The sequence below is a fragment of the Pleurodeles waltl genome, chromosome 4_2 (assembly GCF_031143425.1).
Source record: "Pleurodeles waltl isolate 20211129_DDA chromosome 4_2, aPleWal1.hap1.20221129, whole genome shotgun sequence".
Lineage (NCBI taxonomy): Eukaryota > Metazoa > Chordata > Amphibia > Caudata > Salamandridae > Pleurodeles > Pleurodeles waltl.
Genome location: NC_090443.1, coordinates 771,826,031 through 771,898,119, shown reverse-complemented (window position 1 = coordinate 771,898,119; position 72,089 = coordinate 771,826,031).

Genomic DNA, 72,089 nt, shown 5'->3' with positions numbered 1-72,089 from the left:
ACCTCTGGGAGGTCATTGTCCAGCATACATTCTAAGGGGAGGTCAGCACTGACCACCACCTTTTACCAATCAAGGATGCCATCCCTTTCTAGGGGCACAATGGCTACAGGTGTGGTTGTGACCCAGCACATACATGTCTGGGGTCACTAACCTGTCACTCACCATGGTGTGACTGGCACACTTGTCCCTCTGGCCAGTGGTAGGTATCCCATTCACCTAAATGAGTGAAAGTGCCTACTCCCAACCTCATGGATCACCAGCTTACCATCTGACCCCGTCTCCCAGCATGATGCTATGAGGACCTCATCATCTGAGGAGTCCTCCTCTATGGATACACTGGACAGCCCAGTGTTAACCAAACTCTTGGAACAGGCTGCATCACCTGTGAAGTGACCTGCCTGCTGACAGTCAAAGCAGGCCTTATTATCCAAGAGCTTTTAAAACCCTGCGTCTCACTTCCTCAGCTTGTCACAGTGGGAGTGGGATCGACTCTCCTCCTTCCTGTGGTTCTGGGGTACAGAAGGAGTCTCTGTGGTGGGCTTGCCACCTCCCTCCTTTGCTTTTGTGGACCTTACCCCCCTTTTTGGAGTCTCCCCCGGGACTTGATAACCACTCTGTTTCTCAACCAGTCACCAGCTGCCTCACCAGCTCTCTGGGTCTGGACAGCTTAGAGTCCACTAGATACTAGCGTAACTTCTCTGAGACACAATTGGTCAAGATCTGCTCTCTCATGATCAAATTGTATAGCCCCTCATAAGTACTTACTTTGTTACCCTGTACCCAGCCCTCTAGTGCCTTAACTGAGATGTCCACAAAGTCAACCCAGGACTGGGTATTGATCTTCTGGGTAAATGGAAAAAATCGACCAGGGAATTTACTATGCTAAAGATGTGGGTGGGTCCTGAGCGATATCTCTCAGAAATCAAGGATGTGAGGGAAAGGTCTCTCATAACTCAATTCCGCTTGGGGATCATTAGAAGTAATTTGTGCTTCCCCCTAGGTCAGTATGGGGAGAAATGTATTATACCCTGCCCCTGTGATGGGGTGTCCCATCAGACCTTGATCCATTTTACACTGTTCTGTGTCTTTTATGCACCATTTAGAACCCGATTTCTACTACCGCTCCTTAGGCCCAAAGGTTTTGTGTAATACCGTCCTGCTTTCATGTGGCTGCAAATGGCCTCAGATGTATTGGTATGGAAGGGCCTGGGATCATTCCTGAAGGGAGCAACTACTTGGCGCAAAAATGTAGAATTTTTAGAATGATTTTACTTATTTTTTTTGCCAGTTTTTTATGAATGAGGTTTTTATCTTCTTCTGCTTTTTATTTTTATATACATATATATATATAATTATATGTACTTGTTTTTATGTTGGGTGCTTTTATTATACATGGTTTTTATTGGTATATTTACAATGTTTTGGTGATTATGTGTTGTAATGGATGAAGTTTTTTTCATACCGAATAAAGCTTTTTCTTCTTCCTCTGGGTATTCCTAAGCTTTATCCTGTACTGCTCTGGGATGAGGAGAGCAAACTTGTGGATGAGGCACTTCTTCATATTGGGATAGGACTCTGTCTCATTCTCCCCTAGGGTCAAGAGCCTATTCCTCCCAGATACTGGGATCAGCTTCTATAAGAGTGAACCCCAGTACTGAGGTATAACCATTCTCATCCTGAGAGCCCTCTCTAAGGCTGTCAGCCACTCGTTAATGTCATCTCCCTCTTGATAACAAGCCCCATCTCTTTGATCCACTTTGCCCACTTCTTCTCTAGGGACAACTTCTCTGCCTCCGAAGCTATGAAGGCTACCTGTGCCTCAAGTTCCCTCTCCCTGAGGTCCAGTTCTGCTTCTTTTTGGGCAGATATCATGTACCCTCCCCTACCACTAGCTCTGGATGGGGCCCTAACCACTAAAGTAAAGGACAGGCGATCATCATCCTCCTCCTCCTGGAGGTTGGGGAGGACATCTTCCCCACCCCCCTTCCTATCTCTGATGCTTTCACTGTCTTCACTTGCACTACCCAGGCTTCAAGGGACTGAATCATAACAGCCTTCCTAAGGCTGTTAGCAGTAGGCAATCACCTCTTTCTAAACCCTAAGCTCAGCTGCAGTGAGTGTGGTTAGGCTAGCCAGATCAAGCCTCACAGTATCCCTAGTTTTGGGTCTCTTAAAGAAACTTTGGCACCGATTGATCACAACAATTTAGAAAAATCAAAAATGAAGTAATTAAAAATTATTAGTCTAAATTTGAAAAATCAAAAATAATTCTGCTCTAGGTCAATTTAGAGGATTTTTAACTTGTTTCACTTAAATGAACTATGGTGATATTAAACACAAGTACTGGATCCCACTACTGCACACCAAAAATGTTTGAAAGTAGATAATTGGTATGGACAGGTAAGAACCTACATTCGGGGCGGTTTCTCCTTTAGGGCTAAGGGGCTGCATCCCTCTGATATTTCTGCACAGCTACATTCAAAAATATTAAATAGATTGATTTTTTGGGAAATACTGTTGTATCTCATAACAAATTGATGTATTTAACTCTGGGCTGTCATTCCTAGGCTGGCTGCCTGCCTGCCCTGCCTCACTTTGAAGTGGGAGGCAGAAGCCAGGCAGTAAATCAACTTTTCTGCACTGTGACTCATGATACAGGGCTTAACTTTCTGAAGCCCTCCGTTTCCATTGTGGTCTATGTTGGTATCCACTGTAGGCCACTTTAGCATCATTGTTTCAGGCGTTAGAGTCTTTATCCCTGCGTGAGGGCAGCCATTCTTCATTCACAGGTGCAGGTCCCACCCTTTCCCATTCGTCACACAGTAAGAGTGAATGCAAGCATGTTTAACTTGGTGCCTTGTCTTCGGTGATGGTAAGTGTTATAATGCTAATCTTGAGTTGTTTATATTGATCTGTGACCCTTTGTCATGTTAACCTCCCCACTGTGACACCCCAGGCCCTGGCTGCAGATCGCTAGCCCCTTCAGAAAGAGAGCTGCTATATTTGTTCCCCCTCTAAATTGTTCCAAAAGACGAGCAAGGTTCTGATTGACCTTGCAAAGTTTATCCAAATATTGAAATCAAGCTGAAAGTGGGAAATATGTGCTTACAGGAAAGGCAGTTATCTGCTGTATGGTGTTAAAACTGTCCCTATCTTCATGCCCTTAACATTAATGCCAAAAACATGGATTGATTTGCGAACAATGAATGTTAAAAACGTTAAGGTAATGTTTGTCAGTGATTTTGTTCCTCTATTTTTCAGGTTTTAGTTAATGTTGCATTCCCCAAGAGAGTTAACTGTTTCATCTTGCGTGTTTCATTTTTTTTTAGTACATCGTATTACTCTTCAATAGTGAATACTTTGACTTGTGCCACATGTTTATGAAGGGCTTTGATTGAGCGCACTGGTGCTGAGGCAGAAGCTGGCAAAGCACAGTGCCTGTCAGTAGTTTGGTGCATCTGCAGAGCACACAGAACAATGGTCATGTATTCCAGTTACAATTGAAATTCAGTGTAAATGTGTTTCGAAGGTTGTGTAAATAGGTCAAAATATTTAGAAGATGAAAGCAAAAGGAAAAAAGTGCTTAAATGTGTATGAATGCAGTGTACATTTGAGGTGGTAAAATGAGGGAGATGCGAGGAAGTGCATTCAGGGGAGAGTGAAAAGAGGGTGCTGAAGAGGAAAGAGAGGAGGTTGAAAACGTACAGATGGATGAGATGTGCAGAGAAAAGGGCATACATATCTAACATAAAGCACACATAAGTGAAGGCCATACTCCTTCCACAGGCCTCAATAATATTTAATTTATAGTCTCACAATTTCAGAATTCAAACATTTCCAATGTTAATTATTCATAAAATATCATTGTTGTTACTCATTTATCTTAAACAGATAACCACTGACAAAGCCAATATGACTGACAAGGTTTAGGTCTATGACAGTTGTGTTATATTTCTGGATGCAATCGTATCTCAGAGAGAAACCAAAACACAGGTCGGGTGGCACACTGAGGGAATCACAGAAATGTATTTTACATGTCCTTTTTAGAGAGCACCCTCTTTTTTCATCCCACTTAAAGACCTGTGTCTACACATATTTCTGTATGACTGATTGCAGCCAGTGGCTGTGGGTGCTTCCCAATGCCTGGTTAAAACATTGTCTTCCAAAGCTGATGTTGCATGCAGTACAAGACACTGGGCAAGCACACACTTTAAAGGGCCTGAACTTGTCATGCTGTACAATTTGCACATAAAAATAAATGTTGAACTTATTATTGCAGTAAGATACGGGACAGTTTTTAATGTGTGTAATGTTTCCAGGCTATACTTTCGCACTGCTTTATAAACCTTGCTTTCTCACTAAGTTCATTTGCTTTTAAATGCACCATTTTTTCATTGTTTTCCAATTTTTCTTGGGAGAAGGACCCACCCTGGACCCCACGTTTGACTGTTAGGCTTGCCCGGTTTACTCGCTACATTACAGTCATACCCAACTTTTAAACACTACCACTTTCAAATGTCACCAGTCGCAACTGCCTACACTTAGCAATAAGCCACAAACCCCCACTAGGTCCAGTCAAGGTCTCAATAAATTAATCCTGGGTCAACCCTTGGTAGCTTGGCCACGGACAGTTAAGCTTCACTTAGGACACAGGTGAGTAAAGCATTTAATATCATCAAAACAATAAAATAAGTAAAACAAAAAACACAATACAAATCCCACATCAATGTATAAAAATAGATTATAGTTTTATCTTTAAAATGACACCAAAACAACAAAACTCTAACAGTGGGAACCGGAGATATGAATTTTTAAAATAAATATTTCTAGCACCTAGAAGTCAAAAGCGCCGCTCTGGGCATCTGGTCACATTCAACTGGGGCAAAGTTAAAAGTACAGGCTGACCGGGATGGAGTCCTGCTCGGCTACACTGAGCGGGAGCCCTCAGTCAAAGTTTTACCTTCACACTTAGTCATTTTCTAAAAGATTTTTCCTCGACCAGGGTGTGGTCACAAGTTGAGGCGGACATCTCTGTAGCCCTCTTCGGATACGATGCGCAGGAGGCCTCGGTCAAACTTTTACCTTCGGATGTAGAAAGATTTTTGTAGCTCTTCTTTCCCGACATCAGACAACCCTCCTCAGCAAGCCGGTTTCAATGCAACATCGTCAGATTGTTTTCCACAAGCCCCCAGTGAAATCCTGGAAGTTTGGGGATCTGGAGCTTTTCAGTGGGATGAACCTGCAAGTCAGGTCGGGTCGCAGTTGACTTTTGCCGCCTTGACTCACAACGTCGGGTCGATCCACTTATGGAGCTTTTTTCCAAAGTTGCTCTAAACTTCTCCAAACTTCTGGATCTTCTTCCAGAAGTACTTTAATGGTCCTGCAAGTGTCCACAACGCACCCCAAGGTTCCATAAGCTCTGTGTTGCTACTTGGGGGTTAGGACTTCAATTCCCAGAATGCACCTGATTCAAATCCTTAAGTGACCACTGGTCATCTGGGCTATTTTTGCAGGACTTGATGCAGGGGACTCTGGCCAGCTTCTTTCTACCTGTAGATTACAGGCAGTCCCTTCTTGAAGTTGTCGAAGAAAGGCAAAGTTCTTTTCTTGGTGAAGCCTAGAGTGTGCAGCTGTCACAGTCCTTCTGAGTGCAGTGTCCAGGTGCAGGCCAGGGGTCCAACACTTCCTATTATTATGTTTTTCCAGTAGGGATCTTAAGTATGGGTCAGCCCTGCCATATTTATCTTTGCCCCTGAGGTGGCAAGCAGGGAGGTGCTCCTGTCCAATCACATGCTGGCCACCAACCCCCTGAGTGACCACTTCCTGGGAAGTGTGGCAAAAATCAATCCCAGTATGTAACATTCCTCCAAAATCCAAGATGGGAAACATGTAATCAGAGTTGAGATCTGGTTGAGTCCACCTACTGCTGTGGATAGGTTTCCCTTACCACACCCCTTTCCAGCCCTCTCTTAATCCAATCAGTGGGCACCTGGCTGCCAAAGGTTGACCAATCAGAGAAATGCACTACAGGGCTGAAATTGTTAACTTTTAGCAAAAGTTCAAAAACTATTTTCCTGTCCAAGTTATATCAAATTCAACAATGGAAAGTTGTTGGATCTATTATATCTTTTAATTTGACAATAAACTTGCTATATTTAGCTCCTTTCTAAGGAAAATAAGACTATTATTTCAAAATAAAGCCTCTCCATGTTAACCTATGGAGCCTATTCACTACAATGGGGAAAATTAATTTGGCTATTTTTCCTTCTATAAAATATTTTTTATAAAGTCTCTGCTTAAAGTTACACTGCACCCAACCTTGTGTACACTTAGGGCATAATTTAGGGGTGACTTATAAGTAAACATAACGTAGCTTAGGACTTTGGAAGTACTTTTAATTCCGGTGTCAAATTTGGGGTTAACTTTAACATAAAAGCAGCCAGCATGACAGGTTTACTTTTAAAATGACACTGGGCACCACAGCACTGCACCTATTACTGTACTATCTATGCTGGGGTCCCTAAACCTACATGTTCTGTCATATACTAGGGACTTATAGGTAGGTTGGTACAGCCAATTATAATTAACCTAATCTGCATATACCATTTTAATCAGGGAACAGGCCCTAGGACTGTTTACCAGTGCCTAGGGCACCATCAAAGTCAGGAAAACACCAGTCGGAGTGAAAAATGTGGGCAAAACGTAAGGAGGCTTCTGCAATCATCCTAGTTTTCCCACAACTCCAACATACTTCTTTTTCCTCCAAGTCATTAAGATCAATGAGAACTATCTCTGGTTCTGCACCCAATCACATCACAGCATTTTTTCAACCATGTAATAAAAATGGTAACTGTTGGTTGGCCCTTTTTTTTTTTTTTACTTCCCCCCCATGTGATCTTGTGAGAGGCTTGGGGGATCATAAAACACCTTGTGGTCTCATGAGCCTCTCGTAAGATCACACATATCCATGCAGCAAGCTTCCTTCCCTGAAGCTTGTGAGCAACTCTTGTCAGATTCTTGTGGAATATCAACAAAATTGCAGAGAAAAAGTAGTAGGTGGGACGGAGTATCCTCTCCACTGAGACTTATCTCTTACATGGCAGGTGTGTATAGTGGAGTGTAGGGAGAGACTGACCTCACTACACACAGCTCTGCCTCAGATGTCAGTTGTACGCAGTAGTGTGTATGCAGGGACTGGCCCCTCCACTGGATTCCCTCTCTTGGATGATAGGTATATGTAGTAGGGTATGACACAAGACTGGCCTCTTCCCTCAGACCTCTCTCTTACATGACAGGTGTGCACAGTAGGGTGTCTGTTCACGATCCCACGAGAGTCTCACAAGATCATAACTTTTTTAGAAAATAAGAATTAACCATCTACTGATCACATTACTTATCTCTTACTCACTTCCTCTCAAAAACAATTACAACAATATGCGTTCCTACTAATGGAGTGTATTCAAAAGTCTTCTCCCCTTTTACTATACACTTTCCTGCAAGAGTCCAGCAAGAGGGCTGCATGCCTTTCTGCTGTCCCCTTTTATAGATTTTTTTTACTTCATTTCCACAATAACAACCACAGCTCCCACCAAGCAAAAGCAAACAAAGTCTGCTTTCTGAGAGGGGGAGCTGTCAAACAGCTCCCGCTGGCAAAAAACAGTTTTTTCATCTGTTTCCCTGCACACAAGTTTGCATGAAGGGAAACAGATGAAAAAATTGCTTTCACAAGCAGGGGGTTGCTATTTAAAGCAGCTCCCTGCTTCTGGAAGCAATGCTGGTGCCCTAAGGTAACTATTACTCGCGCCCTCGCCATGCACTGCTAATTACCCCAGAAATTACGGCATTTTTTGACAAAAAAAACTGTGTATGACGGGGGTGCAAGTTATAGTTACCTTTGGGCATGAGTTATAGTTACTTGAGATAACTCTATGACAGGTGAATTTCTTAGTTTTTTTATGTGTAAAATGTGAGCCTAACTAAAACGTCCCTGTAACCATTGTTTTTTTTAGTGAATTTCTACGTTTTTTTAAATTCTGTTTCCTAACTATAACGTCCCTGTAACCTTTGTTTTTTCAGTAAATATAAATATATATATATATATATATATATATATATATATATATGCTCCTTGTATTTCAACTCTCAAATGACTTATATATTTCACCCTAGAATGCTCTTACAGTGTATGTAAACATGCTGTCTGAGAGATACTTCAATCATATATTTCACTTATCTTAAGTCAGAATTCCAGCAGCTCCCAAATTTAAAGTGCCAGTGCATACACTTAAAGGGTTCTACAGTGCATATAGGGGGTTATTACAACTTTGGAGGAGGTGTTAATCCGTCCCAAATGTGACGGATATACCACCAGCCGTATTACGAGTTCCATAGGATCTAATGGACTCTGTCACTTTACCGTCACTTTTGGGACGGATTAACACCTCCTCCAAAGTTGTAATAACCCCCATAATCTCTGTACATTTTTATAAATAAGGTGTTGTCATTAAAGTAGATTTAATCATAGATAGCACACATCTCCTTACAGTGTTTAAAGAGTAAACAGGCTGGCATTTTAAAAGTGCTGAAAAATTAAATTTTGGGAACATTATGGGCCTTATTACAACTTTGGAGGAGGTGTTAATCTGTCCCAAAAGTAACGGTAATGTGACGGATATACCACCAGCCGTATTACGAGTCCATTCTATCCTATGGAACTCGTAATACTGCTGGTGGTATATCTGTCACTTTACCGTCACTTTTGGGACGGATTAACACCTCCTCCAAAGTTGTAATAAGGCCCTATATGTCTTTATCTCTTTTTTCTTTAATCTTAGAATGATAAAGCAGTGAAATTCAATTCAGCATAGGATGCTCTCTTAAATGAATATACAGCTCTGCATCCAAGTTATGTCCAAGGAGGCCTTCTGTTCCTCTTAATATAATCAATCTTGATTCAATTTTCCTCGATATTAACTATCGATCACCACCTCTTCCTCTCATCTTGATATGTTTAATGCCACACTAACATGATTCTTTTCGATTTCCTTCATCCTTCTCCCAGAAATGTTTGGCTATGGTGTAGGCAAAAACTTGGTTTTTGATGACAGGTAGATGTTGAAGAATCCTGAGTTTTACCATATTTGTTGAGCTGCCCACTTGCCTCTTATAGCAGGTGCATTGTAATACATAAATCACATAGTCTGTTTCAAATGCAGTGTGTTCCTTGATCTTCTGTTGTTTTTATTATATAGTTCATATGTCATTTTATTCATTCCAAATTCACATGCCCTGCACTTCACATATTTCCAAACTCCAGATTGACTTAACTGATTTCTATATAGTAATTTCACAGGAGGCATATGACTTTGAATTAAAATGTCTCCCAGGGAGGCAACCTTCTGTATGTTATCCTTGGATTTTCATGAGGATCATCAGTGGGGGTACCTCTTAATTCAAACTACGTAAACATTTATTTGGCTTTACACTCAAAATCTGTGATTTCTGAACAAATTCTTTGGGCTTGTAACATCTCTCCAAACAGTACACTCCACTTCAGAGCCTTAGGGTGCCCACTGTTTGCATGCAACATCTTACTGCATAAAGTAGCTCTCCAGTCGATTTTGCTGAATATTTTCATGTCTTTAATATAGATTTCGATGTCTAGAAAATCAATTCAAGTTGCGATGATGGTATGGGTGAATTTAAGATTATATTCATTTTTATTTAAGGATGAGATAAACCTTTCCAGAATCTTATTGTCACCTTCCCAGATAATTAATGAATTGTCAATAACTTTTATCTATAATTTCTCGTTTCAATATGTTTTGAACCAATTCAGTCCAAACCACCTTTGCTTCCCACTACCCCATCAGCAGGTTCACATATGTGGGTGCAAAATATGTCCCCATTGCTGTTCCCTGCCTTTACAGGTAATAAGCGCCATTAAACATGAAAACAGTACGAGTCAAGCAGAATTCTAACATTTCCAATAGCATATTGGAGTGCTAAATGTAACTTACATAACTTGCTCTCAGAAAATACTTGCATTCAGTAAGACCATTGCAGTGTTGGATAGATGCTGTTAGAAATTGGGTCTCTAGTTGGCAGAGGTATACACCCTTGTCCAAGCAGGGACCACAATGCTAGTCAGGGTAAGTCACAACACAACCCAAACTATCCTGTGCTCACCCTCTGGTAGCTTGGCACAGAGCAGGCAGATTTAACTTAGAAGGCATTGTGTAAAGTATTGTGCAATAACTAATTAAGTAATCCAGTGAAAACACCACAAACGTACACCACACATGTTTAGAAAAATAGATAATATTTATATGCATAAAATAAGATCAAAACATCCTAAATCCATTATTCACAAGTCGAGCTATCACTTTTTAAAGGTTTTAGTGTTTCTCAACCCTCAAGAATCAGTGGTTATATCCTTGTAACATACAGTACCTGGAATGCATAAAAAATAATGATGCACGGGGCCGCAGAGGAGGAGCTGTGCTGAAAAATAAGGCACTGCATCAGATTTACTGGCGCTGCATAGACGAAGCATTGTTTCTTTCCACGCTGCAAGGTGATGCATCGATTTCCAGGAGTGCAGCTGCGGTTCCTCACTGTGATGTGGGGATGTTTTGACACCCAGGGACTATGCGCTGGCAATCCGTGACATGCTGGTAGAAGGAGCAGGTGCTGCATCGATCCAGTAGGAGGTGCAGTGAAATTTCAGCCGCGAGGTGTGTCCTGTCTCGATTTCTGCAAGCATTGCCTTGATTTTTTAATGCACGGGTCTTTTTGTCTTTTTGGTGAAGCCTTTTTGGCCCAGAGACTTCAGAACAGGAGGCAAGCTCAATCCAAGCCCTTGGAGAGCACTTGTGGGGAAGACAGAGTCCTTCCAGCAGAGTCAGAGGCCAACAGGCAGCAGGGGGACAAGCAGGGTAGCAGTCCTTCTCAGCAAAGCAGTCCAGATGAGTCCTTTGGGCAGCCAGACAGTCCCTCTGGCAGAGTCCAGGTGTAGATCCAGAAGTGTCTGATTTGGTGGTGTCAGAGACCCAGTATATATACCCAAAAATGCCTTCGAAGGTGAGGGAAACATCAAAGAGTGGTTTTGAAGTGCACAAGTTCCCCTTTTAGCCCAGTCCTGTCTTCCAGGATCCCCGTGGGGGGTTATCAGTTCTTTGTGTGAGGGCAGGCCACGTGGCCTTTGAAATGTAAGAGAGAGCCCCTCCACCCTTCCTGCCCAGGGAGACCCATTCAGTATGCAGATGAATGCAGATGTGACTGAGGGGGTCATTCTGACTGCGGCGGTCGGCGGTCGCCGCCCGCCAAGCGGTTCCCGCCGAAAGACCGCGGCGGCCATTCCGGCTTTCCCGCTGGGCCGGCGGGAGACCGCCAGAAGACCGCCGGCCGGCCCAGCGGGACAGCCCCTCCAACAATGAAGCCGGCTCGGAATGGAGCCGGCGGAGTTGAAGAGGTCCGACGGGTGCAGTGGCACCCGTCGCGATTTTCACTGTCTGCACAGCAGACAGTGAAAATCTTTGTGGGGCCTTGGACACTGCCAGAAACAGGCTGGCGGGGAGGCGCTCGGAATCCCCATGGCGGTGCTGCAAGCAGCGCCGCCATGGCGGATTCCCTGGGCCAGCGGGAAACCGCCGGCTCCCCTTTTCTGACCGCGGCTTTACCGCCGCGGTCAGAATCGCCCAGGAAGCACCGCCAGCCTGTTGGCGGTGCTTCCGCCGCCCTTCGCCATGGCGGTCATGGACCGCCAAGGTCAGAATGACCCCCTGAGTGTCCTGTGTTTATGACTGTCTGGGTGGAATGCACAAGGAGAGCTGTCAGTCAGCACAGACCAGAAGTGGATTTGAGACAGGGTTGCATGGCACAAATGGAAGTAAGTACAGGAAAATGCCCACTTTATAAAAGTGGCATTTCTAAAATAGTAATATTAAATCCAACTTCACCAGTAAGCAGGATTTTCTATTAACTTCTAGCAATACCAAACAAGACATGGCTACTCCTTCCAGATCAGAATCTACCACTTAAGAGTATATGAGGGCAGTTATAATGTTCGTCTATGAGGGGAGCAGGCCTCACAGTAGTGGAAAATGAATTTATGTGTTTTTCACTACCTTGACTATGTCAGAAGTGATGAAACATGTGAGGTCATAAGCAGTGCATTACGGGGGTGCAAGTTATAGTTAGCTGAGGTAAATATAACTGCTAAATTTCTATGCTTTTGCATGAGTAAATTTGGAACCTAACTATAATGTACCTTTAACCTTTGTTTTTTCTGTGAATTTTTTATGTTTTTTAAATTCTATATCGTAACTATAATATCTCTGTATCCTTTGTTTTTTAAGTGAATTTCTATGGAGTTTTAAATTGTACTTACAAACTAAAAAGCAGACTTTCAATGCACACCAGCAAAATTAATAAATATATGTATAAGAATATTTGAAAAACAGACATCAATTATTACTTTCTTAACAAATCAACAAACATGTATGTGACTCGCTGTTTGAATGACTATCATACATACCTAGCTTACAAACTCTTTTACTATATATGTGTTACACTATGTCCAACTCGGTCTGTGAGTGGCCACATGTCTGGATGGGTGTGTGACTGGGTCACTGAGTGGGTGTGTGAGTGTCTGACTGGGTCTGTGAGTGGATGTATGAGTCACTGGGTCTGTGAGTGGGTGCTTGAAGGTCTGAGTGGATCTATGAGTGGGTGCATAAGGGTTTGAGTGGGTCTGTGAGTGGGTGTATAAGTGTCAGTGGGTATATGAGTGGGTGTATGAATGTGTCACTGAGTCTATGAATGCGTGTGAGAGTGTGTGGGTGGGTCTGTCAGTGATTATCTCAGTGTCTAAGTGGGCCTGTCAGTGGGAGAATAAGTTTATCAATGGTACAATAAGTGAATAAATTAGTTTATGAATAACTCTTTCAGTGGACTTTTTTGTTGTAGCCAATAATCACAAATTCTTTACGACGTCACACAGGGGTCCGCGCTGACTTCCCCAAAGTATTCACAGATATTGGGCATTTTGTCAACAAAATGAGGTAATGTCATACTTACTCTTCTATACCTAGTTATATTACAACCCTGGGGTCGGGCTAACTCCACCCTGACCCCCTTTGCTATTTTTCATAATTTGTTTTAGCCCCAGGGACTGTGTCTGAATCCCTAAAATGGTGGCCGCAACTTTCTACTCAGGATGCGGCCAGCCAATTACTTTGCAAACGTTCCAAAAAAAGTCACGATTACCGATATACAAATTTGTTTCCCTTAACCCCTTCGCTCCCAGGCCTTTCCCCCTCAGGTGCCAGGCACTTTTTTTGGCTATTTGGAGCAGTTCGAGCTTAGGCCCTCATAACTTTTTGTCCACATAAGCTACCCACGCCAAATGTGTGTCCTTTTTACCAGCATCCTATGAATTCTAGAGGTACCCAGAGTTTGTGGGTTCCCCTGGAGGAGACCAAAAAATTTGCCAAAATACAGCTGAAATTTTGTTTTTTTTAAAAAGAAATGGGATAAAAGGGCTGCAGAAGAAGGCTTGTGGTTTTTCCCTAAAAATGGCATCTACAAAGGGTTTGAGGTGCTAAAATCACCACCTTCCCAGGTTTCAGGAACAGGCAGACTTGAATCAGAAAAGCACATTTTTTAACACAATTTTGGCATTTTACTGGGACATACCCTATGTTTACTATTTTTTTTAGCTTTTAGCCTCCTTCCAGTTAGTGACAGAAATGGGTATGAAACCAATGCTGGATCCCGGAAAGCTAAACATTTCTGAAAAGTATTTGAGCTCAATAGATAACTAAAGGAAAAGGTGCGGCTAAATGTGACTTGGCCCTAGAACTGTTTGTTAAAGAAAGTTCTGAAAAGTAGACAACATTCTGAATTTAGGAAGGGGTCATTTGTGTAGATCCTACGAGGTTTTCCTACAGAAAATAACAGCTAAAATAAAAAATATTGGAATTGAGGTAAAACAACCAGCCATTTTTCTCCATGTTTTACTTTTTCCTGCCATGTCAGATTTTAAAAAGAAATGTACTGTTACATCTGCTGGACTATTCTGGTTGCAGGGTTATATAGTGCTTGTAGGTTCATCAAGAACACTAGGTACCTAGAGCCAATAAGGGAGCTACACCTTGCAATGCGTTTTCGTTGTAAACCGGGTATACAGAAATTAATTTGGTGAAATATAAAAAGTGAAAAATAGGTATCAAGGAAACCTTTATATTTCCAAAATGGTCACAATATAAGGTGTTGAGAAGCAGTGGTTATTTGCACATCTCTGAATTCCGGTATCCCCATACTAGCATGTGAATAACAGGGCATTTCTAAAATAGATGTCTTTTTTACACACTGTCTTACATTTGTAAGGCAACAATTGTAGAGAAAGACAAGGGGCAATAACACTTGCTCTTCTATTCTGTATTCCCACAAGTCTCCAGATAAAAATGGTACCTCATTTGTGTGGGTAGGCCTAATGCCCACAATAGGAAACGCAACATGGACACATCACATTTTGCCAAAGAAAACTGACCTGTTTTTTGCAAAGTAACTAGCTGTGGATTTTGCCCTCTAGCTCAGCCCACACCTGGGGAAACCTAGCAAACCTATACATTTTTTTAAACTAGACACCTAGGGGAATTCAGAATGGGGTGACTTGTGGCGCTTTCATCAGGTTCGGTTACCCAGAATTCTCTGCAAACCTCAAAATTCGGCAAAAAAACACTTTTTCCTCACATTTCGGTAATAGAAAGTTCTAGAATTTAAGAGGAGCCACAAATTTCCTTCCACCCAGCATTCCCCCAAGTATCCCAATACAATTTGGTACCTCACTTGGGTGGGTAGACCTAGTGCCCGTGACAGGAAATACCCCGAAACACAACGTGGAAACATCACATTTTCCCAAAGAAAACAAACCTGTTTTTTGCAAAGTGCCTAGCTGTGGATTTTCGCCTCTAGCTCAGCTGACACCTAGGGAGACCTAGCGTAACTATATATTTCTGATAACTAGACACCTATGGGAATTTAGAATGGGGTGACTTGTGGGGCTCTCACCAGGTTCTGTTACCCAGAATCCTTTGCAAACCTCAAAGTTTGGCAAAAGAAAACACTTTTTCCTCACATTTCGGTGATAGAAAGTTCTGGAATCTGAGAAGAGCCACAAATTTCCTTCCACCCAGCATTCCCCCAAGTCTCCCAATAAAAATGTTACCTCACTTGTGTGGGTAGACCTAGTGCCCGCTACAGGGAGTGCTCCAAAACACAAAGTGGACAAATCAAATTTTCCTAAAGAAAACTGACCTTTTTTTTGCAAAGTGCCTAGTTGCGGATTTTGGTCCCTAGCTCAGCCGGCACCAAGGTAAACCTAGCAAACATACTTTTTTGAAAACTAAACACCTAGAGGAACCCAGGATGGGGTGACTTGTAGCGCTCTCACCAGGTTCTGTTACCCAGAATCTTTTGCAAACCTCAAAATTTGGCAAAAAAAACACTTTTTCCTCAAGTTTCGGTGCTGCAAAGTTCTGGAATCTGAGAGGAGCCACAAACTTCCTTCTAGCCAGTGTTCCTCCAGGTCTTCACATAAAAATGGTACTTCACTTGTGTGGGTAGGCTTAGTGCCCGTGACAGGAAATGCCCCAAAACACTATGTGGACACATCAAAATTATCACATACAAAAACTACCTGTTTTTGCGGGGGGTCACCTGTGTTTTTGGTCCCGGGCTCAGCAGCCGTCTAGGGAACATACCAAACCCACACATTTCTGAAAACTAGACACCCGAGGGAGTCCAGGGAGGTGTGACTTGTGTTGATCCCCCACTGTTTTCTTACCCAGAATCCTCAGCAAACCTCAAATTTAGCTAAAAAATCTATTTTTTTCCACATTTCTGTGTGGGATCACTGCACTGGCACAAATTTCCTACCACCCAATGTTCCCCTCAGTCTCCTGGTAAACATGATACCTTTTTTTTTTAGGCTGACAAGTAGGGCAGAATTTTTATCGGTATAGATGCGACAATGCTGGGTGGTAGGAATTTTGTGGATTCCTGCAGATTCCGGAAGGTACCATCACAAAAATGTGGGAAAAATATGTGATTTCCAACAAAGTTGGAGGTTTGCAGGGCATTGTGGGTAAGAAAATGGTGCGAGGTGCATGTAAAGCACACCACCCTGGACTTACCCAGATGGTTAGTTTTCAGATGTGTCTAGGTCTCATAGGTTTTTCTGCATGGCAGCGTCCCAAAGACCAAAAAGTGCAACCCTCACCATTCCAAGTGGGACAATTTTGAGAGTTAGACAAGCTCTCATGGACCAAATGTAAAACCAAAACCCAAAATAATCAAATGTCCTCTTGCTTGCCGTTGGGTTAAGGTTTTTTAGTGTGCAGAGAGAGAGCTGAAAGACTGTTACCCCCTTCAGTTGGGGTGGGGGCATAACCATGCCCATACTGGTTGGTAGACACCACCCCACTATTTTTTTTTTTTTTTAATTCCCTAGCATCCAGTAGGTTTTTTGCCCCCTCCAGGGAGTGGATAGAGGGCAATTGCCCCATCTGCCCACCAGTGGGCATAACAACTTTGTCCCCATTTATTTGGGGTGGAGGTATGGCCAAACCCCCACCCTCTTTTTATAAAAAAAATAATAATCTTCCCTGGTCTTTGGTAGGATTTCTGCCTCCTTTGGGGGCAGATGGGCCTTGCAAAAATAGGCCGATCTGCCCCCGAGGGGGTAAGAAATGACCAACAGAAATGTGCCCCCCTGGGGAGCCACCATTGTCCTAGGGGCTGCTCCCCCAAACAAAACACACACACACACCAACCCCTGGTGCCTAAGTGGTTTCTGCCACCCCGGGGGCAGATGGACCTAATAGAAATAGGCCAATCTGTCCCCAAGTGGGGCAGAAATGGGCTAAAATAAATGTGTCCCCCAGAGGAGTGACCCTTGCCTAAGGGGTCGCTTCCCATCTGTAAAAATTTGTAAAAAATAAAACTCCATTGTGCCTAGTGGTTTCTGCCGCCCGGGCAGAAATGGACTAAAATAAATTTGCTCCCAGAGGAGCGACCCTTACCTCAGGGGTCACTCCCCTAGTGTGAAATTGGTGCAAAAACTAAAAATCCCTGGTGTCTAGTGGTTTCTGCACCCCTTGGGGGCAATTGGCCTAAGCAAAATAGGCTGATCTGCCCCCAAGGGTGGCAGAAATGGCCTAAAATAAAATTGCCCCCCCAGGGGGTGGCCCTTGCCTAGGGGGTCGCTCCCCATCTGTAAAAAAAAAAAAATTCTTAAAAATCCCTGGTGCCTAGTGGTATCTCCCCCCATGTGGGCAGATCGGCCTAATTAATATAGTCCAATCTGCCCCCAAGGGGGGCAGAAATGGCATAAAATAAATTTTCCCTCAGGGGGGAGTGACCCTTGCCTAAGGGGTCGCTCTCCTTTAGTGAAATTGTCATTAAAAAAAAAAACCCTGGTGTCTAGTGGTTTCTGCCCCCCTTGGGCACACATTGGCCTAAAAAAATAGGCCGATCTGCCCGCAATTGTGGTACAAATGGCCAAAAAAGATTTTGCCCCCCCCCCCAGGTAAGCAACCTTTGCCTAAAGGATCGCTCCCCACATCTAAAAAATAAAAAAAACAATTAAAAAAAGATCCTTGCTGTCTAGCGGTTTCTGCCCCCAGGGGGGAGGGAGGGGGCAGAAAAGGCCTTAAAAAATTGCCCCCCTGGGCAGCGACCCTTGCTCAAGGGGTCGCTCTTCTTATGTATAAATATTTTTTTTAAATCCCTGATGTCTAGTGGGCATTTCTGCAGCCCGATCGTTTTACGATCGGGCTTCAGAAATGCTTACAGAGACATGAAAGGAAAGGCCTTTACTTTCATGCCTCTGCCTGTCCCCACCTCCCGGTCGGAAGAGAAATGCTTTCTCTTCCGTTCGCGTTGGAAGCTGAGCTTCCAGTGCGATGGGAGGCGCCCTTTGATGAGGTCAGCACGCAATCATGTGCTGACGTCATCAGACGTCACTGGGGAGGCGGAGTGGAAGGGGAAGCGATTCCCCTGCCATCCCTGCTCTGGGGGCGAGGCTCAAGGGGGGAGCGATAGCACTCCCCTCATGAGCTGGTCCGAGGACATAACAGTTACGTCCTTGACGCCTCAGCGCCGCAGCCAAGGATGTAACGGTTACGTCCTTGGCTGCAAAGCAGTTAAATGTCTCAAACTATACTGAACAGATTTACACTAAATAAGTAAAAGCACAGTCTGTGTACCGAAAGCTAAGGTTCTGCAAAATTTGGTGGAATTCCATCTAGCGGTTCGGGCTCCAGTCATGTTCAAACGTCCTATGGGAATTAACATGGAAAACACTACGTTTTTGGACCCCCCCCCCCACCTTTTCTCAGCCCTCGCTTGACCGATCCCCCAGAAACTTTTCATGCACAACAAGAATCATGGGAACACTTTTTTTGAAATTTTGGTAATATGCGTCAAATGGTGCCATAGAGATAGGCAAGTCAAAAAATGCTTTTTCTGTGGAAACCCCAGGGCCTAAATTTTCCCACAAGGGGGGGCCACATGGCCCTCACCCCCTTTTAATCACTAGTCTGGACCTGGGGGATGGGGTTCCCTGGGAACAAATCTGCCCAAAAAGGGGGGCAGGGGGGGACCACACTGTCCCCCTCCCCTTCTAATAATTAGCTGGACCCCCTAAAATAATTGGGCAGGCCCCAGGGGATGGGGTCCCTGGGGCCAAAATCAGCCCAGGGAGGAAAGACACATGGCCCTCTTCCACTTTCAATAATTGGCCTGGAACCAGGGGAGGGAGAGGGTCTTATGGGGGGTTGGGCAAAGGCTGTGATTGGTACAGGCTTGGGTGCTAATGGAGGGTTGACTGCAGGGCCTGGGCTGTGGACAGGCCCTGCAGACATACCTCATCGTGCATGGCTGAAGGCCATGTGTGGCACGGGGATGGGCACTTATATGGGTTTGGACAGAGGGCCTGGGTGCATGGTCGAAGGGCGTGCATGGCATGGGGTTGGGTGCTTATAGGGGGTTGGCTGAAGGACCTGAAACTGTCGCTGCGGCCGTGCCGAAGGACATGCATGGAGGTGGTTGGATTAACATAAGGTAATTAAATATTACTTAGCATTAAAAAAATATAGAATTCACTGGAAAAAATAAAGGTTACAGGGACATTATATTTAGGAAATAGAAATAAAAAAGCCATGGAAATTCACTTAATAAATCAAAGGTTACAGTGTCTTTAAAGTTATGTTCACATTTAACTCACACAAAACCACGGAAATGCAGCAGTTATAGTTATGGTCATCTCAAGTAAGTAGAACTCATGTCCTAAGTAACTATACCTCACACACTCGCCATACACTGCTATTTGCCCCACATATTTCATCACTCAAAACATCTTCTATGACATCATTGATAATATCACTACAACATTTTCAGTAAAAGTATTGATGAGAAAACTGTGCATGGCGGGGGCACAAGTTATATTTAAATGTGAGCCAAACTAAAATGTCCCTGTAACCTTTGTTTTTTCCAAGTGAAAAGGTAGGTAGGTAGGTAGATAGATAGATAGATAGATAGATAGATAGATAGATAGATAGATAGATAGATAGATAGATAGATACTGGCAGTCGCGAGTGGGTAGTTATAGTAAGGGCCTAGTTTCAATAGAAAAAGCATTTTTTGACTTGCCTACATCTTTAGTGCCGTGTGACAAATCTTCACAAAATCTTCCAGAATAAGTGTTCTGGAGAATCTTGTTATGCATAGAAAGTTTTGGGAGGATCCGTCAAGCGAGGGCAGAGAAAAAGGGAGGGGGGACAAAAAAAGTGCATATCCCATTTTAATTCCCGTGTGGATTTTAGCACTGCTATAGCTAAAACTGCTAGATGGAATTACACCAAATTTGGTAGAAAGGTAGCTTTTGGTCCAGAAAGAAGCCTTTTTGATATTCGGTGTAAATCCATTCAGTAGTTTTAGAAACAATAAAAGAAAACCAAATATGTATATCTGTAGGCGCGAAGGCTTCGTGAATACTACTGATCTTGTGCAGAGATCTAATTGATTGCCAACACTTCAATGAGGAAGTGTTGCTAGCCATTTTGAGACTCAGCTTCAGCCAAGCCTAAAAAAAAAAAAAAAATGAAAAGGGGGTAGGATACTGTTATCCTACCCTTCTAGCCTTGGTGCAGGGCCACCCCCTCCCTCAAGGATTTAAAGTTTTTTTTTTTTTTTTATCATGATGAAAATCACAGCAAATCCACAAATTTCACTGTGAATTTTTGAAAAAGCAAGCAGAGTCTCCTGTGCTTTCTTTTTTTTTTACCTGGGGGCATACCATGAAAATAGAAGGGGAGGCACCCCCTCCCAGGGCTTATGGAAGCCCCAGGGACTGCCATCTCCCTTGGGCAAATCTTGCTAAAATAATGCAGGGGGGCCCACCTCCCCAGAGCACTTAAAAATAAGGAACTGCCTGTGCCCCAGGGACCGCCACCTCCCTGGGGCAAATCTAGTTAAAAAAATGTGGGGATGCCTGCATGACCCCCTCCTGCAGCCCTAGACACCACCACCTCCCCGAGGCAAATCTTGGTAAAATAATGCAGGAGGCCTGTGTGGCCTCCCACAAACCAGGGGACTACAAACTCCACATGGCTAAACATAAAATTAGTGTTGGGGGGGCCCATGCAGCACCCCCCTGGCAGCCCAAGGACTACCACCTGCCTGGGGCTGAAATAAATTAATGTAGGGGGTCGGTTGCAGACCTCTGGCCCCAGGGACCACAACCTCTGTGGGGCTAAGTGCTGCAATGGAGGGGGGCTGCATAGCCGCCCTCATGGAGCCATGAATGACCCTGTGGACCGCCACTCCCCAGGGCTGGCTCCTGCTACCTCCCAATGTGCCCACCCTCAGGAGGTAGCTGTTTGTTTTTGCCTGGTGGGAGCTGACAGCTCCCACCAAGCGAACATAGCTCGCTTTCTGCAAGCGGGAGCTCTCAAACAGCTCCTGGTTTCAGAAAACGCAGTTTTCATCTGTTTACTTGCATGCAAATATGTCTGCGGGGAAACTGATGAAAACAGTGCTCCCGCAAGCAGGGAGCTGGTATTTCAAGCAGATCCCTGCTTGCAAGAACAATGCCAGCTCCTACAGGATGTGGGAGATGGCTAGGACCGTGGGGTCTTCAGGCTTCCCCCACGGTCCTATCTCCCACTCTCTCTTTCTTCCATCCCACTATGGGATGGAAGAGAGAGAGAGATTGTTATTGCAGTGGTCTCTACAGACAATAGATTCAAAATGTTATGATGGCAAGATGTTTGGTTGCAAATGTTATAGTTATGTTTTGAGGTACAGCAGAAGAGTTTCTCTAATAGCCCACTGGCAAAGCTATTGGAATGTGACTCAGTAGGTTGAAAGTTCAAATCCTGCTAATTCATGGTAGTTTGTCTGTTTATTTACTAACATTTTGAATGTTAAACATTCCTACTGATGGAACATTTAAGTCTTTTTGCCATCAAAATCTTTGGGTTGCATGTCATATGTATGTCTGGAAACTGCATAATAAGGAGTCATCTGGGGTTGATGTGGGGTAGGGATGTTATAGGGGGTTGGCCGCAAGTCCTGGTCTCTGGCCTGGCCCTGCTGCCAACCCTCGCCTTGTACGGCAAAAGGCTATGTGCAACAGTGGTTGGATTAACGTATGGTAATTAAAATAACTATACATTTAAAAAAAACAGAAATTCAGTGAAAAAAACAAAGGTTACAGGGACGTTATATTTAGGAAGTAGATATATAAAAACCATAGAAATTCACTTAAAAAGCCAAAGGTTACAGGGACATTATAGTTAGTAAATAGAATTAATAAAACCATAGAAATTCACTTAAAAAAACAAAGATTGCAGAGATGTTATAGTTAGGTTCTGATTTTACTCGCACAAAACCATAGAAACTCAGCAGTTTTAGTTTGAGTTATTTCAAGTAACTGTAACTTGCAGCCTAAGGTAACTATAACTAGCGCCCTCACCATGCACTGCTAATTATTACCACAGATATTATAGCACTCATGACAATTTCAATAACATCATTAAAAATATAAATTAAACATTAGCAGTCAAATTAATGAGGAAATAATTGTGCATGGCAGGGACCAGAGTATAAATTCAGAACCTACCTATAAGGTTCCTGCAATCTATATATATATACATATATATATATATATATATGTATATGTATATATATAATTTTCAAAGAACGGTGCAACTCGATTAAGCACCAAAAGGCTGCACAATATCCAGAAGCTCGTGGAAAGTAGAGAATGAGAGCAATCACCAAAAAACGTTCATGTAAGGAATCGTCGGCTTCATTTATTAGAAAAGTTCATACAATAAACAAAATTAAATAGGTGGCACTTCCAAAAAATATGAAATGAAAATCCATTAAACGCCCAAGATGAACAACAAACACACGTTGTCCCGGCCAAAATGTCGACGCGTTTCGGCAACAGCCTTCCACTGGACATTGGCAGACATTTTTACCCCTAACTATTTAAATCTTTTAGTCCTTCTTTAATTTCAGCAGCATAGCTAGAGAAGTGTGCAGAAAGGCGGCCATTTTTTAACGTAATAGTCAAACTATCAATTCTTGTCCAAGTACTTAGGTCAAGTTTGTAAATATCACACTTAATATGTCTCATATGATCCCTTATATCATCCTATTGTGAATATAGTCACTTATAGATATATGATCTTCCAATTCTTAATAACAATTTATAAAAAAAAGGATGATTTTTTTTGTAGAAAAAAAGAACAAACTATATATATGTGCTTACTTTTGTGGATAATACATAGTTTTCAGCATTGTTATTACAGATAATTTATATATAAATAAATATATGCAATGTAATATAAACATCAATCGATTTATGAATACAATCAGTATATACATTCTATAAATAGAATAAATAATTCCAACATATATATATAAAAGATAATAAAAGAGATGTTTAAAAAAGATGTTTAAAACAGGAGATAAATACTTAATTGATGTACAAAATACAAATGTTATCATAGCTAATGCCAACAATTAAATATCTCAATTAATCATAACAATGATACTGAATTCACATATAAACCAAAATGTAAATAATCCACAAAAAAGACTAAAACCTTATTCAATGTTAGTCACACATCAATGAGGAGAGTCATATTCTAATGTAGGTCATTTGACTCAAACACAGGATCTCTATAAATAAAGAGGAGAAAAGGGAAAGACCTATTCAATATAAAAACATGGACGTGTATATGTAGACCGCCTAACAATCACCTACAAGTGCTGCTTAAAATTAATCAATATAGTGCAAAAGTGATAATCTAGGTGTGAAAGGAAAACTAAAAATAACCTATTTCATAGTCCGGAACCAATATTTACAATCACAAAATCGAATAAAAAATCTCATTATGATATTAATTACTGCTAAATATATACAGGAATCTCATTACTGCTAAACAGAGACTGCAAAGGTTTAAATTCTCACAAATGTACATAGAGTTCCGCATCCAAATTGTGACCCCACAGGTTTTCAGAACCTAATAATAGAATAATTCTAGATTCAGTTTGTCTTGACTGAGTAGTTCTGTTACCTCCCCGGGGGTGGACAGCAATGGTTTTTATTCCATAAAATGTCAAAGAGCTACGATTGCCTCCATGGACGTCCCAAAAGTGTTTAGCTAAGGGATATGATGGATCATGATTTTTTATTGCTCTGAGGTGTTGTGAAAACCTTACTTTCAATTTATGAATGGTGCTGCCAACATATTTTCTGTGGCAGCCACATTCAATCACATATACAACATACTCAGTGTCACAAGTGATGCAATCAGTTATTTCACAAACTCTACCCTCAAATGTAGTATATGAGTGTGTATTTTGTGCATATATACAGGATTTACAATGACCACATTTCCAAAAACCCAAACTTTTCTTAGATGACCAAGATCGATTTGCTTTGGAACAGAATAGACTTCTAGTAAGATGATCGCCTAATGATTGAGTTTTACGGTATGTGATCTGAGGATGTAAACCTATATTGTCTTTAATCGAGGAATCATGTCTCAAAACATGCCAATTTTTTTGTATGATGTTGTTCAATTGGGAATGTTGAGAATTGAATTAAAAAAAGAGTCTAGGCGAAGATCTATCATCTTGACAGTAATCCTCTGTGCCTCCAGGTTTAAAAAGCAATTTTTCTCTGGACATATTCAATACTCTCAAATGGGCATCATTTAAGATCTTATGGGGGTAACCTCTAACTAAACATCTCTGTATCATGGTGGCAATTTCAATGTTAAAACATTCATCATCAGAACAAATTCTACAAGCCCGTAAAAATTGACTGTATGGAATGCTCCATTTCAAAGCTTTAGGATGACCGCTATTTCCATGCAAAATAGAATTGCATGCAGTTGGTTTCCCAAATATGGTTGTCTGTAAAGTATCATTATGGACAGTTATCTGAACATCAAGAAATTCTATGGTATGAGCACTGTATTTTAAATCCAAATGGATATTGAACTTATTATTGTTAAGACTATTAACATATTGTACCAGAGAATGTTCATCACCATCCCAAATGAGAAAAAAGATCATCAATATATCTGACCACAGAACCACTTGTTCCATATACTTACTGGTAGAATCAGACCAAGCTATCTCCTTCTCCCACCAACCCATATACAGGTTTGCGTATGTGGGAGCAAATGAAGCTCCCATTGTTGTCCCCTGTTTCTGTAAATAATATTGATTATCAAATAGAAACAAAATGTGGGTGAGGCAAAATCTTAGCATGGTTATAAGCATATTAGTATGTTGCAGAAATTCAATTTTGCGAGTACCTAAAAAGTGTCTGCAGGCCTGAATACCATATTCATGCATAATGGAGGTGTAAAGGGCGGTCACATCCATAGTAACCAATAAAAAATTGGATTGTCATGGAATATTATGTATCTTGGCTAAAAAGTCATTTGTATCTTGTAGCTATGAGGGCAATTCAGTTACATAGGGGGGCAAAGAAAGAGATCTAAGTACCGGGAAGTATTTTCTAGGAGGGAGGAATTCATACTGACAATTGGTCGACCGGGGGGATGTTTCTTATTTTTATGAATCTTTGGTAAGAAATAAATGCAGGGAATTTTTGGAAATTCAACATTCAAGTAGAGATACTCATTCTTGTCAATAAGGCCATTTGCACACCAAGTATCAAGCATCTTCCAATAAATTACTTCATAATGATTCTTATTGGATAATTGGTGATGAGCCTCCTTGACATAACTCTCTACATTCATAATTACGATATTACCTCCTTTATCAGAGGGCTTGATGACAATCGTACTATTGGATTTCAAGTTATTTAAATCTTTCCAATCTATGGCTGAAAAATTGGTTCTCTTGGATTTTTTCAATTTGTTACCATTCCAATCATTACGAAAATGATCAATGTCATTAACCACCAATTCATAAAAGGTGTCAATTAAGTGACCAGTAGGTAGCTGTGGATTAAATCTACTGGAAGGTTTCAATGCACTAGACGTGGTCTGATCTGTTGTAAATCCCATGGTTTTCAAAATTTCATTGTCAGTGCCTCTGTTAATGCTCATGATGTCTTCAGTATTACTCAAATCACCAATCTCTACTAGATCAGGAACATCATTGATGTAAAACCCAGAGAAATTACCCACATTTATGTTCGACCCAGATAAGTTTGCCCGTGTTTTGTTGGAAAAATGCTTCATTAAACACAACATGCGTGTGAATTTATATAATTCTATTCTTGTATCCACATAATCCCAATGCACATCCGGACAAAAGCTCAACCCTAGGTTGAGAATACGTTCTTGATTCTGGGTCAATTTGGCCTTGGAAATATTTACAATGATATTGGAATTGTCAGATTGAGGATCCCCCTCTAGTCTTGATGTTTGTAGTTTCTTCCTCTTCCCTCTCCGCGTCTTGTACCTCCTCGACCTCTTCCTCTGTTCCTGTTTGATTGTGGCGTGACTGATTGTAATAGTCTCATTTCCCCATGAAAATCCAATTTTTTTAAAGAGGCCTCATCAGCTGATGAACTTAAATCAGAACTCTCATCTACAGAATTCACTGGCACATTTGAACTATCTGTTGTTACAGTTTTTTCTTGCGCTCTGAGAGTTATATTTTCGAGCAAAGGTGTAGATTCTTCCTACTTCATAATCTTTTTTGTCTCTATTGAATTTTAAAGCTTTACGAATTTTTATTTCATCTTCTTTCTTTGTAATGCGTTCTTCCATTTTCACCAATAATTGTTGTATTTCTTGAGAGTTGCCCATCTTTTCTAATTCTTTTGCTAACTGTTCAATCTTATGTGTTTGTTCCTCCATACGTCGTTTAGATTGAACAATCAAAGTATCCATCAATTTGACGGAGTAATCAGATGTGTGCAATCTCCATTGCTCCAATAAATCGGGATCGATATCACCAAGAGTAGGTAAAATTAGAATTCTTAAACCTCGTGGTACTCGACCATTTTCTATATATTTGGTCAATGAGGTCATTTCCCACCATTTTTTCACTTCTAAACTCCGTGCCTTTTCCAATTCAAAAACAATGGGGGTCATTACGACCCTGGCGGAAGGCGGAGAACCAGCGGTAAGACCGCCAACAGGCTGGCGGTCTCCCTTCATGGAATTATGACCATGGCGGTTACCGCCATGGTCATCCACCGGTTCTCCGTTCCTCCCGCCAGGGCGGAGACGACCACCGGGCTGGAGACCTGGGTCTCCAGCCCGGCGGCCGTCACTATACCTCCGGCGGTATTTTGACCCGGCTTACCGCCGTGGATTTCCTGCGGTTTGAACCGCCATGAAATCCATGGTGGTAAGCACTATCAGTGCTAGGGAATTCCTTCCCTGGCACTGATAGGGGTCTCCCCCACCCCCCACACCGACTCCCTCCCATACCCCCCCACCACCCCTGCCACCCCCCAAAGGTGGCAGGGTCCCCCTCCCCGACCCCCAACATCACATCACCCATTCCCACACGACACGCACGCAGGTACCACCTACGCACTCACACACACACAGGCAGACACGCAGACCCACATTCAAACATTCACGCACACATCCATACTGACATACCCACAGACATACACGCACTCATTCCCATACACACAACACCCCCGCAAGCATACATGCACTCACACCCCCCCTTCACATACACACACGCACACCCCCATGCACGCACACAACACCCAACACCCCCCCCACCCCGCTCCCCTCACAGACGATCGACTTACCTGGTCCGACGATCCTCCAGGAGGGGACGGGAGCCATGGGGGCAGCTCCACCAACACCACACCGCCAACAGAACACCACTACGGCGAATCACAGGACGTGATTCGCTGGGCGGTGTTCTGTTGGCGTGGCCGTGGAGGTGGAGCAACCTCCACTTCCCCGCCTCCCGCCAGTATGGCTGTTGGCGGCTCTCCGTCCGAAAAAGGACAGAGAGCTGCCAACGGTCATAATAGGCCGAGCGGAAAACCACCACCACTGGCAGTCTTCCGCACGGCGGTCCCTCGGCGGTCTTTCAAAAAGACCGCCGAGGTCAAAATGACCCGCAATATTCGCTGCAGTGCGAATTTGCGGATTTATAGCAATTGATGTCCCTGGGGCATTGTCAAATAAGGTGGTGGCTGCTTGTTCCCACAAGGCTTTTCGATTGGCCATATTGTAATCGATTGTTCAAAAATGATAACGTAAAGCCACGTAAAAAACAGGAGGAAAAAACAAAGATAACAGTCATAAAACAGAGTCCTCAATGTGCAAATATATAAAATAACAATTTCACGATGAAAAAACTCCAAAAAGCAAATAAAGAAGGCAAAAGCAAAAACGGAAATAAAAAACTATGAAATTCCAAGGATGTATATTTGAAAAGTGTAATGAAGTTCTTATCCAAAAAAACGGACTATAAATAACGGGACAGCGTGTGTGAATAAAATCAAATGAGCCGACGCGTTTTATCAATCATTGTCTACAGAAAAAAGTCCCCCGAGCTTTGATTACTCAGTTTTAACTTTCAGCGGATATTTCAAATGTTTGACAATAATAATCCATTTGAGCCGAGCGCCGATTAGTTCACAATACGTTCCATTCGACCACCCCCGTGGGAAATCCTCCTTACCTCTGAGAGGTCGAGCAACTCTCTTCAGCAACTCCAATACTCACACGGGAGGGGAAACGTTGTATCACAGTGGAGCGGTGCAGCGTAAAAATTCTTCTTCAAAAGGAGTCTGGTTACATTGTATCACGCGCACTCTAAACAGCGTGCTAGCTAAACCGCGAACCAGATAAACGCGGAACAATAATTTTCAAAGAACGGTGCAACTCGATTAAGCACCAAAAGGCTGCACAATATCCAGAAGCACATGGAAAGTAGAGAATGAGAGCAATCACCAAAAATCGTTCATGTAAAGAATCGTCGGCTTCATTTATTAGAAAAGTTCATACAATAAACAAAATTAAATAGGTGGCACTTCCAAAAAATATGAAATGAAAATCCATTAAGTGCCCAAGGTGAACAACAAACACACGCTGTCCCGGCCAAAATGTCGACACATTTCGGCAACAGCCTTCAACTGGACATTGGCAGACATTTTTACCCCTAACTATTTAAATCTTTTAGTCCTTCTTTAATTTCAGTAGCATAGCTAGAGAAGTGTGCAGAAAGGCGGCCATTTTTGAACGTAATAGTCTTCAATCCAAACTATCAATTCTTGTCCAAGTACTTAGGTCAAGTTTGTAAATATCACACTTAATATGTCTCATATGATCCCTTATATCATCCTATTGTGAACATAGTCACTTATAGATATATGATCTTCCAATTCTTAACAACAATTTATTTAAAAAAAGGATGATTTTTTTTGTAGAAAAAAAGAACAAACTATATATATGTGCTTACTTTTGTTATATATATATTATATATATATATATATATATATATATATATATATATATATATATACACACACCAACCATCCGAAAAACAGAGCGCCGGCACTCCGAATATGATGGATTGATATAGTATTTTTTCCATGTTTAGCAAACTGCGTAGTGTATTTTCTATGAGGGATGGGGCCTCTGTAAATATTTGGGCTAAGAAAAAGACTGCAATGGTTGAAACGCATAGCTGATGCAAGCCAATACATTGTTACTAATAAAGGATTTGAAAGCTACTAAATAAACTCTGGAGTTGTTTGGAGTGCCGGCGCTCTCTTTATCAGATGGTTGGTAAATGGGTCCTGCACCCAGAGCTGTGCACCAATCCCGCTTGGCGTATGTCAGGAGAAAACGCAGGGACTGTTTGTTTAATATATATATATATATATATATATATATATATATATATATATATATATATATATATATATAATATATATATATATATCAATTCAGGGATGGGGTCCCTAGGCACCTAATTAGGCGTAGGGAAGGGGGCCTGCACCGCCTCCCTTTAAAAAATACTCAGCTCTGGGGCATGGGGTCCCCAAGGCTTAATAAGGCTTGAGGGGACCACGTGCTCACCCCTTCATTTTTTGTTATATTTGGTGTCAGGGGATGGGGGTTCCTTGGGCCCAAGAAGCCTTGGGGAGGTGGTGTGGCCCCCCTCTAAATTGTATTCTATTTGGCCCTGGGGAATGGAGTCTCGTGGCTTAGTAAGGCTTGCAGAGAGGGCTGCACACCCTCCTTTCCTGTATAATTGTATTTGGCCCCGGGATAGGGCTCCAGGGGCCTCCTAAGGCTTAAAGAGGGAGGCCACAGGGCACCCTCTCCTTTTTAGTGGAACTGGCCCCGGGGATGGTATGGTGCCTAAGGCCAATTAAGGGCTGGGGAGAGGGTTGCACATTCCCCTCCTCTTCATATATATGCTTTGTCCCAGGGCAGGGGGTCCAGTGGCCCGAAGGCCAACACTATGCTGTGCACGGTGTGGGGTTAGCAGTCTGCTGGGGCTTGGCCAGAGGGCCTACCAGCAGGCCAACCCTTGTGCCCCGCACTCCGCTGCACACGGCCAAAGGCTGCGTAAAGTGTGCGGTTGGCTGCCTATGGGGAATTGGAAGCAGGGCCATGCTGCAATCCAGGCTCTGCAGCCAATCCCAAGCTGAGCACAATGAAAGACTGTGCACAGCAATGAGTTGGCTTCCTGCAGGGGCGGGAGGGGCGGCTGCCTCTGGGTGTGTCAGCCACAGGACCTGGCCACAGACCTCAGACCTCTTCTCTGATCTCTGTATGGGTTATTATATAAACAACACATAGGCCTAAGGAGGGTAGAGGGCATTCCGGTCATGACCGTTGTGGGACACGTACCACATGACAGACAGCTTTGCTGATCCTGTTGCTGACTCTTCAGCTTATCAAAAGGATTGTCATCCAGACAACAGGCAAACCCTGGCTGTTCTATTCAGGGTTGGGGCTGGGCTACTCCCTTAGATTGGGACAGGCAGAAGGGTTACAACCATTATGCTCTCAGATCTAGGCATAGGGTTCGGTAGGAATCTCTAGAATCCCTAGGCTTTCTAGAATCATACAAAATGGTCTTCACACAAAGTGCGAAGAGACTTGTCCCTTGTGAACATTTCTGCTGTTCCAGCTCCTGATGCGATTGTTTGGGATAAAGTTCCTTTTGATATAGACATAGGTTTTGGTAGGAATCTCAAGAATCCCTATGATTTCTAGAATCATACAAAATGGTGGGGTTGTTTATTCTCTTTACCTTGGCTTAAATCATGATTACAGTATTATGTTTCATCTACCTTATTACCACAGCCCATGCTTTTTACACTAAGAGGCAATCACTTCAATAATGCATTGAAATCCAGTTTGCATATTGTGTCCTGCCTTGGCATGTGTGAGTCACTGAGTAACAAAGTGTAAGGGGTATGATCTGTTTTCATGACTTCTCTCAGGAGTCAGAGTGTCAGGTTTAGGTTGTCTCAAATCACCTGTACCCTGAGGGGGTTGGGTGAGGCACTGTGGGCTAGCCAGGAATTAGGCCGACACTTTTCAAGCAGTGTGTGGTTGACTTTGTCTCCCATTGTGGGGTTGACTCAGTTTCCCACACTCAGTGGTGCTGCTTCCCTAAACATGCAGTGTTATTACCATAATAGGAACCACATGACAGTTTTTGCCACATTGTAAATAATTTGTTTGAATGAGGGAATGCAAAAATTGGTCTACAAGCACAATGATTTTGATGGTGGGTGCTTCTTTAACAGATCATTGCTTTCTGGGAATTGTCAGAAGTTAGTTTCCTCTGAACTAATGTACCTGATCAGAGTGATTTGTAGAGAATGCCCATGCTTGATATCCATTTTCTGTGTACATGCGGCAGTATTGTAAACCTCTGTGTGGCAGATGTTACAATTAAACAAACAAAGGTACTTCATTGCACTGCTTCGTGTTTATGTCGAAGAGTGAAATGGGCATGTGGAAAGCACTGAATTGTTATTAGCAGGTGGTCACTCCAAAGAGGGCAAGGATTTGGCAGGTATAGATACTAAAGCCCTCTATTAGCACACATAAGGGATTCTGCCTAGAAAACATTAACAATTGAAGGAACAAGGACACCGGTATTTTGCTTGTCTCAGATTTAGTTTTCTCAGCAGATGAGATAAAGATTATATATACAATAACCCTGAATCCATTCATCCAGGTTTCATCCCTCCAGTTCATCTCCTGGATACCGGTCACTATACATGCACCTGCTTGTGTTTTGTCTCACTACATCCATATTGCTTGGGCTTTTTGTGTATCTATGCTTTTTTATGCTTGCAAGTTTCCAAATCTTGGTCTATGCACATTTCATATTAGTTCTCCCTGGCTTGCCCCCACATCTCTGTCAATACACCCTGCAGTCTAACTCTTTCAGGTCCTGATTCCTCCTGGTTTTTGGTTCTCTTGATTTCTATAACCTCGCCTGCTTCCTTTGCCACTCTCGTGCTTTCTACCTTCCAGTCTTGCTTCCTTCTGGCCAAGCAAGCAGGCTACCCACTTCCTCTCTGTTTTTTTTAATAAGATCATTCCATGTACTACACTCTTACCCAGTCCTTCTTTTGATGCCTCCTTTATGTTCTCCTGCTAATCGTGTGTTTTTATAGAAATATAAAGTGCTATACAATCTAAATAGATAACATAACATATATGTCTGTTGGTGTGTGTAGAAATCACTCTGTGACAGGTGGTCTGCGTGTGTGAATGTCAGTAGGTCTGTGTGTCTGAATCTCAGTTGGCATGTTGCTCTGTCTGCATGTATGTATGTATGTATGACTAAGGCCAATGGGTGCGTGGCTGGTGTGTCAACAGATGGTAAACCTGTAGACTTTGTCAATCCATGTTACTATTTACCTCACAGAGACATCCATCTCCTTCATCGTTTCTCGTCAGACTGTTCTCTGCAATCTGGTAGCGAAACTCCTTTCCTGTCTGGGTGCAGCAAAGGAAGACTCTTTCAGTGGACATCTATATAAAGCAAGGGTAGTATTGTGGTGTTTTCATCATGACCACCACGAGCCCATTGTGTGAACATGAAACGTTAGTAACCCGGCCTTATCGAGTCGCACAAACTGGGCCGTGTTTCCCAACTTGCGTAAATACGCAGATCAATCGCACGCGCGCGCCTCGGTTTGTTTTGAGCTGGGTGACTGAAGCTCTGATCTCTTGGCTCGCCCTCCATCTCCTCGGGCGGCCTCGTGTCTCTTTTGGAGACAGAATCGCGAGATGGCATATGAATCCTCACACTTGCCTCCGATCATTGTTCAGTCAGTATTTCATTCCAACTGTTCTGTACCGCTTGACAGTATTTTGTAATATAACCTGCAGATGGCATTTTACTCTAAGCTTTGAGACAAACATAGGCACTATAGAAATCAAAATAAACAAATGCAACACGTATAAGCGGTGATAGCAATAGGCCAAGGGATCAGTTTATGCAGAATAATTCATTTCTTAATCCGCAGGTCAATAAACCAATAAACAAACGTGTGCAATCTTGCTTAATACTTGGTTAGCAAACGGCACGTTGCCATATTCAGATTTCTTTTGTCATTATATGTTTGTTTTACTTTAAGCAGCATTCCCGTAATATCTTTAAAAAAAAAAACACAAAAAACCAATGGGCTGTTTTCGAACATCAGATGCACTGATACTACACACACATACACCAATGCTTGCTTCACCACAGAGAACAGTAAGGTGGAAGTTTGACCTAAAATTGCTGTTCTGTAAAGATCAAACACTCTTCGGAAATCAAGCCCAGGTCACAGATAAGATTAACTGCACCTTCTTAGTATGTGATACTTTCAAAAAGATCTTTCGCAAAAATACATTGTTAACAAAAACCTCGCTTTCCCAATATACCTTTTAACAAATGTAACATTGCAGTCTATGGCACGAAAAATACATTTAGCCAAAGTAAATTTGTTTGTAATTTGACAACACAATAAATAGAAATACAAGCACATACTATAAAATGAACTAGAAATCTTCACCCAAACCTCCAAACGATTCCCACATAGGAGGGCACCCGTCAACCACGTGTTCTTCTAATCTCGCACACTAGTACTGGCCTGCAACAAATCAAACACTTCTTAACAGTGCTCATCAGCCTCACAAATGGGACATATACATGGAAAATGTCATTCAAGAAAAACAGTGTGTTGGCAAAGTCGTTAAAGCATTACAGATTTACGGGATGTATCTGGATGTGTATGAAAGTGAAGAATGCATCGGAGTAAACACAGATTGGAAACGTTCGGTAAATGTGTTTCTTTTTCGCAAACCTTGCAGTAACTTGGTTTTGGTTACAGTTCAATAGAACCGAATAGATGAATAGGCACTGTAGTTCAAAGTGTATTCTGATTGCACCATTACACCAAACACTGCAGAATAAAAAATAAAAAAAAATACTTAAGGCACTGTCATTTACAGCACATCACCTTGCACAGAACGTCCAAGAGAGTGGAAGCATCTGATGGTATCCTTTTGAAATGCGTTTCCCCCTCCTTTTAGTTGCAAAGTCAGATAAGTTCTTTATCCTTTATCCTTTCAAAATATTTTTGTTGATGGGATAATAAGGAAGGCATTTGGAGCGAGGCTAGCGGAGGGAAACCCTTTAAAATTTTCGGTTTCTGGAATGTTTTCTTTTTGGTCCCAATAGGCAGGGAAGGAGGAGCTGGGTGAAGTCCCATGGACTTCTGGAAATAATGAGGGCTTTATGGTAAATGTCCATTATATAGGTAGTATGGTTGTTTTAATAGCACCCAGTTTGACTAATGGGATTTCAAGTACAACTGTAGGAGAACCGGTAGAGCATTGTAAGTGGTAATAGCCGTTTCAGAAAACCATTTTTTTGCTTTTAGTAATTCGTTTAGGTTGGTGATAGAGATCCGTGGCGTTTGGGGCTGTGGCTTAGTAGGCAGTAAAGTGTTTTTGAAATATTTGGGACCATATTAGATTGCATGATGTAGGTCCGGAGGTAAGCCTTGGAATAAATCCAAGCAGGCCAAGCCCTGCCGTAGGAGCATGGTGCTATTCTCTTTGTGTGTGCTAGCCCAACGTTGTGTTTCACTTTTCACACAATTGTGAGAGATGTAGAAAGACAGGAAAGTCTGTGGACTGGTGGGAGTTGTAGGTAGCTCAAAATTATTTAGCAGGGCAAATTGGAAGCTGTATATGACTTTGAGTTCCACAATGCTGGATACCTTCCCATCAAGGGTGTGATGAATCCGATTTGCTGTTGCAGAGAAACTCTGAGTAGAAAAAACATGATTGCTTAGCTCAGCAAGGTCGTACCATGGTTATATCAGTGGGATAGTTTGCTCTGGTCCTCTGGAGGTGTGGAAGTCCAACTGTTTTCAAAAGTTGTGGGAGAAGTCCAGTTAGACACAGCCAAGGGCCACAGGACTTCAGGAACAGCATGTGGGTGTCAAGACGCACTACAATAGAGTCTACCAGCAGGGTTGAGGTCGGGTCCAGTTGATGCTGGTCAGCTGAGAATGTCAGGACAATGCATCTTGTAGTTTTTGGTAGCCCTATAGCCACAAAGAAGGTCAGCCAACTGATCCCTGAAGTCCTTGTCCTGGTTATTCTTCCACAGGTCTAGAAATCCTTCTGAAAGGGTGTATGTGGATGGAATATTAATGCCCAGCACTAGTTAGTGGGTGGGGAGGACTGCTGACCCCTCCTTAAGCAATGGGGCAAAAATTCCCAGGAGTAACCTACTCATTGTTATAGCAGTTTTGGCTTGGCCTACTGCAAGCAAGCCCACAGAGTCCCTCACTCCTAAAATCCAAGACAAGAAAACTCTTTTTCCCTTGTGCAGAACCTGTATGCCTACCCAGAGGTGTGGCCATGGTAATGAGCAGAGTCCTCCTCTTGGTCATTTCAAATCAGTTCTTAGGGCAGCTCTGCCCCTCAAACCCTTCCCCTGGATTGGTGCCTGCTTGACTGTGAGGACATAAGCTGGAGCCTTCTATGTGTCACCTAACATTTCCTTATGTTATAGAAGGCCCCTTTGAAGTGAAGTACATTTCTGAGTAACTCCCAACAAGTCTTCCCGCCCGGAGAAGAGAAAACACCTCCCCACACCTACGCCATATGTGCTCTGGGAGCGGTCTTTACACATCATCAGGGTGAAGCACTCACTAGGCTACTGCTGGAGAGCAAATGCAAATTAGCCTCCAGGAGTTTCATGCAGAAAACATTAAGCTTTCTAAAATGTATGTTTGCTTAATATTTATCATAAACCTCACTTCACCTTCAAATTGGGCTTTAAATAAATATTAAAAACATTTTCATTGTATTTCTAGCTGGTCCCAATCCAAAGGCAGTCAAATTAATATTTAGTATATTTTTTCCAGTGCTTCTCTATGTGCAAGTCAACCTTGCTACAGTAAAAATCACATCTGGGTTCTAATCACTGAAAGGACATATTAATTTTAAATGTAAAGCTGTCCTGATTTTAAATACCATGCACCCGGTCTTGTGGGCTGCAATAGCTCCATATGGGTGATTTATTAATATTTGAAGGAAATTATTTCGCCTGTGAAAAACGTTTTTTTCGAGAGGTCGGGCTGCAATGGTATGCTTGGAGTCCTGTTTGCCTAGTCACACTAGTCAATGGCACAGGAGTGCTGTGAAACATAGGTCTCATTTAAATTCCATGCCATTGGTGTACTTTGGCCATCATATACTATGACCTTATAGGAATATATGCCAGTTAGGAGTTAATCCATTCTGACATATTTTACCAGTCAAAGCACATGAACTGGGGCCTGGTTAGCAGTGTACCATTGCACAGAATAAAAAGAAACAGAAGCATCATCACTAAATAGGAGTCACCATGCAAAAAGAGTAACTTTGTCACAGTCAATATGGGTTGAAAATTCCCCAGATGCATGGCAATGTTTGCTAAAATACCAGACTTGGATGAAGAGCTCACATATTACATGGAAACACTTGGCATTTGTGTCTTAACACTACAAAAAGTCTAGTTCTGGTTGAAATCTGTGCTTGTTTCACATGGAAATTCAAATGAAGGCTTCTTTCACATGTATTGTAAGGGTTCAGTCTTTCATACAGCTCATGTTTTTAAGTAAGCAATGACAAAATCAATCATTTTGATTTAGGTTTAGTGTTAGAAATGGGGTTTCTGGTTGGCTAGGGTATGCACCTCAGCCAGGCAGAACTTACCCACTCTAGTCAGGGCAAGGGAGTTACACGTCCAAGATAACCCCTGCTCACCCCCTTGGTAGCTTGGCACAAGCAGTCAGACTTATCCCAGAGGCAAGGTGTAAAGCGCTTGCACAACACACACAACACATGTGACGCAATATCCTCACCACAAAGGAAACACACCAGATTATATGAAAATATACTGTATTGTACACAACGCAATTTCAGACCAAACATCGCATATCAGTACTATCCTGCTACATTAGCAGTTGTCAGGACGTTACACATTAGTTACTCTGCAATCTAGCAGTAGTTACATATAACACACAAGTTACTCAGTATTCTGCAACATAAGCAGTAGTCAGGAAACACGTTATTATACCAAAACACTTGTCATAAGACTATCATAAAATGCCCATAGTAGGAACATTAGAAAACATATGGCAAGTTAGAAAAACATATTAGCAAGCATGTCTATAAAAGGAAAATTTGTATATGCACACAAAAACATCATAAAACAGGTATATTAATTTGCAAAGTCTTTAGAAAGAACTTTAGATTAAATATATGGATCCTTTTAGGGAGTACCTGTTCTGGTGATAAAGGCACCTCCAGTGCCTGAAAAATCGAAAACAAGGGGGGCCTCGGCATTCCACTGCGATCCTGTAGAGGGAGACTGGCGGCACGCACCCTCTCTGATTCTTATACTGGGCCCCTCCTAGGGCCTTTGACCTCTGGGGCCCCTCAAGGCCTCAACCGGCCTTCAAAAGGAGGGGCCACAAACAGCAAGAGGAAGGGCAAAGGAGGGGGGCGCCACGCACCCCCTCCAGTTTAGTGACAGGCCCCTCTGGGAGTCTGTGATCACTGGGGGCCCCCTGGGCCTCTCACTGGCCTTTTCACTGCGGGGGCACGACAAGGTCTAAAACTCAGCCCAGCGGTGCGGAGAGCTTCTGATGAGGCTTCCGCCCCACCCGCGGCTCAGCAGAAGGCTCGATCGGGGCAGGGAGAGACCTCCTTCTCCCCTGCCCCTCGTAGTCGAGGAAAAAGGGGTCCGTGAGGTGGGGGAGCCTCCGATGAGGCCTCCTTCCCCCTGCCTGGATGCAGACACACGGCGCGGCCTACCCAGGCCGATTGAAGCAGCAGGCATCAAAGCAGGTGCCTGCTTGTGCCCCCGGGGCGCTCCACGGAGCGCGCTTCACCCTGGGGGCACGATAGGAGCGCGCTCGCTCCAATCCTTTATTCTGGCAATGTTCTTCGTGCCCCGGGGGCACAGACAACAGCGTGACTCCGGCGCTACCTCCAAGACGGCCTGGGTCGCGCTGGTGATTCTTTGGCACAGCAAAAAGCGCGATTGAAGCGCTAGGCCACCAACAGAGGCAGCGCTTTTCTACCTCAAGCGCTAGGCCTCCAGATATAGAGTGCTTCCCAAAGCGCTTAGTCTAAAAAAAAAAAAAAAAAAGGTTCTTGAAGCACTCTTCATGCTAAAGATGGATACAGGGGTCAGGGGCACAGCACCCTGCCCCTGGGGAGCAGAGTTCCAGAAAAAGGCCCACAGGTAAAGGGGCCCAGCAACAGTCCAGCACAAAGAGGATGCAGCAAGTGGCAAGTCCTTTACAGTGACCAAGCAGGTCACAGGTCAGCACAGCAGCAGCAGTCCATGGCGGTCCCTGGTGAGTCCTTCCAACATTTCTGTGTCCAGTTCCAAGATGATTCCAAGAGTATCCAAATTGTGGGGAAAATTCCCCTATACTTATACTTAGTCCTTACAATTTTTTGTAATGATAGGGAGAGGAGGTTCCAGCCAGTTACAACTGGTTTTGGGAGTGCCCCCTCTCTCCGTTCAGCACAGGCTCCAAACATCAGTGGGGGGTTAACGTCCCTATTATGTGAGGCCAGGGCACAGCCTTTACAAATGTAGGTGTGCCCCAAATCTCCCTTCTCTCAGCCCAGGAAGACTATTCAGTATGCAGATGCAGCTCTGTGACACCTCCACCCTCCCTGTGTACAGGCTGTCTGAAAAGTATGCACAAAGCCCCAACTGTCACTCTGCCCAGACGTGGATTGGAGTTAAGCTGCAAAACACCAGAGTCATAAGCACAGATAAATGCGCACTTTCTAGCAGTGGCATTTCTGTGATAGTAATAAAAAATACACCCACACCAGTAAGCAGCGTTTATTATCACCATCACAACCACAGCAAACACGCCTACGCTACTCCTCATAAATCAGACAATACCCCTACACATAAGGCAGGGCATTTCTAATGCAATCCCATGAGAAGGCAGCACTCACAGCAGTGAGACACCAAATGTCACTACCAGGACAGGCCACGCAACCTGGCACATGTCCTGCCTTTCTACATACATGGCACCCTGCCCATAGGGCTAGCCAGGGCGTACCTTAGGGGTGACTTACATGTAGTAAAAGGGGAGCTCTGGGCCTGGCAAGTAAATTTAGATGCCAGGTCCCTGTGGCAGAAAACTGCACACACAGGCCCGTGCTAGCAGGCCTGAGACAGGTTTGAAAGTCTACTTCAGTGGGTGGCGCAAGCAGCGCTGCAGGACCGCTAGTAGTATTTAATTTACAGGCCCCGGGTATAGAGATACCACTGTACAAGAGACTTACAGGTAAATTAAATATGCCAATTAGGTATAAGCCGATCATACCTACTTTAGATGGGAGAGCACCTGCACTTTAGCACTGGTCAGCAGTGATAAAGTGCTCAGAGTCCTAGAGCCAACAGCGAGAGGTCAGAAAAACCATGAGGAAGGAGGCAAAATGACTGGGGATGAGCCTGTGCAAGGAAAAAATGTTCAACATTTAGGTTTGTTGAATTTTATTTAGTAAAATGTCTTATACCAAGCTTCATTAGCATCAACACACAGGTACAGCACCGTCTGCAGCAGTTCAGCCTTCTCTCACACAACAAGTTTGTAATGGACAGGTCACAGCAGCAGCAGGTGCAGCGCATGGATGTGTTTCACCCTCACAGAGAGGTTATGACCCAGATAGCTTATTTTCCTTGTAAAATAGTGTTAGAAATGTGGTCTTTGGTTGGCAGTCAGGTTACCCCCAGTCCAAGCAAGGACCCTCACTCTAGTCAGGGTAAGACACACACAATCCAAATTATCCTGTGCCCACCCTCTGGTAGCTTGGCACTGAGCAGTCAGGCTTAACTTAGAAGGCAATCTGTAAAGTATTTGTGCAATAAATCATACAATACCACCATACAGCACTACAAAAATACACCGCACAGTGTTTATAAAAATATATAATATTTATCTGGTTAAATGCAGGGCAAAACAATCAAAGATGCAATAGGTAAATGTAGAGATATCACTGAAAAGTTATATAAAGTGTCTTAAGTCTTTTAAAAGCAAAGAAAGTCTCTTTCAAGCACAAAGTACCTGGTTCGCCTGAAAAATCTCCACAAAGGGCTGGAGAGGAGGATAAGCGTGGAAACAAAGGGGTGTGCATCGATTTCTCAGGCCACACATGGAGCTGCGTCGTTTAGTATCCACGCAGGGATGGCTGTGCGTCGATTTCTGGCGCTCGGTCGTAGATCCTCTTCTGGTTGCGGGGTTTTCAGGCACCCCGGGGGATGGTGCGTGGATTTTCTGCACTGGTAGGACGAAGTCACAGGAGCTGCGTCGATCCGGTGGGCGTTGCATTGAATTTTCTACCACACGGCAGGTGCTGAGTCGATTCCTCTCTGGAAGTCGAGCTGCGTCGTTCCGGCTCAGCTATGCGTTGATCCAGTGGGCTGTGCGTCAAATTTCCGGTCGCTACGCTGGCGCTGCATCGATCTTCTCGTTGCAAAGTCGGGCTGCGTTGTTCCAGTTTGGCGTGCAGTGAAATTTTCACCGTAGTGCAGGCTGTGCGTCATTTCTGGCAGGCTGTGCATCGAATTTCGCAGCACAAGTAATCCTTCTTGAAGAGATGAGGTCTTTTTGGTTCTGAGACTTCAGGGAACAGGAGGCAAGCTCTATCCAAGCCCTTGGAAAGCACTTCTTCATCTCAGCCAGAGAGCAGCAAGGCAGCAGGGCAACAGCAAGGCAGCAGTCCTTCACAGAAAGCAGTCAGGTGAGTCCTTTGGGCAGCCAGGCAGTTCTTCTTGGCAGGATGCAGGTTCTGGTTACAAGTTTCTTCTCCAGGAAGTATCTCAGTTGGAAGAGGCAGAGGCCCTGTTAATATACCCAAATGTGCTTTTGAAGTGGGGGAGACTTCAAAGAGTGGCTTAGAAGTGCACCAGGTCCCCTTTCAGTTCAATCCTGTCTGCCAGGGTCCCAGGGTCCCAATAGAAGGTGTGGCAGTCCTTTGTGTGAGAGCAGGCCCTCCACCCTCCCAGCCCAGGAAGACCCATTCAAAATGCAGATGCATGCAAGTGAGGTTGAGTATCCTGTGTTTGGGTTGTGTCTGAGTGAATGCACAAGTAGCTGTCAACTAAACCCAGCCAGACATGGACTGTAAGGCTCAGAAAGATTTAAGTGCAGAGAAATGCTCACTTTTGTAAAAGTGACATTTCTAAAATAGTAATATTAAATCCAACTTCACCAGTCAGCAGGATTAAATATCACCATTCTGGCCATACTAAATATGACCTTCCTATACCTTTCAGATCAGCAGCTACCACTCAAACAAATGCATGAGGGCAGTCCCAATGTTAGCCTATGAATGGAGCAGGCCTCACAGCAGTGTAAAAACAAATTTAGGAGTTTTACAGTACCATGACATGTGAACTACATAGGCACATGTCCTGCCTTTTGCCTACACAGCACCCTCCCCTATGGGGTACCTAGGGCATACCTTAGGTGTGTCTTATATATAGAAAAAGGGGAGTTTTAGGCTTGAAAAGTACTTTTAAATGCCAAGTCGAATTGGCAGTGAAACTGCACACACAGGACTTGCAATGGCAGGCCTGAGTTAAGGGGCTACTTAAGTGGGTGGCACAATCAGTGCTGCAGGCCCAATAGTAGCATTTAATCTACAGGCCCTGGGCACACACAGTGCACTCTACTAGGGACTTACAAGTAAAATAAATAGTCCAATTGGGCATGATCCAATGTTACCGTGTTTAAAGGGAGAGAGCATATGCACTTTAGCACTGGATAGCAGTAGTAAAGTGAGTAGAGATTTAAAAAACAGCAAAAACAGTGTCCAAAAAGTGGAGGGAGGCAGGCACAAAATGTTAGGGGTGACCACCCTAAGGCTGTCAGGTCTAACAAATAGGTACAACTGGGAGATGAACAGTGAAAGATTCTCTTACTCACTCAACTTGAACCAATGAAGAAACAGCTTGACAAACTCCCCCTCTGTACAGAAGAGGTTCATCAGAGCAGCAGGAGTACAAGGGTCTTTCTCTCATAGAACGGGCACAGACTGCGCAGCAGTGTAAGTTTCCCCCTCACAGGATGGGTACACAATGTGCAGCAACAGTGCAAGCTGACTTTCTTGCAGAACAGGTACAAAATAGTAAGCTTCCTTTTCTCACATAAAGCTTGCTGCAGTATAAGCTTCCCTTCACTGTGAAACAGATACTGCACCACAGCAGAAGGACAAGTTTCCACCTCCTCTTATAAAACACACACAGTTAAATCATCGGTGGCATATGAGTTAGATTAGATGTTTAGAATAGATTTTTAGTCCATTGAAATGAGTGCTTACGTAGATTACAGAAGAATGAGAGTGCAACAACCACTTTCACTGTGTTGTCATTCCACATCTGCACACTTGCTGTCACTCTTTCATATCTGTTGCAGTCACTTGTAACACTGAGTGGTGTTTCTTTCATATCCCAAAAGACCTGCTGCAATCACTTGTGACTGCCTGTAGATCCTGCTGCTGCTATTCACATACATGTTTGTCAATGAACTAAAGATGTTACTGGCTGAGGCCTTGCCATACCTACACAGAGACATTCCCTTTCTGTGGTGTCTGTGGGACAGGCAAAAGAGACCAGTGTTTAGTAGGACCAGTTAAAGATTAGGTGGCAAAAGCAACAAGGCACCTTTATGTTACACCACCATTGCTTCTAATGAGTTGCTCTCTACATTGTCCCCTATTATATATTCTCTGTCTCTCCAGCATGTCTCAAACCATTCACTACCTTCCTTTTCTCTTCTACTCTTTTGTGTTTACCTCTTTCTTTTCATTTTGCTGTAGCCCATGTCATATCATATCTTTCTTTTGTTTCAACTTCGTCACACTCCTCGTTCATTCACAAGGAATTGATATACAATTCCTACGAGGTTTGCAGGACTGTGTATATATCAACAAGAACTTCAGAATAGAGAGACTTAGTCTACCTTTATAATCAAGTCTTGCTGGTTTGTTTTGGCTAGCTCATAATGCCACATCCAAGCCCCTAAATTGACCAGGGAAATAGATGTTGTTGGCAACCTCAAATATGACACTCTGGTTCCCAAGGAATCCATGGAAACTGATCTTATCCTTTTGTTTGGTCCTTCTTGCATACCCAAGGTAAACACAAGAAAGATACAAAAACACATTTTCAAGACATTTATTGAAACAATTGTATTCTTGCCTCAAAATCATGAGCTGCAATTATTAGAATGATGAGGCATGTTATTGTAATCAGCTTTGTTAGAATGGTAAACAATTCAACCGTGTTAATTGCTACTAATGTTTGCTCACTTCTATCAATATCTCGTACCATACTAAGGAGAGCATAGTGGGAGTTCCATCAGATCAGTTGGGTTAGTCTAACCCCCATACTTTGTAGGTGTCTAGAACCTGCTCTAAGTGCACAGGTTATCTTTCTTAGCAGGATGAAAATCAGAGTCAGTCACAGTGCACAGTGGTTCCATGAGCAGCTGGCGTGAAGTGCTCCTTTCAATGACTGTAGCATGGATGCTGTTTATGTAATAAATTCTCTTCTTGTGACAGAGGGGCAGGACAGCCACTTTGGTTTGTCTAGCAAAAGCGGATTGTCTCCAAACAAGCACAGAAAAGAAAAACAAATGTCACTGTGTACTGATTGTATGTCCATGGACTGAATGTGCAGACTACAGGATGACAATGCGTACTAAGAATAAAATGTGTAAACAGCCCATTCCTGTGTTATTAGAAAACGAAGTGAAAATTCACCATTAGAAGAAGATGTCAAGTTAAAAACATGAATCTAAAATGGAGACCTAACATGGGCCATGCAACACCCTCCTCTTGGTCAGAAAGGAGACAACCCAAAGAGAAGATAATAACAATGAAAGAATTATTAAAAATCTAAAACACATTATAAAACGCTTTAATAATCCAAGTGGATGCTGAAAGTATTTTTAAAAAATGCTAATTAAAAATGATGCACTGATTTAAAAAAAGAAATGAAGAAAACACATTTAAAACCAAAAAGTTTAATCGTAGAGACTATGAGGCACCAGAAGTGCAGGACGGTATCTCTGAAACTTGCACCATGTCCATACAGTGATTTGGGTCCACAAAGGAACCCGCATCTTCAGATGACAGATCCGCAGGGGCCTGAATAGTAAGTTCCAACGAACCAACATGGTCAGGCCAAACCCAATGAGAAGGCATCAGTGCTTAAAGTGCAACCTTGGAAGAGGAAGCAGATGCCCTGAAACCAGCCAAAGTGGTGCAGTCAACTCGTAGAAAACTTCTTGCAGCAATGGTAGCAACATAGGACAACACTGGACGTGCAAACTCAATGGATACACTGACAGGTTCATGTCTGTAGCCAGTGTCCATTGCGTAGCAAGGAATAAGTCTACTGCACACTCAAAACAGCAGTACAGACAGTGAAACACAGGCTGTATACCCCGAAACCTCACAGACTTTGGTGTTCCACATATTGATGAGTAGCTGTAACCTGTCATGTCTACTTATTTGGTGCGGCACAGCTACCTCCTAAGTGACTAAGCTCAAGTCAGACACACATGCACCAACCTCTATCAAAAGGTTTTGAATGAGCTCACAGAACGCTTTGGAGTTTCATCCTCAGTGTGAAACATTATCAAAATGTTGAAGGTGGAAACTGTATGGTGGTGAGTGGAAAGTTGCATTTTCCAAAAATATTGGACCTGTTCCTCACTTATTTAAGATATAGAATGGGTGGGTGATAATGATGGCAGTCAGTTGGGCCAATAACCGTTTTCACAATCTTTGAAACTTTGCAGTTTTGTGACATAAAACCGGATGGGGCTGTAGCATAGATGGGTCTATAAGATGTTTTTTCTATTTACTGATTGCTTTTATTGTTGCCTGTGACATAATGCTGAGGCCCGTGGAAGGGATGGGAACTATATGCTTGCTGCCCTTGGTGACATACACCTTTTGTTGGAATACAATTGTAATTGTATTTATATAGCGCTTACTACCCCTGATGAGGCATCAAAGCACTTTTTGGTGAGTAGCACACTACTCCGTAACCCAAGAGGAATTAGTGGTGGATTAGTGTAGGGAAATACGAGTACATTATTAGTATTAGTATGAGGTAATTTGAGCAGAGGATATTTGAGTTTGTTAGTTGTATTGACTAGAGTAATGGAGGGATAGAGGAGGGAAGAATCCAGAAGTGTTAATTGGGAGTTTATAGTAATAGGATGAGGCTTGGGATGAGTAAAGGAGAGAAGGAGGAGGGAGGAGTCTGTGGAAAGGGGTTAGCAAGATCATGGTAGCAGAAGAGGTTTTGGATGAGTCAAAGGTGAGATAAATGAGGGAGCATTTAGAAGGGTTGTTTGGGAGATCATAGTAGTAAACTGATGTTTGGGGTGAGGCAAGAGGGGTAGAGGAGGGAAGAGTCTAAGAGCGTTATTTTGGAGATCAAAGTAGTAGAATGGGTTTGGCATGAGGCAGAGTGGGATGGAGGATAGATTGATAGAGACATAGGGTGATGGGGAGACAGAGTAACACTTACGAGAGAGTAAAATGTATTTATTTTGTATTTATCTAATTACAGTTTTGACTTCTTCAGAGTGCCCATCAGAAATCTATTTAAGCTATCTCACTTTTGTTTCCAATGCAATTTTCTACTTAACTTATACTTTGTTTTGCATAGCTTTGAGTATCAATGAAGAAATTGATATCAGAAGATATATGCACATCTATTACAGCATCAAATGAGCACAGTCAAAAGTTGCATCAGCGTCTACTATCCAACAACTGGTTTTTGTACTGCCCCTGAAACTATAGACTCTTTGTGAGGAAAATGAAGATTTGCCTGACTCCTTCCTTCATAACATTCCCTCTCTCAACATCCAGCATTTTAGAAGGTAAAACAAAGACGTTTTCATGGAAGAAGAATTACAAGAAAGAGAGAAGAATAGAGAAAATGACTTCCATTTCTCCCTCCCAGTACTTAAAAACGGAAGAGGAAGTTCCTAAATGTCAACACCCTAATTCCTAGGACATCAAGGCTTGGAGCCAGAGCAGGAATTCTGCGACCTAGACCACTCTCCAGGGGATGAATTTCCACATGAATCGAGAGCGAACGGAGAGCAGACCAGGAAGAGGGCACGAATCTAAAGACACTGGCCTAACAATAGTCCCCACGGTGCGGGGTGCCGGGGTGGCAAGCTCCAGGGGGGCTCCCTGAGCACACTACACTGTGCACGGGAGGCGGCCCTTAGCCTGAAAGCTCCTGCCTGGGTCGGAGGGTTAGGGGAGCTCGAGTTTCGTTAGGCCACTGTCTGAAGAGCAAGGGGGGCCATCTGTCAGCCACAGTGCCTCCAGTCCTATGGAGTGACTGGAGAGGTGCCCGCTCCCACCAAGCACCAGGAGGAGCGTGGCTGACTCAGGTGGGTGACCGGCTCTTGAACTGGAGAAGTAGCCTATCGGGACACCAATGGCAGGAAGGAGCTGGGGCCAGGTTTTCATTCCGAAAACGCTGAACCCTAAATCACGACTCAGAATATATTCTCTGAGAGTAAATTAAGGGTAGGGTGTTAAGAGAACATCATTTTATTGGGATTTTTATTCGTTTATTATTGTTTTGCGCAGTTTGCAAAAGTGATGTAAAAGTGGAAGATTGTTTTCTTTTGTTGTTGTTACTATAATCAAAGGCGCTATTTAAAGAGTTCGCTGGAAGATAACTTTTTTTAATTTTTAAGTTAGTTTATTGCCTCTTGTGACCCTGAGTACCCCTCACTTTCCAAATAATTTCTTTCTCTCTTGGTCCCAAATATCCACTTTAGGGAAAGTATACAAATACAATAGACAAGTTGACGAAAAGCCTACGCAAAGGGGAGGGAAGAAATCAACAGATAAGAAAGACTAATATATAGGAAGATTAGATCACTTACGCAGTCATTATTTTTCTTTTCTTCTGAGTGTGGACCCCAGTCACCACCAACAAAGAAACAGAGTAAAGCCCACGAGCCCAGAAGCGCAAGATACAGAACAAAGGCAGAAGAAAACGGTTCTCAATTACAAGACCTTTTCTTAATTCACAGCCAACGCCTGATGTCTCCTCGTACAACTGAAATAAGAAACACACAGAAGGTATGAGAACATGACCCTCTTTTTTTTTTTTTTAGGTCGAAGCCTACCAGACAGAATGGCTGTCTGGTTTGCTAATGAAATCTTATGGGCATTCTGAAAGCTTCCCCGAGAATGTATTCTACCCATTGCCGACCATTGGCATTGTGGTTTGTAGCACACATGTGCTTGCTTTCTGTTTGCTGGATTCATTTGCAGTGGCCTGAGGAGAACTTCTGCCTGTCAAACACACAGGACCACAACCTTTTCCAATCTTTTTTTTTAGTAAATGTGTCTCCTGTAGGTGAGCTACATCATAGTTAGAGTCTCGTATGAGGGATAGAAGGGATAGTCATTTTGCAGGGGACCTACGGCCTCTCACATTAAAGCTCAATACCCTCACCATCTCGGGGAAATAGAAGTGATTAACGTGTTAGGTGGAGGAGGGTAATCATGTGAGCGGCGGGCAGGAAAAAAGTGTTAATGCTTCCTCAAGTTTTAGTTGTCTGAGAGTGCAGCCTCGAAGGTAGAGGGGTGGACTGAAGGATAACAACTGGGGGGGAGAAACCAGTGCCTCTGTGGGAGTCCAATGAGTCACTAAGAGTTGGGACATGCTCTTGCCCGCATGTCACAGTGTGTTACCAACAGAAAGTGGGGTGGCTCCTCCATCACATCTCTATAGCTTGAGTGAGAGGGTCAACAATAGTTGTGGGCCAGGTAATTGAGCTTTCAAGGTGCCAATTTGATAGTTTTTTACCCCACAGGACACCCCCGGGAAGCTGGGTGTAGAAATGTGTGTTAAATGGTTAGTCCAATGGGTAATCTCGGGTGGCATTGTGGTCCTGGAGGTGCTAGAGAAGCCCTGTGCATTCCCAGTGGCTTTCACCTTGTGTCAATTTGGGGGTGCCTTTGCTGGTGACGCATCAGAGCCTTTTGCTGGGTATCCTATGTCATGTGGTGTCCCCTGGGAGGGACCCCAATTTCTGTGTCATCTGGTTGGGCATGTAGTCCCAAAATTAAATTGGATTTCTCTAAGGTGTGTATGGTGTATGTTTCTTTGTCCCAGGCGAATATTAAGTGAAAAAGATTACCTAATCTGTATTTAATCTCCTGTTCTTGCAGGAAGCGGGTTGCTGCTTTGTGGGTGTGGTGTCATTGAAGCGTAGTCAGTGACAACTCCTGGCAGAACAAATTTTGGTTCCCTTGAAGGAGATTGATCCTTCGTCTTGTACTGCTGTCATAATGCCTTCTTTCAGATGGTAGCTCTGTGTACACAGATAAGGATATCTTGAGGTTGCCCAGGTGCTGCTGAGGGGCAGCGGACTCTGTGCGTCCAGTCTAGAATGATCTCTTTGTTGGCCAGGTTGGGCAGAAAATGACAGAAGAGGGAGAGGACATAGGTTTCCAAGCCTCCTGCAGCTGCCTGAAGAGAAACTATTTTTGATCCTGATGTTTGAGTGGCGAGACCTGTTAACTAAATCTTCAAGGTGAATCTGTAATTCTTCGTTCCATTCCTGCAGTTCCTTCATTTCACATCTGTGAGCCTCCAACTCCTCTCCTCCGGTGTCCTTTCTAGTTTCCAGGGTTGTCACTCACTGGCCCAAGTCTGCCATTTCTTTTTTGACTTCCTTAAGATCTGTGATGATGTCTTCCAAGAGTGCAGCTATATCCTCTCTAAGATTGCCAAAGAGAGACTCCGTGAACAAGTGTGTGATGCGCACCAGTGCTCCAGGTATTGCGTCCGGAGCCACAGAGGCCATGGACTCCATGGGAGCTATAGCTTTAGAGAAGTCATATTTTTTAGAGGTTGCCTTAGATCGCAAGTCTTTCGATGAGGAGTCCTTTTGGGGCTGTGCATGAGATCTGTGGAGTGAGCTCAGCAGTGCTCTTGAATGGCTGCCAGGTAGGAGGGCAGGCCTATAGTTGCCTTTGGAGTAGAGTGCATCCTCACCAGCCTGCTAGCCAATGGATTACAGTTAAGCAAGAGGTATGTAGTGGAGTGCCACTCCACAGGGGCCAGAGTCCATATCTGTACCTGTCTTGCACCAGGCATTCCCCCAGTCTTTATTTGAAATGATATCCCACAGGATAGTAGGTGGAGGGCTCCTGAGATCTATTAAGGGAGTGTGGCAAAGTCAGATTAGAGAAATCTTTGAGTAGCGCACCCCACATAGTCCCATAGTTGAGGGAGTGGTACCACACCGTAGTGTACCAGTGAGCTGGTAGGTTTGGATGTTCTTCTGTTGTGTAGGCAGGTGGGGGTAACAGGAGTGCACCTTTCAAGCCTCAATGAATAGCATGCATGTTTGACTTTCTCCTCACTCGCCACTTCATCTCCAGGGAGGACACAGCCGCATGCCGCAATTTGTGGTTCTCTGCCCTTCAGGGGCTCCGCTATGTGTCTGCCAGGCTCTGACAGGGTGACTGACCATTGGGTCCCATTGCTCATCAAATAACGTGGGGGGGGTGTAGCCCTCAGGATGGCACGTTGTCACAGTTGTGGTAGATATGATGCAGCTGTTGCACTCCCTCCTCGCTGGTGGACACATCAGGCCTTGATCAGCCACCAACAATGGGAGACGATTTCTGCCCATCGGCTCTTTGAATTGGCTTAAGGTAGATGCTCCCTCTCTGGGGCAAAGCAGGAGATGAGCCACACTGGAGCAGTGCTGCAGCAGAGTCACTCCCATCTGTCAGGTATGCAGGTCCGCGGTCTTCTCTCAGTGCAGCACTGCAGGCTTCAGATTGGTTTACCACAGTTTGAGTCTCCCTGATCATCCTCCGTATCATGATGCCCCCCTGGAGGCTGTGTGAATACATAGGGACTCTCTCCAGGTCAGCGATGGTGACAGATGCTCTGCTCAGGTTGAAAAGCTCCACTGAACTGGCCCTATAGAGCGGCCATCTGGACCATGCCACCCTCTGTTATGACTAATTTCCAGAAGTTGATGAAGGTGGGCATTAACAACTTCATCAATCAATCCACACTACATTTAGAGTAGGAAAGGGTTCCAAATGGCAAAGGAGATGAAGTTTCACTCCACTAATGACTATGGGATTGTTGTAACATTGGATCATAATAGAATGTTCAAGGAAAATAAATTGATTAAGTAAGCAACAGTGGTGAGGGGAAATGTTCAAGGCAGAACAATGAAAATCATCTGTTTGTACTGTTCTAGAGCTTTCAATTTATTTGTATACAAACAACATGGATATAGAACAGGATTCAATGTAGCAGAGTACAAAGTACAAAAACTCTAAGCAACTAAATACATGGCAGTGGTGGTATTTATGTGGTTTGAAGCAGGAAAGCAATGGATCACTGAATTGTGGACATGAGTTCAGCAAGAAGTCTATGCTGTTAGATGTAGGGTCAGGCTGATGGAGCTACGTGTTGAATCACTGTGCGAGCAGCGAGGTTTAAGTGTGAATGTTCTTGGTTGTGAAGAGCCCAAAAGCCTGAATGCAGCTCTCTTATCCACACCAAGGGTCCAGGACCTGAGGGGCACCACTTGGGGGTCAGGAACTCACTTCAGCAGCATCCAGGGGCTGATTCATGATGCTGGGGAGCCTTTTGTGTCCCCGTGGCTCAGATCAGGAGGCCAGTAGACTAGCCCTTGGAGTCACTCTGGTAGCCCTGGGTTCAAGATGAATTTGCAGGTCCAGTTCTTCTTTTCCCCCAGGCAAGAGGCAGTAGGGTGGAAAGTCTGAAAGGTAGCAGCAGGTCAGCAGAGCAGCAGTACTTTTAGCAGCACAGCAGTCCTTCTTGGAAGAGTACCCACAGGTCCAGATCCAGAAGTGTACTAAAGAGTTTGTATCTAACGTCCTCTTTTTATACCCTGGTTCTGGAAGGAGGATGACACTGCTAGACAGTGACTTTGACGTGCATGGAATTTCCTGACTACCCTACCCTAGCTCCAAACTAGCTGCAGTGACAATGTGATGTTGTTAAGCCCTTTTTACAGGGCATTCAGTTGTAAATGGGACTGGGATCAGCACAACCCACTGCCCCCATCCTGGCAACAGATGGCCCATTCTAGCACACCTAATCCCTCTGTCTGGGAGGAATTCACAAAGTCTGTCAGATTCACCCAGTCATTCAACCCAGACCAGGCTACATGCACAAAAGGGCTGAGGGCAGAAAAATGCCAGCTTTCTAAAAGTGGCTTTTTCAAAAATGTAGTGAAAAATCAAACTTTAACATTAAAGGGGTTTATCATTACAATTTCAGAGACACCAAACTTGACATAGCCTGCCACTTGAAAATTACAGCTTATACAGCTTGTACCTACCTATCTGTCTATCTATCTATTTCCCTATCTATCGACTTCTCTATCTATTTTCTCTATCTATTTCTCTATCTCTCCCCCCCTCCCGCCACCCCCTCTACTACCTATCTCCCTATCCTCTCACTCTACCTCTCTCCCTCACCCACCTCTACAACCCCCCCTCCCCTATCTTCACAACCCTACTCCTATCTCTCTCCCTAATCTCCAAACCTCCTAACACTCACCCTCCTCCACCCTAAACCCCCTCCCCCAGCTCCTCTCACTCTACCTGTCCCCCCCCCTCCCTCGCGCTTTCCCGCCGCGACCTCCTGCACGCCCCCGCCCCCCAGCTCCCATTCGCCCCCAGCTGACCCCTCCCCCCCCTCCTACCTCTTATGGCGGCCGCTGCGCGACAGTGGTAGCGACCCTTGACCCAAGGGTAGGTCGCTCCCCCTGCCGCTGCAGCTCCTCCAAGTTCCCGAGTTCCTGTGTTCCTGAGACCCACCTAACTGTAAGTACCCCCCTCCTCCCAGCCCCTCGCCCTGCCCCGCGCCACTCACCTTCTCTCCTGCTCCTGCTTCTTTTCCTCCTCTCTGTCTCTTCGTCCTCGCTCCCCCTCTGCAATCTTCTTCTGTGTTCTTCTGTTCTTCTCTTCTGTTCTTCTGTTCTTCCCTTCTGTTCTTCTGTGTTCTTCCGGTCTTCTGTGTTCTTCTTCTCTGTTCTTCTCGGTGCTTCTGTGTTCTTCTTCTCGGTTCTTCTGTGTTCTTCTCTGTTCTTCTCTGTTCTTCTCTGTTCTTCTGCTCTTCCGATCTTCTGTGCTTCTGTCTTCTGTTCTTCTGCTCTTCTGTTCTTCTGTTCTTCTGTCTTCTGCTCTTCCAGTCTTCTGTTCTTCTGTCTTCTGTCTTCTGTTCTTCTGTCTTCTGTTCTCCTGTCTTCGGCTCTTCTACCTCCTCCGTCTTCTTCCCCCGAGCCTGCCCTCCTGCTCCTTCCTCATCCCCCTCCCTCACTCGCCTCCCCCTCTCTCACCCCTAGCTAACCCGTTCGCTATCTACCTCCCTCACTCCTCCTATCTTCCTATCTCTCTAGCTCCCTATCTCACTATCTAACTCCCCCACTCTCCACCTCCTCCTACCTACCTATCTGTCTATCTATCTATTTCCCTATCTATCGACTTCTCTATCTATTTTCTCTATCTATTTCTCTATCTCTCCCCCCCTCCCGCCACCCCCTCTACTACCTATCTCCCTATCCTCTCACTCTACCTCTCTCCCTCACCCACCTCTACAACCCCCCCTCCCCTATCTTCACAACCCTACTCCTATCTCTCTCCCTAATCTCCAAACCTCCTAACACTCACCCTCCTCCACCCTAAACCCCCTCCCCCAGCTCCTCTCACTCTACCTGTCCCCCCCCCTCCCTCGCGCTTTCCCGCCGCGACCTCCTGCACGCCCCCGCCCCCCAGCTCCCATTCGCCCCCAGCTGACCCCTCCCCCCCCTCCTACCTCTTATGGCGGCCGCTGCGCGACTGCGCAGCGGGCGCGCGCAGCGGGCACGCAGCTGGCGCGCCAGAGGCGCGCCAGAGGCAAGCCCGTCTGCGCCCGTCCGCGCCTGGCCCGCGCCCAGCGCCACGACCCCTGGTCCCCAGCTCCCCCAAGCCCCGCTGATCCGCTACGACCCCACCACCCTCCACGCCCTCAACCCAGGGCGCTCCAAAACCTGCTTCCTAGCTCACCCCAAACGCACCCATGGACCCTTCGCCTGCAACTCCTGCAAACGCATCTTCCACCACGCAACTACCACGACCACAAGCCCACGCGCCATCAACCACCTCAAGTGCATCCTGATCAACGCTCGTTCCGTCCACAAGCACGCCGTTGAACTTTGGGAACTCCTGGACTCCACAGCCCCGGACGTCGCCTTCATCACGGAGACATGGATGAACGCCTCCTCTGCTCCAGACATCGCTACCGCCATCCCCGAAGGCTACAAGATCTCCAGAAAAGACCGCACCAACCAAGTAGGAGGAGGTGTCGCCATCATCTTCAAAGACTCCATCAGCGTCACCACCTCCACCGAAGACCCCCCCCTCGCCGCTGAACACCTGCATTTTCAGATTCGCACCGACCCAAGGACCACCCTCAGAGGATCCCTCGTCTACCGTCCTCCCGGACCTCGCGCCTCTTTCAGCGACGCCATCGCCGACTTCATCTCCCCGCACGCCCTCGCCTCACCGGACTACATCCTCCTAGGCGACCTCAACTTCCATCTGGAACAAAACAACGACCCCAACACCACCACCCTGCTCGACAACCTCGCCAACCTCGGCCTCAAACAACTGGTGAACACCGCCACCCACATCGCCGGACACACGCTCGACCCTATCTTCTCCGCCAGCAAACACGTCTTCTTCAGCCACACCTCTGCCCTACACTGGACCGACCACAGCTGCATCCACTTCACATTCCGACGCGAGACCTCCCACCTCCGCACTCAACCCATCCCTCATCGACAGTGGAACAAGATCCCTGAAGAGCAACTCTTCTCCGCTCTCGCCGCCAACCAACCCACCCTCACCACCGACCCCAACGACGCAGCTCTCAACCTCACAAACTGGATCTCCAACTGCGCTGACAACCTTGCTCCCCTCAAACGCACGTATCGACAGACCAACACCAAAAAACCTCTCTGGTTCTCTGACACCCTCAAAGAATCAAAGAAAACTTGTCGTGCCCTTGAGAAGGCCTGGCGCAAGGACCACACCGCTGACAACATGACCGCCCTCAAGAACGCTACACGCGAACACCACCACCTGATCCGCACTGCCAAAAGGAACTTTTTCACCGACAGACTAGACAAAAACAGCCACAACAGCAGAGAACTCTTCAGCATCGTCAAAGAGTTCTCCAACCCCAGCGCCAGCGCCAACGCCGTCACGCCCTCACAGGATTTGTGCGAATCCCTCACCACTTTCTTCCATCGCAAGATCAGCGACCTCCACGACAGCTTCGGACACCAGACCCAACCATACACCACTGAACCCGCTTCCCCGGACATCACCCTCAACAACTGGACCCACATCAACACGGAAGAAACCAAATCCATCATGGACTCTATCCACTCCGGCGCCCCTTCGGACCCCTGCCCGCACTTCATCTTTAACAAAGCCGACGACATCATCGCCCCGCACCTCCAGACCGTCATCAACTCTTCTTTTTCTTCTGCTACCTTCCCCGAATGCTGGAAGCACGCTGAAGTCAACGCCCTACTAAAGAAACCTACGGCTGACCCAAGCGACCTGAAAAACTTCCGCCCCATCTCTCTTCTACCTTTCCCAGCCAAGGTAATAGAAAAGACCGTCAACAAACAGCTGACCACCTTCCTGGAAGACAACAACCTGCTCGACCCTTCACAAATCGGATTCCGAACCAACCACAGCACGGAAACCGCCCTCATCTCAGTCACAGACGACATCAGAACCCTGATGGACAACGGTGAAACAGTCGCCCTCATTCTCCTCGACCTCTCGGCTGCCTTTGACACCGTCTGTCACCGCACCCTAATCACCCGCCTACGCTCCACCGGGATCCAAGGCCAGGCCCTGGACTGGATCGCCTCCTTCCTCGCTAACCGCTCCCAAAGAGTTTACCTCCCTCCGTTTCGCTCAGAACCCACCAAGATCATCTGCGGCGTACCTCAAGGCTCATCGCTCAGCCCGACACTCTTCAATGTCTACATGAGCCCCCTCGCCGACATCGTACGCAAGCACGACATCATCATCACCTCCTACGCGGACGACACCCAACTTGTACTCTCCCTCACCAAGGACCCCGCCAGCGCCAAGACCAACCTACAAGAGGGTATGAAGGACGTCGCAGATTGGATGAGGTTCAGCCGCCTAAAGCTGAACTCTGAAAAAACGGAAGTCCTCATCCTCGGCAACACCCCGTCCGCCTGGGACGACTCCTGGTGGCCCACGGCCCTCGGCACCGCACCGACCCCCGCAGACCACGCCCGCAACCTCGGCTTCATCTTGGACCCTCTTCTCACCATGACCAAGCAAGTCAACGCCGTGTCCTCCGCCTGCTTCCTCACTCTCCGCATGCTCCGTAAGATCTTCCGCTGGATCCCCGCCGACACCAGAAAAACCGTGACCCACGCCCTCGTCACGAGCCGCCTGGACTACGGCAACACCCTCTACGCCGGGACCACAGCCAAACTCCAAAACCGCCTGCAACGCATCCAAAACGCCTCGGCCCGCCTCATCCTCGACGTACCCCGCAACAGCCACATCTCCGCACACCTGAGACACCTGCATTGGCTCCCAGTCAGCAAAAGGATCACCTTCCGTCTTCTCACCCACGCACACAAAGCCCTCCACAACAAGGGACCGGAATACCTCAACAGACGCCTCAGCTTCTACGTCCCCACCCGCCCCCTCCGCTCCGCTGGCCTCGCACTTGCTGCCGTCCCTCGCACCCGCCGCTCCACGGCGGGTGGGAGATCTTTCTCCTTCCTGGCGGCCAAGACCTGGAACTCCCTCCCCACCAGCCTCAGGACCACCCAGGACCACTCCGCTTTCCGGAGACTCCTAAAGACTTGGCTGTTCGAGCAGCGATAACCCCCCCTTTCCCCCCTAGCGCCTTGAGACCCGCACGGGTGAGTAGCGCGCTTTATAAATGTTAATGATTTGATTTGATTTGATTAAACATAATAAGATATCCCCAATGCTATCCTATGGGAGGGGTAGACCTCACAGTAGTGAACAACACATTTCTGGATTTTTCACTACCAGTAAAACGTAAAAGTGCATGTCCAACCTTTAATTACACAGCACCCTGCCCTACGGGCTACCTTAGAGATGACATATGTAGTAAAAGGGGAGTTTAAGGCTTGGGAAAGGGGTTATGGTGCCAAGTTGACATGGCAGTTTAAAACTGCATTCAAGCTGCAGTGGCAGACCTGGGACATGTTCTAAGGTGCTACTTAAATGGGTGACACAATAAATTCTGCAAGCACACTGGTAGCATCGAATTTAAAGGCTGTGGTATATGGTATACCACTCTAAAAGGGACTCATAAGTAAATTAAATATGCCAAACAGGTGTGTGCCAATCAACCCATGTTTAAAGGAGAGAGCACATGCGCCTTAGCACTGGTTGGCAGTGGTAAAGTGCACAGTGTCCTAAGGCCAACAAAAATGAATTCAGCAAAATGTGGAGGGAAATAGGCAAAATGTTTGAGGATGACCCTGCAGAGATGGCCAAGTCCAACAATCTGATTTCTCTGAAGAGTCTACCCAAAGTCTGGGGTTTCATTAACGACCCAGGCGGTCAAGTTATCAAGTTATTTACTTTTCTGAACCAGTACCCAGTGACAAGTTACAAGCATCAATCCACCCATCCCCTAAACGTGGATCACTGCCGCCTCCTTGTGTTTGTAATCAGGTTTACTGTAATCACAAAGCACCAGGTACTCGAGTGACTAGAATGCTACCTTCTTCCTTCTGGGCTCCTTGTACTTACAGGTACTTGCACGTTCCTCAGACTTTCTTCTGTCCTCACATGAACAGCTTTACAATAATCCATAGCACCTGCACCCCGCATGTTGTTTGTCCTAGTGCACCAACTCAGAGGGCATTCTAGTTCCCCTGCATGTACGCAGACAGTGTGTATTTACATAGTAATGACTTTCTGGAGCAGGGTGCATGTGTGGCACAATACATGTCAGTAGCAGCTGTATTACTACCCAGCAGAATTGATATACTGTTAAGTAGGCCAAAGAACACTTACACATGCATGTAGTGTAGAGCTCCATACTTGAGAACTACATAAACCAAAGTAGCACTGACTACACCCTACCCAACACTCATCACTCAATGGGGTGGAGACGTGGTTGTCCTGGAGAAGCACAGCAATAGCCATAGCGATACATAAAATACATTAAGCAACTGCCACTGGGGGGCACACCACAGCAGTTCCGTCATTTGTTTATTTGCACCTCCCACCAGCCGATTGCAAATGCAGCTCCTCATTACGTTTAGACAATAGGTCAATGCAGGAGTAATACAATCATTGATTTTGAAAGCGCCAGGGGTGCTCATCAGCATTTTTATTAAGCACATTGTTAATTATGATTTTTATTAAGCATTTTATTAAGCATAATATCAAAACATGATATACATCATGATGAAAGAGAAACAGTCATGGTACATTGAAGAAAACAGTGATATCTTTCAGAGTCTCAGGCGTATATTGGAGATAATACAGGTGTCGAGCTTGAGTTGGGGGAACGGATATGGAACTGTATCCCCAGAGTGATGTAATGTAGGACGTGGCCAGGAAGGAAAATGTCAATTTGGGAGAGGGAAGAATGGGTGGGGACCCTGTTGCAGTCTATTGAAGGTAAGGTATGGGGTATGTTGGGCCCTATTGGGTAGCGTGGACCACGTAACAGGGGGATATGAAATAAAGACTAAACCGTTTCAGGTGGTCGTTCCAGACTCTCAGTGACGGTGGGATGAAGAAAAAAGGGGGGGGAATGAGGAGATGTAGGGGCACTTCACTGTAGGACAAGATAGCCATAGACTAATTGATCGGAAAGTCAACAGGGTGGGAGGATAACCAAGCAATGAGGTGAAGAGGTTGTGGGACTATGAAGCTACTGTGTAGTCATATGTCTCGATGTTGAGGAAAGGAGGAGGTGGAGAGTGGGGTGGGCGGGAAGACGTTGTTCCTCGTTAAGACTAGTGTGGGTGGGTGTATAAAATGGGATAGTACGTGGGTGAGGGTGTAGGGTGCAGTTTGTGAAGTGAAATTTGGAGATAGGGTGCGGTGATGGATTGCGTAAGGCATGTATCAGAAAGTGTGCAGTAGAGCGGGTGGAAAGAGAGGGACAAGTGGGGGAGGATGGAGACAGTCGGGAGGTAGTGGGTAGGTGACCGAGGGAGCAAAGAGAGAGGGGATGGGAAGTGTGGAAGGATAAGGGAAGTAGGTTGGTTGAGTTAATTATCTTCCATCTGAAGGAAGGGGGCCCAGGTTTGTAGAAAGGCATCCGTTTTGTCTTGCAGGTTATGAATGATGCATTCGAATGACACTGTATGGTACATGGCTGTGAGGCATTCATCATGAGAAGGAGGGGTTGGGGAGTGGCAGTGCTGAAGTATGCAGAGTGGTGAGCGCTGTGTGGAGGAGCCAAATTTGTGGACGAGTCAACTCAGGAAAGCTTGTGTCATCGTGCAAGAGGAGCAGCGGGTGGGATAATGGGTTTGGAGGGAAATAGCTTTGCGCAATGTTCTTCCCACTGCTTTCCAATAGGCCGTAATAGAGGGGCAGTGACATATGATATGTACCAGGTCCCTGTGGGTATGAGGACAGTGTCAGCAGTGGGCGTTGGGTAAAAGGCCTGTTGCCCTCAGTTTGGCAAGTACCAATCATGGCAGTACCAATCATGAAGCATTATAGAAAGGCAAAATTTAATCTGGGCTACCCCTTACTTCATAGTCACAGGTTTCTATGAGATCGGACTGGTCTTCCATGTTGAACTCCGTTTTTAGTTTCAATTGCCAGGAGGTGCGGAGATTATTCAAGAGAGGTAAGGTGAAGAGTTGGTGGACCAGAAGAGTGTTGAGGCCCAACATTACCCCATGATGAGGGCCCCATTTTCTAAGGTAGAAAACTATTGGTGAGGATTGTAGGGACCATGGACAGGGACCCATACATTGAGTAAGTCAGTGTTGTAGTTGTATGTGTCTCCAGGCTTGGTGTGGGGAGGCCATATTCTTCACACAGTGTGACAAAAGGTTTGAGGGCGCCATTGGCGATGACCTGGCCCAAATGGGTGATGCCTACAGCATGCCATTCTTTCTAGTTCAGCATCTGTCCTTTGGTTCGAAGTCTGACGTTGCCCCATGTTGGTGCGTGGTCATGGAGGTGCGCATCAACTCCAAACAGGAGGTCGGATCGTCACCAGGAGTTCACAATGGCTTGCACCATAGGGTTAGCTGGTCGAATCTTAGGGTCCCCATCACCCTAGAGCGGACTATATCCCTGAGAGCTGTGCAGCAGTGTATGTTCTACTTGAGCCCATTGAGGTGGGTCTTTTGTCCCAGGGAGCATGTATGCAAGTTGTAAGAGATGTATGGACAGTGCACAGTGCTCTACAGAGAGGAGACCTAGACCACCACAGGAGTGGTGAGCTATCAACTTGGGGCTGGTCAGGTGGGGGTGGGATGACCTCAAAATGAATGAGCAAATGTGCTTATATGGAGCTTAACAAAGGGAGTGGGGTCAGCAAGGCTAGCACGCCTAGGACATAAGTGAAATGTGGTAGCATCACCATGAGCACAGCTTGCACTCTTGCCCTATAGAGGGAGGCCTAGTTGTAACCATTGGGTAAAGTCCTGCTGCGTTCATGCGAGTAGGGGTGTAAGTTGTCTGCTAGGATGCTGTCTAGGCCTGTGTTAATGTAAATCCTTAACTACTTGATGTGGGATGGCATCCAGCAGATGGGATGGTTCGCTATGCCTGTGTTGGTAGTTATTGGGGAGATAGGTAGTGCTTCACTCATGTCCCAGTTTACCTTGTAGCCCGATAGTGTCACAGACTCAGTGAGGATGTCCCAAAGCCTTGGTTGTGAGTATGATAGGTCCATAAGGGTGAGCAGGATGTGGTCAGCATAAAGGTAGATTGTGGACTTGTTCCCTAGTGTGGGGATGCCTGATATGAGCAGGGTTTGTCGAATGATGACCCATAGCGCTTCCTTGTGTAGGAGGAACTGGAGCAGGAAGAGTGGGCAGTTCTGGCTAGTTCCACATCTGATGGGAATTGGGTCTAATAGGAAACCCCCGCAATTCACTTGCGTAACTCATAGAGCCAGCAGACTTTGGGTATGAAATCATCACCTAGACCTCACCCAAGACCTCGAAGAGCTGCCACCTCTCTATACTGTTGAACGCTTTTTCTGCATCCAGAGACCAAGCTAGGGCTTCATCATTTACTTCTCTAGCCGACCATAGATTGTGCGTCAGAGTGTGAAGGCAGTTTCTGGAATATTGGCCGGGCATAAATCCCACTTGTGTGTGGTGTTCAGGAGAGAGATGGGCCTGTAGCTTCCACATAACAAGGGATTCTTTCCCTGTTTGAGGAGGACTTCTATGGTCACCCTGTTGGCAATGGGACATGGAGGTGCCAGCTTTTGTTGTGTCCCAAAAGTCCTTGTATAAAGAATCTACTGTGTCAGCTCCTGCCCATTTGTAGAATTCCTCAGGGAATCTATCTTTGCCTGGCGCTTTATAATTGGGAAGTCTACAGATGTCCTGGGCAATTTCTTCTTTGTTAATTTTACCCTCCGGTAACCTTCTGTCTTTGTCATTGAGTTTGAATAGATGTTTGCCCTCTAAGAATGCGGAAAGGCTTTCAGGGTCTTCTATAGTTTTGGGGATGTAAAGAGACAGATTCACAGACAATATCCTGAGTGCGAGTGAGTATGGCTCCACTTGACGATTGGATGGCTGGTATAGCTAGTGCTGCTTCCTATTGGTGCAGTTGTACTGCCAGGAGGCGGCCCACCTTCTCTCCATGTTCATAATGGCATCCCTTCATTCTTTAGAGAGCATACTCTTCTTTGCAGGTGATAAGGGCATTCAGGTACATTTTATCCCCTTCCAGGTGGCAGCGATTGGTGGGGGAGGAATCCGCGGTATAGAGGTGCTTAAGGTTCACTATCACATCTTCAAGGTCTTTCTGTTGGGAGCGCTGTTGGGCATTGGCAATTGCTGCATCCCTCATCAGCTGGCCACATATTCTCACTTTCGCAGTGGCCCACAGAGTTCTATTTGAGGGGACTGAGCCCTTGTTATTTTCAAGATAGGTGGATCGCAGTTGTGCTTTGCCTTGGGGTGTACGGTAGTGTGAGATGTTCAGTCGCCATGGTTTACGTCCCTAGGTGGTGATTCCCAGGTCTAAAGCAAGGAGGACATGGTAATGTTCAGAGAGTGCTGCTGCGAGGATTTAGGTGCCCCGGATGAAGGGTACTGTGTACTGGGAGATCAAGAAGTATTCTTTACTGGATTGCGTGCCATTGGCCAGTGGGATGAAGGTGTATTCCCTGTCTGTTGGGTGGGCTAGGCGCCTTTGGTCTTTCAGGGCGTGGTCTGACATGATCACACTCAAGAGGGCCCTGTCAGCATTGTTGCATTGACCTAAGGGGCCATTGCAGCCAAGCACAAGGTTGAGGGGCAGGTTGCAGCCCCCCCCACGATAAAATGTATGGGCACTATTTCCGTTAATAGATGATTGAGTTGGAGGAAGGAGGAGCGTTTGGTACCTGTAGGGGGGTATACTGAGCAATGCATATAACGTGTTCACTGATCCTGACTTTGGCAAGGACGTAGCGGTCATGGGGGGTCCATCCACGATTTAAGGACAGTGAAGGGTAAAATCTTTCACAAGCGAATTGCAATGCCACATTTCCTGGTCAAGCCAGTGTCTGATTGGGGTTGCGGATCGACCGCCCGACCCAGTTGCTGCACAGTTTCTCCGATTCGAGTTTGGAAAGGTGGGTTTCTTGTAGCAGTGCAATGTCTACCTTTTGGGGGTGTAAGTAGTCCAATATTATTTCCGTTTGATATAGTGTGTGAGGCCATTGACATTCCAGGAGATTGCGCTCAGGGTGGGGAGTTTTGTGGGGCCTGTGCAGGACATTAGGACTATGGATAGAGCAGGCCTTAAGGAGGGGGGCTTTAGCAGAAGGCTAGAGTAGGGGGTGTTAGTTAGGTGGGGGAGAAACGTCATATGGAGGGGATCCCTCAGTCACAGAGGGGATGGAAATGTATGCTGTTTCCGGTGGTGTGGTCTGGGGTATGGAGGTTAAGAGAGAAAGGGGGAGAGTAGCGTGGTAGGTGGGGCTAAATGGGGAAAGGAAGAGCAGGGGAAAAGGAGAAGGAGAGCAATGAGGTGGCTCTGGGGCAAGAATTAAATCCTGCCTTGGGCCAAAACTTCTAACTACAGGCCTAGACTTGCGCGGCCCACATGCCGGAGGTCCCCAACATTTGGGGGAAAGGGAGGGGGATTGAAAAGGACAAATATAATCAATGCAGTGATGAAGCTTGGGGGGGTTACGAATTTCAATATGTGGGGTGCACCATCAGAGATTAGGTGGGAGACGGCCGTTTGCTTTCAGCATGAAAATAATTTGATCTATTTAATGCAAATAAATCACAAACTTAAAACTAGTGATTTTATTATTGTAATTGGTGGGTAGACCGCGGGTGGAAGTTGAATATGTTGTATTTTATCTCTCTAACTCTTTTACTGTCTTCTTTTTTGCACATCCGTGCATAAAAGTCAAAGTCTTTAAACTGATTGCCTGTAATATGGAAAAATGTGCACAATAACAATTTTATGAAATTTTAACAAAATATGGCTTTGTGTGTACCTTCTGAATAAAATCATTAAAATACAAATAATGTATCAGATGTCTCTCATTATTGGAAAAGTATTGCGGCAGCCAAGAACAGTTCAGTCGTTTGATTTTATGTATAATATTGATACATGTCATTGGTTAGTTATGAATATGAAGAATAAATTGGAATGTTGACGGCCGCCTACCAACAAACCTGAATTTGTTGAATAAGATGAGACACACACTCAAGGTTTGTTCTTGTAACTGCCACATGTTAAAACCAATACATTAGGTAACACAGGGCACTTCAGTCATTGGCCAAAATAACTTCCAGGATGCATAGATCACAGAAAAAAATAGACAGAACATTGAGGAGTTAAAATAATTTCCCTAGGTTATAAACCAAAAGGTGTGCTGCCGTATAAAATCAAAGTCCACGTATCTCGCTGCCTTTAATACCTCCTGCAACAGCAGTTTTATATTCACCTGCTCAACTTCTAAATATTGTTGAAGCCTTAAATACTTATTTTGATTTAATGAACTCGCTACCCTTAACTGACTGTCACAAGGTAATTTTTTAGGTTCTTGTGTTTACCTATCAAAATGAAAAAAAGGTAACTTTACTCTTTACTTTCTCTCTCTCCCTCTCTTTCTCTCTATATATAGATGTATGTAAACAAAATAACATTAAAATGTTTCCATTAAAATCACGAAAAATGGAAATTGGAGCCCTGACTGGCTTCTTCATTTACCTTTTTTCATATTGATTTCTAATACGGCTTACTGATTTAGTACCTGCAAGACAAGAATGCAAACAGCATTGTAAGAATCTGTGCAACTGAGGTCAGTAGGATATTTTTGCTGGAGTCTCAATTGCAGTTTTTTGAACCACGAAATCCAAGCTGAAACCTTATTTTCATTCATTTGAGCAAACTCTGGACCTAATTCACAAAGTTAAATTACACTTTAATGCATGGGTACTCAGAAATATTTTCCCAATGTTCACAAAATATGGTCTGTGAGGGCCCAGGGGCTGCATTGATGCCAACAGGATGGAAGTGGGGCTTTGCAGGCTAGAGGTAAGTTAGGCATTGGGGATGTGATGCATGTACACTGTGTGGTCAGTAAGTCAGAGAGTTATTTTTTAGGGTTTCAGCACATAATGCCCTCTAAATTAATCCCTTAGTCTAGAATTTCACAATGTAAAACCAAAAAACCTATGATCAATCTTGGCTCCCCCACTTGACCAAATTGTGTGATCCTAGGCAATTGTTTTATTTCACTTCACCTCCCTTTTCTTCATTTCACATGTAAGACCACCTTGATATATCTGTGTTCAGAATATGCATTGTATAAAACCTTCTATTGAGACCGATTTATTAAACTATAATATTGTCCATGTATTGTAAGAATCCAGGCCACCCAGAGTGTTCCACAGGACAACTGACTTGCCTGGGTGGGAGGAAGCATGAATGTTTATATGTTAATTTTTTAAAACTACTACTCTTAAAAACACTTCTCAATGCACTGATATAATCTTATGTACTAAGGGCAAACGCTTCTGCATGTTGATGAAAAAAATGTATTGAATTTGGAAGAGACTTTGGGCCAAATTTAGAACTTGGCGGAGGGAAATACTCCATCACAAATGTGACGGATATACCATCCATCGTATTCCAATCCCATTATATTTTGTGGAGATCGGAATACGGTGAAATGGATATCCATCAAGTTTGTGACAGAGCATTCCATCCGCCAAGTTTTTAATCAGGCCTTTGTCCTTTTTATTCACACTTCTTGCAAGATGCCTTAAAAAGTAATGTGTTCCAAAAGTTAAGTAGTGCAGGATACCTGCTTTTTTGTTTTTTTTGTTTTACTTCGGTTATCCTGTAAATAAACTCCTGCCCATTTAGTTACCATCATTCCGAGAGTTAGTGTTCATTATAATTAAACCGCAGCCCAGGCTGCTATTCACCAGGGAGCCTCTTGTGAAGGTAGGGAGGGATGCAAGCAGCCGCAGGCTGTACTTTGAGCATCACTGCTTAAATTTAAGTTTATTACTTTTTTGTTGCTATTCACAAACAATTTTTTAAGGATGCTACATACAAATTTTGTTTATGAACAGCAAACTAATTGTAAACTTTCACTAAAGGCAAGTTTACCTTTGTGAATCCAGCCCTGTGTGTTTCCAACTATATCACATTGTGTACAGCTGACAAAGAAAGGTAGTAAACATCCACCTGTAGTATTACTTCTACATCAAAACGAGAGGGGTATGTTTTTATGGGTTAAGACCGTAGTGAAGGTTCACCACATGGACTTCTTAAGAAACAATTTTGCAGTAGTCCAACGGTCTGTTTTTCCCTAAGGGACCAAGCCCTTAGTTTAGAAGGGTCTACCTTAAATCTAGGGAGTCTAGGCTAATATGTATGTTCCCTTTTTTCAATTATAGACACACTAAATGTTTCCATATTGAGGACTAGGCTTCAGTATTTGGTCCTGATGAAGCACCACTGATCTGTAAAGACTTTGTAAAGAGGTGAAACATGTTGACCTATGTCAAAGAATAGAAGAGAGGATTCTTTTTCCCTTATATTTTTTCCACAGAGAATGCTAGAACATTATTTCTGGTGGTAATTTGCCTTTTGTTTTTTTAATCTTGATATAGACCCTAAAGACACGATAAACACATAGGTTGAGGGTTCTGTAGTCAATTTTAACATTCAACTTCCAAACCCTAACTTTTTCTTTACATATACTTAGTATAGCCCTGTGCTACACCAGTAGGCATTGTTCAAAAGATCTCCAGCAAAGAGCCCCCCTGTGGAGTCCGTTTGACATTGCAGCACCAGGTCAACGAGGAGCAGGCCCAAGGATGAAGCATGACACCCACGTGGGTGTGTGAGGGCCTTTGCTTCTATTTGTAGAAGTGCCTAGATTGACCTGTGTTTACCTCAAGGATTCGAGTAGGATTTCTTACTTTCCGAACAGTGTACCTTTATGTGACATGTATTACTCCTATTGACAGGTGCACATGTCTTACTTTTGGAAATCAACAAACATTCCCAGAGGTATTCCTAGGAAGGTGCTCATGGCACAGGATTCCAACCATACTACTAAGAAAGTCATATGACATATTCCCCATGTTACCCATTTTCTCAATGTACACTTCCACACAGAGTACTATAATGAGTTGCACAGTACTAGGACTGTGGTAAAATTGCGTGAAAATTTACCATTATACCATGGCAAAATCACCCTAGTATCATGAAATTATGAGTTGAATACCTTGGAATAAGGCATTACTGAGTGGGGATGAATTATCCGGTATTGAAACCACATAGAATCTCCCATTCAGTGCCATTAACCCCTGTGTTAAATGTGTGAGCAGGAGGTGGGTTGATAAAGGAGGAAAACACAAAAACATTGAATGAGGTTTGACACACCCAGTCACCATGGGGACACATTACCTTTGGCCATTTCTGCCCCCCTTGGGGGTATATCGCCCTATTTTTGCAAGGCCCATCTGCCTCCAAGGGGGGCACAAAGCTGACTAGACACCAGGGAAAAATTATTAAAAAAAGAAAAAAGGAGGGTGGGGGTATGGCCATACCCCCACCCCAAATGAATGTGGTCAAAGTTGTTCTGCCCACTGGTGGACAGATAAGGCAATTACCCCCCATACACTCCCCAGGGGGCAGAAAGCCTACTAGATGCCAGAAAATTAAAAAATATATATAATAGTGGGGTGGTGGCTACCAACCAGTATGTGCATGGTTATTCCCCCACCCCAACTGAAGGGGGTAACAGCCTTTCAGCTCTACCCCGCACACTAAAAGATCTTATCCCAACAGCAAGCAAGAGGACATTTGATTATTTGGGGTTTTGGTTTTACATTTGAGCCATGAGAGCTTGTCGAATTCTCAAAATAATCCCACTTGGAATGGTGAGGGCTGCACTTTTTGGACTTTGGGACACTGCCATGTAGAAAAATCCACAAGACCTAGACTCATCTGAAAACTAAACATCTGGGTGAGTCTAGGGTGGTGTGCTTCACATGCACCCCGTACAATTTTCTTACCACAATGCCATGCAAACCTCCAACTTTGCTTGAAATCACACATTTTTCCCACATTTTTGTGATGGAACCTTCCGGAATCTGCAGGAATCCACAAAACTCCTACCACCCAGCATTGTCACATTGATACAGATAAAAATTCTGCCTCACATGTCAGCCTAAAAATGTTTTTTTTTTCAAACTGCCCTTTTGGACCCGCTTTGGTTCCCCCTCAATTTTGACGTGTTTTTGGCTCTTCCCTCTCACAGGCACTTGGCCTACCTATACAAGTGAGGTATCATTTTTATCTGGAGACTGAGGGGAATGTTAGGTGGTAGGACATTTGTGACGGTGCGGCGATCCCACACAGAAATGTGGGGAAAATGTGATTTGAGGTTTGATGAGGATTCTGGGTAAGAAAACATTGGGGAATCCACGTAAGTCACACCTCCCTGGACTACCTCATGTGTCTAGTTTTCAGAAATGTCTGGGTTTGGTAGGTTTCCCTATATCGCTGCTGAGCCCAAGACCAAAAATGCAGGTGCCCTCTGCAAAAACAGGTAGTTTTGTATTTGATAATTTTGATGTGTCTTCGTAGTGTTTTGGTGCATTTCCTGTTGCGGGCACTCGGCCTACCCACACAAGTGAGGTACTTTTTTTTTTTTTTTTAATCAGGAGACTTGGCAGAATGCTGGGTGGAAGGAAGTGTGTGGCTCCTCTCAGATTCTAGAGCTCTCTATCACCGAAATGTGAGGGAAAAAGTGTTTTTTTGCCAAATTCGGAGGTTTGCAAAGAATTCTGGGAAACAGAACCTAGTGAGGGACCCACAAGTCACCCCATCCTCGATTACCCTAGCTGTCTAGTTTTAAAAATGCACAGGTTTGGTAGCTTTACTTAGGTGCCAAATGAGCTAGAGACCAAAATCCACAGATAGGCACTTTCCAAAAAACACGTCAGTTGTCAATGTAAAAATATGATGTGTCCACATGGCGTTTTGGAGATTTCCTGTCATGGGCACTAGGCCTACCCACACAAGTGAAGTACCATTTTTATCGGGAGACTTGGAGGAATGTTGGGTATACGGAAATGTGGGGCTCCTCTCAGATTCCAGAACTTTATATCACCGAAATGTGAGGAAAAAGTGTTTTTTTGATCAAATGTTGATGTTTGCAAAGGATTCTGGGTAACAGAACCAGGTTAGAGCCCCACAAGTCACCCCATCCTGGATTTATTTAGGTGTCTAGTTTTAAAAAATGCACCGGTTCAGTAGGTTTCCCTAGTTGCCGGCTGAGCTAGAGGCCAAAATCTGCAGCTATGCACTTTCCAAAAAACACACCTGATTTCAATGTAAAAATGTGATGTGTCCATGTTGCGTGCTCTGTTGTGGTCAATAGGCCTACCCACACAAGTGAGGTACTATTTTATTTGCAGGAGACTTGAGGGAATACATAATAGAAGAACAAGTGTTATTGGCCCTTGTTTTTGTTTTACATTTTTTACTTCCAAATGTAAGACAGTTTGTAAAAAAGAAGTCTATTTGAGAAATGCCCTGTAATTCACATGCTACTATGGGGACCCCGGAATTCAGAGATGTGCATATAACCACTGCTTCTCAAGACCTTATCTTGTGGCCATTTTGGAAATACAAATGTTTTCATGATACCTATTTTTCACTTTTTATATTTCATCAAATTAATTGCTGTATACCCAGTATACAATGAAAACCCATTGCAAGGTGCAGCTCCTTTATTGGCTTTGGGTACTTAGGGTTCTTGATGAACCTACAAGCACTATATATCCCCGCAACAAGAAGAGATCAGCAGACGTAAAGGTATATTGCTTTTAAAAATCTGCCATAGCTGGAAAAAGGTATATAACAAAAAGTGGACAGAAATGGCTCTTTTCTCACCTCAATTTCAATATTTTGTTATTTTAGCTACTTTATGTAGGAAAATCTTGAAGGAATTACACAAATGACCCCTTGCTGAATTCAAACGTTTGTCTATATTTCAGAAAAGTTTAGCTGTCTGGGATCCAGCATTGGTTTCACACCCATTTCTGGCACTAACTGAAAGGAAGCTGAAAGCACAAAAAAAGTTAAAATGGGGTATGTCCGAGTAAAATGCCAAAATTGTGTTGAAAAATGTTGTTTTGACTCATTCAAGTCTGCCTGTTCCTGAAAGCTGGGAAGATGGTAATTTCAACACCACAAACCCTTTGTTGATGCAATTTTTAGGGGAAAAAACTCAAGCTTTCTTCTGCAGCCTTTTTGTCCCATTTTTGTTTTAAATAAAATGAAACTTTTGCTGAATTTTGGCCAATTTCTTGGACTCTTCCAGGGTTACCCACATACTCTGGGTACCTTCAGGATCCCTAGGATGTTGGAAGAAAGGACTCAAATTTGCTGTGGGTAGCTTATGTGGACAAAAAGTTATGAGGGTCTAAGCGCGAACTGCCCCAAATAGCCAAAAAAAGGCTTGCCACCTTAGGGCAAAAGGCCTGGCAGCGAAGGGGTAAAAAAAAGTCAGCAAGCTGTTGAACAAATATCCCTAAATTTGATAATGTAAATCTTTGTTTTAAAAAGAAAAGTAGTTAGGGCAGAGCCTGGCTGCAGTTGAAGATGGCCGCCTAGGTGCGATTTGCTTCACAATCATGCTGCTGTAATTTTACCCATGGTGCCGAAACATCTGAAGCACTGGCAAAACTGCTTGTGTGACCTTCCGGATCAGTTAGTACTTTTCTCATCACACCCAGGGCTCACAGAGCATAGGCCGCAGCACAAGCTCTCTAGTAGACGTGGCTTTGCTTCACAATCAGCACTTCTGCTATTATGTCCACGCAGGAAGGACTATTGGAACATCTGAAACACTAGGGAAACTGCTTGTATGGCCACGTGGGCTCAAATAATCCTACTGCCACTGCTGGAGCTTGCTGGGCATAGGATGCAGCACCTACTATCCAGTAAGCAGAGCAATGAGACCCCGTACCTGAAAGTGGATCCCTTGCATTCTTTGAGAGGAACGCAGAGGGTGTGGAGTGGCGGACTGGGCTCCTCCTGATCTGCCCTGTCTCTTATGTTCCACTTCACCATCCCTTGCCTGGGCCACCCTCTATGACTGCAAAGGGGCCTGCCAGATACAGCGGCTGCAGTGAACACCACTCTCCCTCAGTGGCCTGCGATAGTTGGGGCCTTAGTGTGGACGAGATAGGACTATTGGGGTGGAACAAGTGGCCACTCGCTCTGGGACCTGTTCTGTGCTGCAGAAAAGAGAAAAAAAGAAGTCAGCTCCAGTGGCAACATGCAGTGCACAAGAGCACCAATGGCACCATGTGGTGTGCAGGAGCAGGCATCCTTTCGATTTTGCCACTGCTCAAGTAGAAAATGTACTTGTGTGGCTGCAAATCTAAATAAGAAGCAGCCCTATGACTGCCCGCATTGGAGAATGGTGCTAGGGGATGCCAAATCTCACTCACGCTTGCTCCTGCTCGCATTTCTGGAGCCTCATGGGAAAAATTCTGGATATATGACATAAAATCAGACCAAGAAACATCAAGACACACAAATATGGAGTAAAAAGTTTTGTTTTCCAATACTTATAATGGTAAGTACAAAAATATTGGATCCTAAATATCATTTACACACAAAAATATCTATTTTCGTAATATATAGTAAAAAAACAGTAAATCTTAAATATGTTAGCATAAACATCAATATAATGTAAATTACATAACTTTAAATATTTAAAAATATAAATATAGCTTTATAAAAAAACACATACAATATATGTATATATCAACGTGTGTAACATTATTAATGAACATATATATTTTAATTTATATAAATTTTTTAGAATTTGTTCAATTTAAAACTATAAAAAGCATAAATATATATTTAAATGAAACGAAAAAATATGAAAACTCAAGTACAAAACATTAAAATAAATTAAATAGATAAAAACTATTCAATTAAAAAATATGTATAAACAATTTTTAAAAATCTTTACTATAAAGTAAAACAAATATATACATCTATTTCACACACACAAATATATACATATATATATATAGATATACACACACACAATATGAAAAATAATTATTTAAATCAGAAAATAAAAGATATACAATTCCCACTCCAGTCTGCACAACAGCAGAGAAAGTATTGGACTTCAGAGGGATAAAATTTACTATTCCCACTCCAATCTGTAAAACAGTAGGGAAAATGTTAGACTTTGGAAGCATTATATTTACTATTCACACTCGAGCATGTGCAACAGTAGGAAAACCGTTGGACTTCAGAGGGGTTAGTGTTAGAAATGGGGTCCTTGGTTGGCATTCAGGTTACCCCTGTCCAAGCAAAGACCCTCACTCAGTCAGGGTAAAAGAGAATCACCCTCAGCTAACCCTGCTTACCCCCTTGGTAGTTTGGCACGAGCAGTAGGCTTAATTTCAGAGTGCTAGGTGTAAAGTATTTGTACCAACACACACAGTAACTTAATGAAAACGCTAAAAAATGACAACACAGGTTTAGAAAAATAGAAAATATTTATCTAAACAAAACAAGACCAAAACGACAAAAAAATCCACAATACACAAGTCAAGTTATCAATTAAAAGGCAGAAAGAGTCCTCATGTAGTTTTAAACACACACTAACACTGTTAGCGTGAAAATGTACCTTGGGTGCGTCAAAAATAACCCTGCACAGGCGAGTGTGCATCAAAAACGGCTTGTGATGTGTCGATTTCACTCACGAGCGAGACCTGGCATAGTTTCTCCTTTCGTCGGGTCAGGCGCATCATTTTTTCTCTCCGCAGTAGAGCGATGTGTCGATGCGGTGAGCACTCTCAGGTCCGGGCAGGCCTTGCATTGTTTTTACACGCCTAGCGGTGTTTGCATCAGAAATCCAGCCGCACAATGATCCAAAAACCACGCAGTGCGGGTTGCGATCTCACCATCCTCCATCAGCGATGCTGCTTATCGTTTTTCCAGCTCTGTGCGTCGATTCTTCAGTCACGTTACAGGCGAGCGTCGATTTTCAGCCGCAAAGTCGGCAGCGTGTCGATTTCCCAGCTGCAGATCAGAGTCGTGTCGATCTTTTCCCCGCACGGCGTTCTGTGCATGGATTTCTTCCTCTAAGGC